Raw genomic sequence first — 72,089 nt, 5'->3', positions numbered from 1 at the left:
GGAGATAAAGTCAGTAGTGAGGCTCCCAATCTCTCCCACCTATTGTGTTGTTCTGGGGTGAATCCTTTTCATTACAAATCTACATTATTTTTAGGTTTAAGGGTCTTCCAAGCAGAGCTTTCGAAGAGACAACAAAGCAAATCAACAAGCAAGTACCCTTTAAGAATCAGAGGGAATGCAAAGAGGTCAATGATAAAAGCAATCTGATTTGATGTTCAGCAAAATGCTGAGAATGGCACTTTTTATGTTAGCAAAGAATTGGAAATTAAATAAATGCCAACTGGGAAGAATGACTAAATTTCATGAAAGTAAGGAAATATAACTTGTGCAGTAGGAAATAACCAAGAATTCAAAGAGATAGGAGAAGATAATGTGCAGGAAAAAAATAAAAACAACAAAAAATAAAAGTTGAATGCTGTGTAATTGTAAGGAATAAACTTGGTCTCAAAGACAGACCGGAAAAAACTAACTCTTTCCCTACCTTTGTCATGGAGATAGAAAACACTGAATATGCCATTAGCCTCAGGTGATGGGCTAACATTGCTGAACTGCTTTTTTTCCTCTCCTTTCCTTAAAACAAATTTGGAAATGAGGATGATATAAAAACAAAAGACATCAATGAAAAAATTAAAAAATAAAAACAAAAATTAAAGAGAAACTCAGCTTCATGGAATAAATTTTCAGGAAGCTAGTGGCATGCGTATGATATATTAAACTGGCACCAAAGGGCCCACATAGATATATATATATAATTTTACTGGTTATTTTGAATTATTCTACATATTGCTGCTATTAGTCATGAGTAAAACTGATGATTGTATTTCTAAAATACACTTCCTCAGGGGGCAGCTAGGTGGCGCAGTGGATAGAAGCACCAGCCTTGAATTCAGGAGGACCAGCGTTCAAGTCTGGTCTCAAACACTTAACACTTCCTAGTTGTATGACAATGGGCAAGTCACTTAACCCCAGCCTCAGGGGGGGGAAAAAATACACCTCCTCTGCTTCAATTATCTGGCACTATAAGTCTAGTCCATCTAACTAACCAGACTGCTATTCACCATTTAGTCAAAAGAAAAAGCCTTGGAAGTTTAAGCATTGCTAAGGAGAGCCAAGAATTGACTAAGCTGATTTTCAACATCTTGATTCCATGTGTCCCTTTTTAAATGCTTTTGCACACCGAAAAAACCTATCTGTAACACCACAGAGTACTTTGGGCCCCATTAAGGATGGGGGCAGTAACCACCTTCTGCCTTACCACATATTTAATTCCTTCCAGGAGTCTCTGGTGATAGTGGGCATGTTGCGCTTCATCCTCGGGGCTAGCTGCTGTATAGATCATGCCACAAGACTTGCATATAATGGCTCCAAAATACTTCTGACCTGCATCCTATCCAAGGAAAGAGTGAAACAGAGCAGCTTTTTACTTTTAGAGAATTCAAACCCCTCAGTCCCCCCCTCAGTGTCTGCCCAAACTGCCCTTAGCCACCACCACTTGCAATGCCAAACAAAAGCCAGGAAAAGGTCCGGATTAGGATTATGGGAAAGAACTTGCCTGAAGTTAATAAAATTAGGAATTACATAGAGAGATTTCAATTAGAACTTCAATAGCTCAAGGATATATGATTTAATCTTTGCAGTTCCTTGTTCTGCTGTAATACACTGCAACCACTCTATGTAGATGGTTCTTCACTCAACAGTGATAAAATACTTAATACATACATGAAATTATGATAGGTACTAGAGACATAAAAATCAAAATAGGAAACAGATCTTGTGCTCAAGATACTTATGTTCTATTCTAAGGCAGGGTGGAACTCAGCAAAAGGGTAGTTTGGGGTAAGAGGACCCGTGTTTGGATTCTGGTTCTACCCTTTATCAGTAGTATGACTTTGAACAAGTCATGCCCCCCCTTCTCAGTGTTTCATTTGTAAAAACAAATGGTTTGAACCAGAAGATCTCTAAAGTCCCTTCCAATCCTAAATCTATAATCCACAAATTCTATTCCTGAGCTGCCAAGATGAATGATCTTCTCCAAACTCAATTTGTAGAATTCAACTTGCAAAGGATCATTATATAGAATTTTGGGAGGTTCTGTTAGAGGTCCTATCAAATAGGAAAAACCTTAAATAATGGCTCCAGGAATGACTAATGTATATATTGCATTTATGATAATCTGATATATCCATGAATATATGTTCATATACATCAACCTTAATGTCACCTGAGGGCCAACCTGGATAAGATAATGGGAGTTACTATATTACCTCTTGCTTTACATAGAAGTCTGTTTCAAAAGGTTATAAAAGATACAAAAACTCATAGCTGATAGATTCATTGAAGAAAGTTAGAGGTGTTCAAGATAACCGATTTCAGTGTCACAATTGGACATAGCACACATTTTCCAACAAAATGGTCCTTAGGGTCACTGTCAGAGAGAGACTCCTGTGATCACAGTATGGCATTTCTCATTAAATCTGCCTGGTAAATCCAATTCTTTAGACCTACTGTCAGAATTCAGTCATCAACATTCCACTGAAACACTCATTACTATACTACGATTTCTTGTAAATTAACATAAATAGGTACATAAGACATTTGTTTTATCCACAAAGCTCACACACATAATCATTAGCTATATAACGAAACAGTGTGACATATATTATGACAAAACAGAGTGGATTACTTATTTTCTGGACTGAGAAGAACAGGCCCTATGGATTTCTGTTTGAATTTACTCACAATAACGAGCTGGTCTTTCAATCCTTTGTTTAATTCTTTGGTATTTTTGTTAGCTTTCTGTGCTGGGAACTCTTTCAAGGCATTTGAAGATTCATTAGTAGTTGTGTTGGATCCTAAAGATGATGATTCTTCCAGAAAAGCTGAAGAACTTAAAACAGAAACATATTCAGTTAACATAATGTTAACTAAAACATTGCTATTAAGTCATTTCCTTCCTAAGAAAATTAAAAATGAAGAGAAACTATTAATGTGTATACACTGGTGACTGATAGTTGAAAACAGATCACATTCTCTGGCTCTGTCAATGCAAAAAGCAGCCATTTTTCAACCCCTATAAATTCATGCTTCGAGGCACTGTGTATTAGCCCTTGGTGTGGTCAAAGAAAGTTGGTGACCTTTAATTTCTAAACTGCCAATGCATTCCTGTAAAAACAAAAATTCCATATAATGCTCACCTCTTGGACTTCTTTACTACTTAGTTCCCAATCCTCAACTTTCTTCTAAAGAGGATAGCTCTAGCTCCAATAGTTCTATCCTTTGCTTTTTAATTTTTTAATTTCTAACTTCAGGTGGTCTAGCTGTGCCAGACTTAAAACCATATTATAAAATAGCAGCCATAGCAAAACCATTTGGTACTGGCTAAGAAACAGTAGTGGATTGGTAGAATAAATAGGTTAGGTTCACAAGACATGATAGTCAATGATTACAGTAATCTAGTATCTGATAAACCCAAAGATCCTAGCTTCTAGGATAAGAACTCACTGTTGGGACAAAAATTGCTGAGAAAATTAGAAAAATAATATGGCAGAACCTAGGCATTTACCAACATCTAATACCCCATTGCAAGTTAAGGTCAAAATGGGTTTATGGTTTAGACATAAAGGGTTTTACTATAAGCAAATTAGGAGAACAAGGGATAGTCTACCTCTCAGATTTGTGGAGAAGGGAGGAATTTATGGCCAAACTAGAGATTATGATATATAAAATGGATAATTTTGGTTACAGTAAATTAAAGTTTTTGCACAAATAAAACCAGTATAGTCAAAATCAGAAGGGAAGCAGAAAGCTGGGGAAAAAAAATTTTTACAGACAATATTTTTGATAAAGGCCTTATTTCTAAAACATATAGAGAATTAACTTAAACTTATAATACAAGCCAATCCCCAACTAATAAATGGTCAAAGGATATGAAAAATTTTCAGATGAATGCCATACATGATATATATATATGTAAATTCTCTAAATCACTATTAATTAGAGAAATGTAAATTAAGAAAACTCTGAGGTTACCATTTCACACATCTCTGGTTGGCTAAAATTGACAGGAAAAAAAAAAAACAAATATTGGAGAAGATATGGGAAAATTGGGACAATAACACGGGAAAATTGGGACACTAACACATTGTTGGTGGAAGTTGTGAACCAACCATTCTGGAGAGCAATTTGGAACTATGTTCAAAGCAATACCAAACTGTGCATACCCTTTGATCCAGCTGGGTCTGTATCCCAAAGAGACCATAAAAGATGGAAAAAGATTCACATGGCAAGAAACTAGAAGTTGACTGGATGCCCATCAGTTAGGGAATGGCAGAATAAGTTATGGTATATGAATGTAATAAGAAATAATGAGCAGACATTTCAGAAAAGCCTAGAAAGACCAACATGAACTGATGCTGAAATAAGCAGAACCAGATTATTGTACACAGTAACAGCAGGATTATGTGATAATCAACTATGAGATAATTCAAGGCAGTACCATCCAATGAGAGAGAGAGAGAGAGAGAGAGAGAGAGAGAAGAGAGAGAGAGAAGAGAGAGAGAGAGGATGAGAGGGGAGAGAGAGAAAGAGAGAACGAGAGAACTATGGAGATTGAATGGGGATTCAAAGCATAGTATTTTTACCTTTTTTTTCTTCTGATGATTTTTTTTTGTGTGTGTGCAGCATGACAAATATGGAAATATGTTTAGAAGAATTGCACATGTTTAACCTATATCAGATTGCTTCCTTATCTTGGGAATGCAAGGCAGAGGAAAGGGAGAAACATTTGGAACACAAAGTTTTGCAAAGGTGAATGCTGAAAACTATCTTTGCCTGTATTTGGAAAAAATACACCTAAAAATTAAAAATAAAAAAAATTCCAATTCCTTCCCTTGATATGTACATGATTCCAAAAGCTATACTTGCTGGTTGAATCCTGAGTGGTTTCTCACTTCTATAAGACATTGTCTGTTGCCAGAACAAACCTAAAACTAAATTAATGCACTTGTGCTTTCTAGGCCAATGTAATTGGGACTTATATATGGACCTGGGACCTCACTGCCACATATGAGCAACCTGACATCAGAAAATAAAGTCCTATGGTTCAGAGAGCAAAATTTACTCTCTTTGCTTTAGGAAAACCATTCTCTTCATCTCCTCCTTCCTTCTAAATCCAAAATAGCTTTCCTTGCCAATCTAACTCTGACAAGGATGTCACTTTCAGTTTCTTAAACTAGAAAAACTAGTCAGGTTCTATTTCAAACCAACTCTTTTCCATTTCCAGTCTTCTTGCTCTAGCACAAACCTTGGCATGGCATACTTCTAATAAGCAGAATAACCAAGAACTTATCTTCCTGATCTAATCTAATCCCCAGACTAATTTTTCTTAATAATTTTTTGGGAAAAATATAATAGGAATAATAATGGCCTTCTTATTCAAGTCCAAATTCACTTCCTTGGATATCAAAGTTTTAATTACAATCTGCCTTATTTGTACAGTATTTCTTGCTCTTCTGTAAAACCCTAATCTATTCTTGCTGTAAGTTAACCTTGGGAGAGATATACACACAGAGAATTGGGTCTAATATCTTTAGACCACACTAAGCTAGCCTTTCAAGGATGTCAGATTTTCTGTACAAATGGTCTGGGGGTGTCATAGAACATCTGGACTTGAGGAATGAGCAGTCGCTAACCACAAAGCTGGGAGGGATAGGGGGGTTGTTGCTAGCCCCCATTATCAAACTTCTAAACAATCATGTTGTTCCCAGAGTCTCAGTTCGGTAACCAAATCATGTTCATCTTTGTTCTATATGCCTCAAACCTCCTGAAGGGAAAGCCGTCCACTTACCAAGGATCTTTGACATAAATATAGGTGATCCACTGACCCCTTTACAGATATCAAGCTATGTTATCTTGCATGGAGATCTGCCTCACTTTACCCTTAAATTTTACCCGATATCCCCAAGATCTCTGTAGAGCTGTGCCTTCACTATTTCCCAGGGTGGTATAATGGAAAGAATTCTGGGTTTGTAAGTCAGAAGACCTGATCCAAATCCTTCTGCCACTACTTGTGTAACTAAGCTCCTTCACCTCTCTGAACCCCGAGTTCCCCCATTTGTAAAACATCAGAGCTGAATTAGATGAGCTCTGACTTTCCTCCCTAGTCTAAGTATATGAGCATATAGATATTATTAGTCTTTCCCACTTCCACACTTTCACTAAAGCTATCTGTGTCTCATATCAGAAATGATTTTCTGCATTCATTTGCTTGAGTATCCTTTAAGACTGATCTATCTCTTCCATGAAACCTTCTGTTACCATTCTAATGGACACTTGTGCTTTTTTGAATGCTGTATACAATAATACCAATACTATATTGTCACTGTGATCTATTAATTTTGTAATACTAATTAAGCTTATTTTCCCACTGGATTTGAAGCTCCTTGAAGGAGAATGACCACTTTTGGTGAACCAGAAAGTGCAAGTGACTGGCAATCAGGAGTCTGGATTCTAGACTCTAGTCAGAGTCACTAGTTATATGCCTTGGAGCAAAAGTCATTACTTTATTTCATAAGACCTAAATATCCCAACTATAAGACAGAGTGATTGGACCAGATGATTTTTAACCTCCCCCTCCACATCCTTGCTATTGTTAATATAATTAGCATTTATTCAGGGTTTATAGCACTTTTACATATCCTCTCTCATTTTTGTCATAACAATCCTTGGAGGCAGGTGTGTTAGTATTTTCATTTTGCATAGGAAAAAATTGGTGCAGATAGAGATCCCATAGCCAGGAGGTGTGTGACCCCACACTCTACTCCTAGTGCTCTGTGGTGCCATCACTATTCTAATGGGAAGGAGAAGAGTTTCTGGAATATATTATTGGTCAGACAAAAAATAGCAGCTCTAAAATCAAAATCATCATCAGCCAATAGTCTTGTATTAGATGGTAAGAGCCAAGTGAGATAATCATAAATAGTCAAGGATAATTATCCATTATTAGCAAGTGAATAACCATTGCATACAACTTTCAACCTAAACTAGCTTTTATTACTGAGATGTCTCTTAGCCATCTTTCATTTGCCGTCAGATAGATTCATATGGAATATAAAACCGGATAAGGAACAATTACAGAAACTACAATTTGATGCAAATGTAAAGTAATGTATTCCAAAGTAAATTGGAATTAATTATATTAATGCAATATTAACCAATAGAAAGTCGCAGGGTTAGTGGATTTATTTCTAATAAAAGGACATCAAAATTAGAAATTAAGAATTTCATCTCATTTTCCCAACTGCTTCCTCTCCTTTCAAATCACTTAACTAAGAAATGATACTTCCCAAACCTTAAGACAGAGAAAAAGAAAATTCCTACATTATCCATAAATTGGCTAAACTGCCACTAAATAAACGAAGGTTGGTATATTATGGTATTTTAAAATTCTAACAAAAATTACTTAAGGATCATGACTACATAATTAAAATGATCATACCTTTTTTGATTGACTGAATTTCCATTAAAAATGGGATAGGTTACAGAAGATCCTGAAGGAGAAAAACATGAATAATTCACATTGTAAATTTAATTACTCTATAATACCAGAAATCAAATAATATTTTAAGAGGCCCACAGCTCAACTTCAACCCCTGAAAGACTAGTTGTCAAACTAGTTGTGTAGAAAATATAAACAATGAAATATAAGGACTTAGGTTAATTCCTAGAATATTTCAAGCAATATATCAAATGTAACAAAACCTGAGGAAATAGTGTGAAAAAGTGTGAAATACCAGTTGGTATATGAGAGGAAAAAAAAAATTTGGTTTTTCACATTATTTAAATCACTTAATTTTTCACGTAGTAATATTGCATGCTTCATTATAAAATTTTTTTTTAAAAAGGCAAAGTAAAAAGTTAAAAAGTTATGATTAAAGTTAAAAAGGCATGATTGTAAATTTCTTGATTATTGCTTCTTTTTATATTCCCAGAACAGTGTCTAGTATACAACAGGTGCTTCATAAATGTTTACTGATTAGTGTCTAGTGTTAACATGTTGAAAAGAAGCTATTTTAAAGCACTTTTGAATATTTTTTCTCTATTTTAAAGAAACTTTTGCCTTAAAAATGACTTTTTCAAAGTTCCTGTGAATCTGTTTCAGCTTTTTAATCTCCTCTAAAAGGACTACGCTAAAGGACACCAGCCAAATGTGACATCTAGGGACAAACATAAGCTATTGTTTTTTCTTGAATGAAATCTGTAACCATTCAAGAATTTGGTATAACCATCCAAAAAGGAAAAACTAGGTAGATGGTGAAGAGTGAATGCTGTCAGGACTGTGACGTTTATTCAGTTCATCATTATACATCCATCTGTACCTGTGCAAAACTTGGGGAAATATTAGGTTAGGGACTACTCTATAGGAGAGGAAGGATGTTTGGAAGCTAAAAGACAATTTGTTGACTTTTTAATATTTCAAAAGGTTAAAAACAACAACAACAACAAAAAACCCAACATGTTCCAGGAGTTCATGGATCAAAAAGCTCTACAGAGAAGATCAGCACAGAGGGGATTGGAATGAAACTATAAAGAGACACACAAAAATAACTATTCCAAAGAGAATGAAAAGGTGGTTATTTAGAATGAACTATGGGATGGAACAGTTGTTAAAAAGATAGATAGAAAATGGAAACAAGGACAGATGGCATGGTTTATAAGAAAATTGAGAAGGGTTACTAAAGTTTAGAAAGTACACAATGGTAAAAATAACATGGGATATTATTTACTAGAGGCAAACAAAGAAGACTATGTAAAAAGGAAAGTACATTAATTGCTCAGGGTAAATGAAAGAGGAAAAAGGGCTCAGCTTTTATTTTGCTTTTGTTTTTTCTCCAAGAAGAATGATGTTGGAATTAGAAAGGAAAGCACAAAAATGTTTAATAGGGCATATTTAATATTCAAGAAAAGAAGTTGGCCAAGACAGTTGTCTGAAAGTAGGAAGATCATCTAGCTATCACATACCTAATCCAGCAAAAAATTCAGCAAAATAATTCACATCAGATCAAATAATGATCAGGAAAATCCAATGAAAAACCATAGTAAGCGACTTCTTTCACCCCAGAACGGCACAGAAAGTCAGCCAGAAATCCAAAAGCAATACTGGGAAAGGGATTGTCAGGAAAGTGAATGCCCATCTCCAGAAAACAAGCTAGCAGCAATGTTATAGCCTGTAAAGGCACTATGTATCTAGAGCAAACAAGAATACAGGACCTTGGAGAAAGCCTTGGAACCCTGGGGAGCAGCAAAGACCAGGGCAGTATCTGGGGAGACCTGGGCACCCTGGGTTATTAGTTACCTCCTTTATTATCTTATCCCCTAGTAGGGGAAGTCTGTTCAGAAACCCAGGTGATGCAGGGAAAGGCCACAGAATGCAAAAGGGAGTTATAGCGAGTGCCTAGCACAAAGCTTCAGAGAAAAATAAATCAAAAGACATTGATCAATAATTAAATTGTTATACATCTAGAGAAATCATAAAAGAGTAATTCTTTAATAACTATAAGCAAAGGCTCAAAGGAAAGGAGTTTCCATTAAGGGTTACATGAATATCTAGATAAAATGAAGGGAAAAAAAGAAATAAAAGTTCTGGAGCAAAGCATTAGAAAATATATAATTTAGAAAACTTAACCCAATGGCAGAAACTAGGCATGGACTCACAATTACCACATACAAAGATAAGATCAAAATGGGTCCAAGATTTCGGCATAAAGAATGAAATCATAAATAAATTAAGAGGAACATAGGATAGTTTACCTCTCAGACTTGTGGAGGAGGAAGGAATTTGTGTCCAAAGGACACAAACTAGGACCAAACTAGAGACCATTATTGATCACAAAATAGAAAATTTTGATTACACCAAATTAAAAAGTTTCTGCACAAACAAAACTAATGCAAAAACAAGATTAGAAGGGAAGTAACAAATTGGGAAAACATTTTTACAGGTAAAGGTTCTGATAAAGGCCTCATCTCCAAAATATACAGAGAATCGACTTTAATTTATAAGAAATCAAACCAGCCTCCAATTGATAAATGGTCAAAGGATATGAACAATTTTCAGATGATGAAATTAAAACTATTTCCACTCATATGAAAGTGTTCCAAATCACTATTGATCAGAGAAATGCAAATTAAGACAACTCTGAGATATCATTACACACCTGTCAGATTGGCTAAGATGACAGGAACAAATAACGATGAATATTGGAAGGGCTGTGGGAAAACTGGGACACTGATGCATTGTTGGTAGAGTTGTGAAAGAATCCAACCATTCTGGAGAGCAATCTGGAATTATGCCAAAAAAGTTATCAAACTGTGCATATCCTTTGACCCAGCAGTGCTACTACTGGGCTTATATCCCAAGGAAATACTAAAGAAGGGAAAGGGACCTGTATGTGCCAAAATGTTTGTGGCAGCCCTTTTTGTAGTGGCTAGAAACTGGAAAATGAATGGATGTCCATCAATTGGAGAATGGTTGGATAAATTATGGTATATGAATGTTATGGAATATTATTGTTCTGTAAGAAATGACCAACAGGAGGAATACAGAGAGGCTTGGAGAGACTTACATCAACTGATGCTGAGTGAAACGAGCAGAACTAGGAGATCATTATACACTTCAACAATGATACTGTATGAGGATGTATTCTGATGGAAGTGGTTATCTTCAACATAGAGAAGAGATAATCCAATTCCAATTGATCAATGATGGACAGAATCAGCTACATCCAGAAAAGGAACATTTTTTGTTTGGTTGGTTTTTTTTCTTCCCAGATTATTTTTACCTTCCGAATACAATTCTTCCTTTGCAGCAACAACAAAATTCGGTTCTGCACATATATATATATATTGTACCTAGGATATACTATAAGATATTTAATATGTATGGGAATGCCTGCCATCTAGGGGAAGGGATGGAGGGAAGGAGGGGAAAAATTCGGAACAGAAGGGATAATGTAAAAAAAAAAAAAAAAAAAAAAAAAATTACCTATGCATATGTACTGTCAAAAAAAAAAAGTTATAATTATAAAAATTAATAAAAAAAGAAAAACCTAGAAAACTTTACCCAAACAACAAATTCCCTAAAAATTAGATAAAAAAGAAATCAAAGATTCCATGCAAGCAAGAAACATTAGAAAACTGAAAAATTTAAAAACACCCAACAACAAAAAATACAACAGAAACAAATCCACACGTGCAAATCTGAAATTAAACAAAAATGTACCTGACTAGACACTCCTTGAAAATCATGAAATTAAAAAAAAAAAAAAAAAAAAAGCCTAAAAATTTATTTTAAGAAATAATAAAATTAGAGATTTTAGGAAGATGAGATAAATTGGTAAATTTAAAGCTCTCCAGATTTCCCCCATATATAGAACAAATTTGCAAGCATAGACTGGTAAAAAAAATTAAGATGACTTGGGACAGAACAGGGGTCCTTCCAGATACAAGAGAGATCTGAAGACAGACTTGGAGGAGGGGTGTGTGTATGTATTAGTCTGTGTGAAGCTCCTCAGAAACACTAAGGGGGAGTGCCCTGGGGCAGCTGGGTATGGCTGCAGCCTCAGCTGGAGCCCCAGACTTTCACCTCCCAGACTGCAGGTGGAATTAGTGTATAAGTCTGGGAAGACTGAGGACACCTCTGCTGATTAGAAACTGTCAGGCCTGGCTGTGCTGCAGATGGTGAGGGCCTAAGCAGGGGGGGAGGGGGCAGGGACGTTGCTGGCTTCGAGTCCTTACAGGAGAAAGGAGTTCTAGGTTTGGGGTTCCTGGTCAGAAGGGAGAGCTCAAGTGAAGCTAGAGGCACCATTTCCCCACCCAACCATAGAAGTGATTATACTTAATACCTCATTAAAAAACAAAACAAAACAAAAAAACCCAAAACAAACAAACAAAACTGAAAGCAAAGATTAAAGAACCCCATCATAGAAACTTACTATGGGAATAACATCTTCAGAGGAGGACAATGAAGTTTAAAAAAAAAAAAGCTTCCATCTCAAAAAGTAACTGAAATAGCTCAGGGAGAATTTAAAGAAGTCAAAAAAAGATAAAAATATCAAATGAGAGATAGAGGAAAAGCTAATAAAAATAAAAACTGTCTAAGAAAAATAAAGATTTTTTTTTAAGCTAACCAACTAGAAAAGGAGATAGTCTCAAAGATGAAAATAATTTTTTGAAAATAAGAATTGGGAGGGGGGCAGTTAGATGGTGCAGCGGATAGAGCACCAACCCTAAAGTCAGGAGGATATAAGTTAAAATCGGGTCTCAGTCCTGTCCTACCTGTGTGACTTTGGGCAAGTCACTTAACTCATTCCCCCCCACCCCCCAAAAAAAAGAATTGGGGAAGGGGAAGTCAGTGACGCTATGAGACCAAGAATTAAAAGATTCTAAAGAATGGGAAAAAAGAATATGAAACATAAGAAAAATGACAGATCTGGAGAATAAAGAGAAAAAAAAAAAAGAATGATTGAAAGCTGTGATTAAAAAAAGAACCATGACACAGTAATGCAAGAAATAATCTAAGAAAATTGTCCTGAAAATTAGAAAGGAAAATTGAACATGAAGGAAAATAGAAATAACAAAAATTCACTGATCATCACAACAGGATTCTTTTTGGAAAACACATAGGAATATTATTGCTAAATTTTTAAACCCCCAGATCAAAAAGAAATAAGAAAAAACAATTTTAAAATGTTGGAGCTACAATTAGAATTATATAGCAGCCACAAGAAAAGACCAAAGGTCTTGGAATCATAATTTCTGACAATCAAAAGAACTAGGCCTGCAGCCAAAAATATCACATCCAGCAAAATTTAATAATATTGAATGAGAAATAAAGCTGTCTAAAACTATTAGAATCAGAAGATACACACAGACAGAATCCTCCAATTACCTCTTGGGGAAGAAAGGGAAAAAGTTCCAAGAATGTCATACAAAATCCAAATCTTCTAAGTCAAAAGAAAAAAAAAAAAATCAAATATTCAGAAAAAAAAAAAAAAGCATTAAGTTTAAGTACTGAGAAACTAGAGTCAGGACCACACAAAAATGGTAGCTTTCATAAAAATCCTAAGAGATCTTAGAATACAGTGTTCTAAAAGGCAAAAATAAAAAGGCTCTTTTGCAAAGAAAAGAAAAAAAGACCTTTAATGGAGCAGAAGACTTTCAATCATTTCCGATTAAAAAAAAAAAAATCAGATTGAGTAGAAACTCAAATTGCATGGAAATGCATTGGTGCAGCTGGAAGGTATTATGTGATGATGTGGTGTTAACATTCTAATAAGGGAAGAAGAAACAAGCCTACCATCTAAATTTTCATGTTTTTAAGTACTTGGGTAAGGATTGGTAAGGGGAAGAGAGGTTGGTTTGAAGAGGGAAAGAGAAAGGAGAAGGGAGGAAAAAGAGGGTGAAGGGCAGGATAGTATGCCTCAATTAGAGGAACGTTGAACACCAAGAGTCTAGTGTAGAAATACCATTAGTCTCATCAGAGAAACAAATAGTGGGAGGGTCCATAAGGGAGGTGGGAAGGGATTATCAAAAGGGAGGGAACAGCCCCAGAAGTAGGAAATCAAGGAATTAAAAAAAAAAAAAACAAAAGGAAATCAAAGAACTAGATTTTAAGGTAGTGCTTGTTAATTAGGAAGTGTGTGAAAAAAACTGTAGCATATGAACTTCATAAGAAATGATAAAAAGAGATGATTTGAGAGAAATTTGGATAGTATGAACTGACAGCCAAATGAGCAAAACCAGAAAAACAATTTATACAACATTATAAAGAAAAAAAAGCTTCTGGTCAGCAAAATGATCAACCAAAGGATCTACAATGAAGTAATGTTACCCACCTCTCCATGCCTTTAAACCACGGCCACTGTGACAATTCATGTTGCTTAACTATAGTTACTTGTCATGAAATTTTTTCTTTCAGTTTTAGGCAGTACAGGCAGAGTAACAAAGAATGATGCCAAAAAGAAAGCCATTGACCATATAAAAACATACAATGTAGACTAAATTTTTTTGGTGAGGCAGCTGCCCAAGATCACATAGCTAGCAAGTGCTAAATGTCAAACTCAATTTGAACTTAAGGTCTTCTTGCCTCCAGGGGTGGTGCTCTCAAATTATATTATATCCAAACAAGTTGGCACTGATTAAGAAACAAAGTTTATAGCTTTTGATTGCATAAAAATATTTTGCACTAATTAACGAAGCTCAAACTAGAAGAGTAAAAATCTTTGTTGAACATGACTTCTATGGAAATGTGAATAATTTTACATGTGCCTTCTCAATTTAGGTGTGGGGAACAAAACAAAAATGAAACAAAAAACTGTTTTACATGTAACTGAAAAATAAATTTATATATAAACAACCAAAAAAAAAAAAAAAAAAAAAAAAACAAATGTGAAATGGGTTCTCTCTTTAAGTGGGTTGTTTTTCCTTACTAGTCAAAGATTAGATTACTTTGTTGGATGTTCTTTTTTTGGCTAAGGCTATCAGATGGTCATTGAGATCCCCTAATTGTTATATATATATATATATGTATATGTGAAGTTGATTCTCTTGGGTGTAAAGTACATATCACTATTAAATTTATAAATTAAAAAAAAAAAAATCTTTCCTGAACATGTTTTTCTGAATAAAGATCATCTCTAAGATAAAAAAATTATTCAAATTTATTTAAAAAAACAAAAAACAAACAAAAAACTATTTCCCAATTGACATTGGTGAAGAGGTATGAAGAGAATGCTTTCTGAAGAAATCCAAGCTATATTGGATTAAATATTAAAAAATATTATTAAAAAGTTTTAAATCACTAATAATTAAAGATATGAAAATTTAAACAACTCAAGTTCTGCATACCCCATTATCAATGATGATCAAAAAAAGGAAAATTGACAGATGCTAGAGGAGCTGTCAAAATAGATATAAAATAAACTAGCTATTCTGGAAAGCAATTAGGAACTTTGTCCTGTAAGTAATAGTAAAAACAATGAATGTTTTTGACCCAGTGACCACCACTAGGTCTGTACTCCAAAGATGTCAAAGACAGGAAAAGGACTTGTATATACAAAATTTATAGCATTTTTCATGGTAGCAAAGAATTAGAAACTGGGATGGGGATGAGGGGATGGAACAAATGATTGTGGAAGAATAATAATATGTAAGAAATGGTGAAGAAGGGGCAGCTAGGTGGGGCAGTGGATAGAGCACCAGAGTTCGAATCTATTCTCACACATTTAACATTCTCTAGCTGTGTGACCCTGGGGGTGAGTCATTTTGCCCTGTTTGCCTCAGTTTCCTCATCTATAAAATGAACTGGAGCAGAAGATGGCAAATCACTCCAGTGCCTTTGTCAAGAAAACCCTAAATGGGATCACGAAGAGTTGGATTTAATTAAAGTGTTATTTACTAATAGCATATAGAATACTTTTACATTAATAAATACACCTATACTTTCTCTGCTTTACCTTGTTTTAGCTATCAGGCCCATATTTGTTTTTGTGGAAACGAGAATGTTTTTCCCCATTTTTGAAAAGTTTTATGCAGATAGATCATTTATTCTTTAAATTTCCGATAAAATTCACTACCTGGTCTTGTCCTGGTGATCTTTCCTCCTGGAGAAGACTCAGGAGACATAAAATAAGCCAATTTTTCTAGCATTTGAAGGAATATCATGTGGAAAAGGAATTAAGATTTATTTATTCCAAACTAGAACCAAAAGTCAAAAGAGGAACATTTAAGCCTGGTATCAGGAGAAACTTCCTAATAGGCAGAGCTTTCCAAAAGTGGAATAAAAAGGGTTATCTTGTAAGGTGTTAGAGGTTTCTCCTCCTGGAAGAACTTCAGGAAGAGGATGGGGAATCTTGTTGGTTGTGGAAAACTGGGGAATCTTGGTGGTTGTGGTAGACTAAGGAATCTTTTCTAGTTGGGTTGAAAGAGCAGCAGAAAAATGTGTGATTTGCTAAAAAATTTAAATCACAGTGGCAGTAAAAATTACCACATAGAAACATTATGTTTCCCTTTATCAATTGCTATTTACATCGTTATGGTGTATAATGGAAATTTAATGTCTTTCTGTGCTGATTTAGTACTTTTTATTTTAGGAAAAGACTCTCTGTAGCAGTCTAGAGAATATTAATGAAGAATCATCTTCCCATTCTCAACTATAGTTGTTTCCATTTCATTATTTTCTTTTTTTTCATAGATGGATTAAACTGAGTCCTAAATACTAATATTTACAAGTATTTACCCCTGTCAGAGAGTAAATAACCAATGAGAGCCTAGTACAGAGGAAAAAATTACATCTGGAATTCCCCCCCCCCCCCAATTCAGGTCAATATAGGGAGACATATCTATGAGCACAGTATATAAAATCTAGTCAGGAAGCTGTCAGGCAGAGCTTTGTATACTGAGGGGCTCAACTAAAGCTTTTCAATTATAAATAGGGGTTAAAAAAAAAAGTGGTCAAGGATTGGGGCTGGGACAAGTCTGATTATGCAGCGAGTAGGAATAGTAGGCCAAATGGAAGTTTGAGAGAAGGAACAGAACTGTGACTTTGGGAAGGGATCTGTCATTCAGGGGTGGCCCTTCCTGTGCCTGCTGAGCTTGGTCTGAGGTTGTGTACCAAGTAAAGAACAGGAACTGAGAGTAGCAGCAACTGTGAACCTGTTATGAGGGGGGAAGGGAGACAAGGAACTCAGCCAAGGAGGACCCTGAAATTCGGTTGCTATGAAACTTGCAGAGCTCCCAACTAACATGGAATGAAACCTTTAGTTGTGTATCAGGGCTCTAACCAGAAGCAAGCTTATATTTTGGGAGACCCAGGGCACCAGACCAGCACTAGGAGATTGCAAAAGCTAAGGCCAAAAGGTCAGTGAGCTATGCCTCTATCAGATTGCTTTCAAAGGTTGAAGGTCCTGGAGCCAATCTTGAGATCCTTGAAGAATAACACAGCTCTTAATACCTAGAGAAAGCAGCAGTAAATCTTCAGAAAATATAAATCTGAACCAAATGAAACTTCAACATTTGTGCAAAGGAACCTAGCCCTAACCCAAAATTCAAATTTGGAAAATGATTGAAAAGAATGAGTTAAGGGGGCAGCTAGTGGCACAGTGGATAGAGCACCAGCCCTGAATTCAGGAGGACCTGAATTCAAAAATGATCTCAGACACTTAACACTTCCTAGCTGTGTGACCCTGGGCAAGTCACTTAACCCCCAGCCTCAGGGGGGTGGGGGGGGAATGAGTTTAAAAAGAAAGAAAGAAAAATGAATCTATTATGATTGACAATGCCATCCAAGACAAAAACCTTCAAAACCCTGAATTTTCTCCAATTCTACGAGCAAAACTTCAAAAAGCAAAACAAAAAAAATGCAACAAAACTCAAAGCTTGAATTCAAGTTAAATTAAAATACCTAGAAAAAGGTTTTGGGTTTAAAAAAAAAAAAAAACACAAGTAGTAAGTAAAAAATGTGCCCAAGCAATAAATTCTTTGAAATTAGAATGTACCAATGTAGTAACAAAAGTTAATAAATTCATGATAAATAATGAGAACTTCCCAGAACATCATAAAATTCAGATCTTTCAGATCAAAGAAAAAAAAAAATACTACAAGCATCCAGAAAGAGTTCAGTAGCCACAGTTCAGATTACACATCATTTAGCAATTACATTTAGAAAAAGAACTCGGAACACAATATTACCAAAGACAAGAGAGAGAAGGTTTATAAGCAAGAATAACTAACCCAACAAAACTGAATATAATATACAAGAGGGAAAAATGAAGCTTTAATGAATTAAGAATATGTTCAGGTATTACTGATAAAATGGCCAAAACCCAAAACAGAGTCAAGAGAAATACAAAAGGTAAATATAATTGAGCAATCGGAAAGGACAAAATTAAGGGTCAAGAATTTACATTCCAATAGGTGAGTTATTAGGAATTCAGTTGTATCCAACTCTATATGACCCTTTAAACCTTTGTCCAGATTAATTAGTGCTTTGCCATTTCCTTGTCCAGTGTCCTCATTTTACAGATGAGGAACTGAGGCAAATAGGGTTGTGACTTGCCCAGGGTTCACTGTATTTCTAAGTTTCTGAGGTCTCATTTAAATTCAGTTATTCCTGACTTATAGGCCTGCTGCTCTATCCATTCCATCTGCACCATCTATCAGCTTCTGCAAGAGGGAGATTATACAAATATTCCTCAGAAGCCTAATGCCATCAGAGATAAAAGAGGAGCATAGGAGTGGTTATATTATGTTTCAATGATCTTTAAAGAAAGGAAGAAAAGAGAAAAGAATACAGTAGGCAGAGAGGATGGAGAAATGACAAAGGCCATTTGAATCTTATAATTTGGACTGGACAAAGGAGGGTAGAAATATACTCTCCCAAAGAGAACTAGGTGTAGAAAAAATATACTCCTAATACAGTTGCCACTATTCAATTTCTAAGTCAGCATGCTTTCCTACAATATTACAATTAACAAATCTTGTTTTTAATTTACCTTTTTTACTGTTCTGACTGTGAGGCCCCTTTAAAGAAAGGGACTTATCCTCAACAAGCTTCTCTTCTTTAGAAGTTACTCTACCATTTGGACCCTAAACAGCAAGAGAATAAAAAAAAAAAAAAAATTACCAATGATGTTTAGTTTCTAATTAATAAGATCACACTGTACTGTATGTTTCACAGATTCTATATTAAAAGGCATGTTTTAAAATTAAAAAAAAAAAAAAAGTCCTCCCCATCTGCTTCTTTTTCATATTTCATAATTTCTCCTAGATGCATTTAAGAATTAAAAATAAAAAAACAAAAATATTAAAGGAATATTAATTTGCTATTTGCTATCTAGTCAGAAGCAAATTATTATTCCATTAACTTTCAAAATTTAGTCAACTCTATGGGGCACATGTTTCAACCTTCAGAATTATCCCAGAAATTTAACATCTGGTATTTCTTTTGCTAACCACTTAGCAGTTGATGATACCTGCTTGTCATCAATTCTTGTGTGCTGAGGAAATGTAAACTATTTTAAATTTAAACCAAGAGGTCAATTTATATAATTTCAAAACAACACATTCCTCATGTAACATCATATTCTGTTACTGCCATAGGACTGATTTGGAATGACTATGACAGAGCAGATTAGAGATTCCCCCCCCCACTATATACAGGGTATATATATATATATATACACCCTCAAATAGAAATCAGGAAACTGCTCCTCAACCCTTTATTATTATTTTTTCCTTGTTTCAATTCTTAAGCTAAATTTGCCACTGTACATCTTTTTTTCTAGTGACTTTTTTCTGGAACTTCTGACTCACCTCAAAAGTCTCTTTTTCATTAGTGCTGGGATTCTTAATCACTGCTGGTTTAAGTTTATTGGCCCTGAGCTCACACATTGCTTGAGCATCCAAAATCATTTTTTTGAACAAAGAGTGAGATTTTTTCCCAGCCACAAAAAATGCTGCCCCGCTCTGGAGAGTCACTTGGGGTTTAACTTTTAGACTCAGCACTCGAGGAGTGGGGGTCAAACTCTTGTCAGGTTCATGACTATTATCCTCCTGTCCCATGGCAGATTTTAAAATAATTCTCTTTTCCTGGGGTTTTGCAGCATTTCTTAACACAGTTTTAATGCCTTTATAATTTCCATATTTAGAAGTTGAATTCTTTTTTACTTTAGGTTTTGTCTTCTTCAACACCTTTTGATGTTTTTTTTCTGTTAAGTTAGGAACTGGCTTGTTATATCCACAATCATTTTTCTGACCATGAGATCTGCTCTCTTTGACAAGCTTCCTCTCCAGTGGATTCAGGTACCATTTATCTTTGTTATAAAAGGATCTAGTTGACATGGCAGATTTGAAGGGAGAACCTTGCTGTGGAGACTTCATTGGGGTCACTTCTCCTCCTTTTTGAATAGCATAGGCCATTTCTAGTGGATACTTATTGAACTGACTTGAAACTTGGTGTCCTTGGAAGAGATAACATACATTTTCTTTATCCAAATCTTTAATTTGTGCTATTTCTTTTTTAGGGGTTCCACTTGGGGATGGAGGTATGCTTTCAGTAAAGTCCAATATTGTCTTCTTCATTGGATTTTCAAATAGACTATAAAAACAAAACATCCATTATTACATATTACTACTTTCAGATCTCCTAACATCACATAATACTGAAACAATTATTATTAGATCCTACTAAAAATGGGATTCCATACTTTTGTGCTAATTACTTGTGGCTCTAAGTTTTTTCCCTCCCTGAAAAGCCTGTTGTAACATGATGCCGTTACAAAGAAGAATCTTATAAGCGAGCTATTTTTAAGTTCCTTAGAAGAGACCATTATATAGCATAGTGACACTACTTTATTGACCTGATTAAATGGAATTCATAACAATTACTCATTTTATTACGTAAATATAGTCAGGCTGCTTTAACTTTACTTTTCTCCATCTGCAATGCTAGTCCTGTGGTTTAAAACTCAAATCTCCATATTGCTTTAGAAAACCACAAAACAAAATATCTATTTTTATTTACTGTTCATTACCCAATTATTTTTATCTGGTTTCTGGCATGCTGGAAATTCAAGCTGGATACCTCTGCTCTAGCCAACACTCTTCTACTCAAGTTGCCAGGAAAAACCCACTCAAAAATAACAAAGAATTTAGAATATTCTTTTCAATTGCTAATTTATGGTGGAATCTAGGAATCAGTCCTGTTTTTTACTCAAGAGGCAGCACCAGATTTTTTGCATAGAAAAGTATAAAATAAAGTTATTGCTGAGTTGTATAGTATCTATCAATTTGTGAAGAGCAAGGAAAAGGATTTTTATTTGGTTTTCAGCTCCGAATTTTTCCCCTCCTCCCCTTGACTCCCTTGGAGAAGAAAAGAGAAATTCAATAGAAATATGCAAGACAAATTCCCTTTATAATCAGTATGTCCTAAAAAAAAAGTTTTTAAAAAAGGCAGCAGGAAGGTTTTCACATTTAGACATCCTTTTGTGAGAAAAGCTTCCCAGCGAGAGCCGTGCAGAAAAGGTAACAGGTAGTCGGTTCCCTGTGGCACCAGAAGTCAGGCGCGCTGCAGAGGAGCTTCTCCTTCAGACGGATTAGGTTGGCCTCCAAGACTTCTTCCAGGGGGTCCTAGGAACTCACCTGCCATATTTAGAACTCTGATTCCTCTTCCTTGGAGTAGTAACATTTGCCATTTTACAAGAATCCCTAGAACATACAAGATTTTCAAGGATAACCAAATGCGTACACTAGCCACCAGAACCCTCACGTAAATGCCATCCTAACCACACTTAGTCCGCATTAGAAAGCCGCAGCAGCGACTCACAAAGGCGCTCTAGCCTGGAAGTAAAGAGAACGATAGTAATTCCTCCCCTGCAGTTAAAGGTCACAAAGTGCCTTCCTCACCGAACCCTGTCTGAGGAGCAGCACAAGAAGCTAGGGCTCGTCACATAGCCGAGAGACTCCGGCTCACGACCCCCACCCGTGACTGACTCCACATGTGGGGCTGCCCCGTGCAGCCGCCTGCATTTCACACCACTTCATTTGGAAACTTCCGCGCAGAAGCGCACTTGGCCGTCAGAGCAGCTTTCAGATTTGAGGCTTTTTTCCCCCTTCAATGCTTAATATATAGTAGGTACCAAGTGAGTTTGCTGAATGGATAATATTCCTTGTTTTTGCAGAAGCATAACTAAAAGAAGGCGGGGGCTCCGGAGAAGCAGCGGGCAGAGGGCCACCGGAGCAAAAGCAGAATTCGGAGGGGGGACTGGAAGGACGCACTAGTCCCACCGCAACCGTATCAGGGACACCCCCCCCATCCCCTGCCTCAGAGTAATACAGTTTTTTAAAAAAACCCAAGTCACCTTCTGGTCAGGACCTGTGTTATTTTCCCCTACAAGAAAACTTCTCAGCCAGAGCCGCTGGGGGCTGCCCGGGTCCAAGGTAACAGAGCCGGCAGGCAGGTGCCAGACCTTCCCCGCCTTCGGGCGGCTCCCCATTCACCGTCCCCTGCTCTTCTAACAGCGAGTGTTCGGTATTTACCGACAACTTTAAGATCGCCAAAACGCTTTACAGACCGGAGAGAGGCATCGCAAATATTGTTCACCCCAATTTACAGATGGGAAAACTGAAGGCTAAGTGACACGACTCGCCAGGGTCGCGAGCCCAAGTATGCGAGGCGGGAATTCCAACCCGGTCTTCCGACGCTCCACGACACATTCCCCTTCGCCCCACGCCGCGGAGGCACTAAGAGCAGCCTCCCGGAGGAGCGCGGAGAGGACTGCCCGGGTCATCTCGGGCAAGCGCTCAGCTGTCCCCCTCTCCAGCTATGCCTCTTTCCCCTTAGCCCTCTGCCCCCGAGCTCCCCCTGTGCCCCCCCCCTCACGCTGCACCCGAAGGGTCACTGGCGGGCTCCTTACCTCTCCGCGGCGAGCACGGACAGCACTAGCTGTATTCTAACAGCACAGGAGCCGCCCGACCGTTTCAAACGTGTATTCAAATTAGCGCGCCGAGACGCGGCCACGCCTCCTCCGCTCCCATTCGCTCGTTCTGACTGCGGTGAGCGACAAGCTCTCCAATAAAGTCTCTCTCTCTCCGGGCCCGGGCCACGAGCTCTCTCAACTGGGAAAACCTACTAGCCTGGCGTCTGTCAAGTCCATAGAGGACCACAGGTCCCAGGGTGCTCGGTTGTTGCGGACGCTCACCACCACGTGACTGCAGGCCTGCGCGGGCTAGGCATTGTGGGCCGAACAGCCCGCCCTCCCCCAGAGCCCCGGGCTTTATGCCCGCCGGCGTCGTGGGAGCCGCGATTCTTCTGTGATCTCACAAGCTTGGGCTTGATGTCACTTCCCGGTTCAAAAATCCAGGGGGTCTTTTATTTCTCTTAGGGTCAAATACAAGCTCTTCCATTTCTCGTCCTTCCCAGCTGGCTGTTTCAATTTCCGGGCCCCGTTGCTCCCGTTCCCGTGACTTTTCATCGCCCATCTCTGTGCCTGTACGGGAAGCTGTCCCACTGCCCGCGAGGCCTTTAGCTTCTCCGCATCTGAATTACACACTCCTCTCGGAGCTGAACTCCGGGGCAGCAGAAGCCTCTCCAGCTCTCCCCCGCTGCTCAGTGCTTCCGTGCCCTCCAATGGAGTATTTAAGATGTACGTGTAAGAGCTAAGGGTTTGGCATTATTCAAGTGCCATGACTATCTCTCATCTCCCTGGAGAAACGATCTCGGAGCCTCCGTTCTCTCACTTACTTTGGAGGGTGTTGCCCTTTAAATCCCTTCTGATTCCAAACCTATGTTCTATGATATATTGTTCCCCCAACAAAAAATAAGTTCCTTGGAAGTTGGAGTTTTTTTTGTTTGTTCTTCAGGTAATCGAGTTTGTGACTTGCCTAGGGTAACATAGTAAGTGTCCTGGGCCAATTTTGAACTCAAGACCTCTAGAATCTATCCATGTCCTACAGAGTTGCTATTGCTGCTTTTAAGTTTTGAAGTCTGCTTCTTGAGATTGCAATGTCTTGGGTTCAAGTCCTACAAGGGAATCAAGTTGGCTGTGTGATCCTGGGCAAGTAACATTTATCTCTGTGCTGCAGGACTCCTTAAACAGCAGATTATGTGCTCAACTGCATTAATTAACACACTTGGGAAATCCCAGGTTCTGCCCTTTACCCCTTCTCCCAAGACAAAAAAATCTACCCCAAACTTGGCAAAGTCGGCATTGAAATGCTTGTTTGCTTCGAAGAGGCCTTTGAGGTCCTATAGTGCAAGTGTTTCATTTTACCAAAGATACCAATGCTGAGTTTTCCTACCTCTGACACCCACCTTGGCCTTCTACCCTTCTATCTAGTTTGTTCTCCAACGCACTCCCGTCTCTTAACTCCAATCCTCTTTTGTGGCTTTTTCTCATTTCCACTAACCGATTTCCCCCAAATTCCACCTTTTACAATTGGCTTTCCCAATTACCCTCAGTTCTCGTCATTTCTGTCGATTTTTCAATAATAAAGCCCTATCTATGGCTTATTTGTACATACTTGTTTGCATGCTGTTTCTACTTTTAGATTGTGAACTTCAATATTTTTGTCATGGAGCTTACAGCAGGCACTTAATTCATTGAATGACTTTCAGTGATCTCATTAGGGAGGTAGTAGTACAAGTAAGGGAAGGAGTTGAGTGTGGGCCTGGAGAGTTCTATCCAAGGACCTCTTATCTGTTGCCTGAGGCAGAGAGATGTGAGGAGTGTACACTGCTTGTGAAAGTCTATGGCCTCATTTTGTTTTTGTGGTTGGGAGTTTGGGAGGAGGCTTTGCTAGAGATATTTTGAACATCCTGCCCATTTCTTTCCAAAGGACATCTATTCTTGCTGAGAAGAGAGAATGATCAAAGACTGGCCCCTCTGGTCTCCTCACAAGGATATTGTACCATAATTATTTTTATATCCACTACTCTACTCCTTCCCCACCAACAGCCTAAACATTGCTAGTTTAGAGAAATGAACACTTTTGTGGTCATTAGTCTTAAAAAAGAAAGGAGTATCTTAAGCTCACATCTGAAATCTTGATCCTTTCCATCAAATGCTTATTTTTATAATTTATAACTATGTAACTATAATTATATATAATAAATATATTCAGTTATAAAAAAAGACCATCACAAGTAGTGAATAGTTAAGTAAATCCATTTATTCACAGATCCCAGAAATAAAAAAAATTACATATATTAGAATGAGTGAATGAGCTCTTTAGATGAAAGTGAGATATTTCAGCTGAATCAAGAGAGGGAATCTTTAATCTAAGCCAAAGGGAAATTCCCCAAGGTATCTAAGGGAAAAAATTGGAAATTAGGGACATATTGTGGACCTGGCTTTTTCCTAGCATATCTGACTTCTGTTTGTGTGTCTCTCCTTAAGTAGAGTCAGGAAATGTGTAATATTAAAGTAAGGTAAATAATTATTTTTCAGGCAACCTTGATTTCAATAAAAGAAAGCAATATTATAGTATTATTACTATCTAATTGAATTAATTGTTAGCTAAGTATTGAAATGGATAAAGGACTGGGTTTGGAATCAGGAAGACCTGAGTTCAAATAGGACCTCAGACATTACTAGTTAAGTAATCCTGAGCAAATCACTTAACCCTGCTTGCCTCACTTTCAGCTGAGAAGGAAATGGCAAACAACTCCGGAATCTTTGCCAAAAAAATGGAGTTATATAGTAAAAACAGCATATTTAAAGTTTAAAAAAAAAAATCTACTTTCAAATCCTGATTTGACCACTCGACTTTCCTTTTTTATAAATATTCTTATTATTTATAAAAGGTCAGATTAGATAATTTCTCTATCCAAACCTAAAAGTTCACTATTTGGAAGGGAGTTTCCTTGTTTTTCTCTTTTGGTGGGGAGGCAATGACAGTTCTCATCCAAAAAAAAAAAAAAGATTTAGAGAATATGGTCACCATACTTACAGTGAGCCAATTGCCAAGCTATCTGACACAATATTCAAGGACTTCACAGAGAAAATATTGTTATCCTCGAAGAGGATAATTGTTTTTGTGTCTGGTGAAACTTTTCTAAGAATAATATTTTAAAATACATTACAAAGGGTGAAACAAAAGAGATTGAAATACAAAAGTGCTGCTATTCACTACAGCCACGTAGGACTTTCAAATGCATTGGATTTAAGCGAGAAGTATATAAGTAGATATGTGTTTACTAACTAATGTAATAGAATGTTTGTGCTATAAGAACAAATATGTTGAATACAGAAAAGCATGGAAAGATTTACATTACCTTTAGTTAAGTAAAGAGAGCCAAGAAAACAATTTTCACAAAGATAACAAAAATGTAAATAAGTACAAAACAACCAAAAGTGAATGTTGCAAAATTACAAAGAAGAAATTCAAGGTCCCAAAAGGTGAAAAGACACCCACCCACTCCTTTGCAGAGGTGGGAGGTACATAGCTATAGAGCATTACATAGACTTTCAGTCTTTTATAATGTATTGGGATGGCTCTTTGGGAGGAGGACCTATATTGTGAGAAATTCTGGGGATATTTTAAAAAATACAAATAAAATTAATTTTTAAAAAATGATGCAATTTCGAAAGTCACTGAATTGCAGTTTAAGCACAGTATGCATTACTTGATTTCACAAGACTCATCTTTACCTGCCTCTATACGCCAAAGTAGACTACTTCGTATTTCTCACTTCCCAACTCTGCAACCTTCATCCAAGCCTGATGAATGATTTCCTCTGCTGCATTAAAATTTTAAGGCTTACCTCCTACAAAGCAGCAACCTACAAAAGATTTCCCCCATATCCTTTTAAGGTGTCAATCCTCCAGAAATTACTTTGTATTTTACTTTGTGTACTAGTTCCTTCCCTGACTCATAGTCATTTAATCAATGACATGTTATTATGCTCCCACCAAGCTTGATATGGTAAGGTGTGGGATCTAGAGCCAGCCTCATGGTATCTGGGAGATTGGGTCCTACTCAAGACACATAGCGGCTGTGATCACGTTAAGGACCATTTGAGTTAAGGGTTCCAAATAGGCAGCTTCTGGACATTGACTATTAAGTAGCAGATACTGTGGCATCGTCTTTAGTAAAAGCTGTTTCTGGAAGTTCCCTGCACTGGTGCAATTACAGGTCTAGTTCCCAATCTGCTGCGAACAAACCATTAGAACTACAAAAACAAAAAGGAAAACGCGCTCGCGTTCCAGTCCAACAATGCTATGCTTGTTCAATTTCAGTGAAACTGAGCTGCATTGTTTCTGCTTTAACGAAGTAGAAGCAACTTGAAGGAGAAATTGGGTTTTAGGGGTCCTGACGCAATTCAAACTTCCTCAACACAGTTCGTATATTTCACAGTCTTGTCTACCCAAGCCAATACTAAATAGTGGAAAACCATACAGGAGCGCCGCTAACGCGCCAGTTACTAAGATGGCGAAGTCGACGTTATGACGTTACAAGGTGACGTAAAACAGGAAGTGACTATAGGAGGGGCGGGGCCTGGAGAAAGTTCCGGCGGAGAGGCAATTTGACTGACAGACGGTCTCGGTTCTGCTTCCCGGCCGCGGCTCTGAGCCCTTATCTCGGAGCCCAGCGCGGCCTGAGGAGGAGCCGCCGGCGGCACCAGCATCATGGTGTTCTACTTCACCAGCCACGGTGAGTGAGGGCGGGAAGGGAGAGTGTGCGGCACCCTGGGGCTAGGAGGTTCTCTCCCCCCTTCCTCTCCTCCAGTGCTGCTGGTCTCGCGGCGAGAGTGCTGTCTTCCCGGGCCACTCAGTGCAGGCCTCGCTCTCTGTGGGCGCTGTCCATCAGGTAGACGAGCATGTCCGAGCAGAGGCCGAGACCCGGAGCACGTTCTAGTTTCAGCCCTGAGACAAGTCAGCGATTCCCGCTCTCTGGGCCTCAGTTTCCCCATTTGGTAAAACGAACCCATTGGTTGGCCCTTTGTTTCAGGTGCTGTCACTGCCTCCCCCTGCCAAGGCTGTGCACCCGCGGGTCTCCTCCGCCCCCCGCTTTCCCCGGAGTTGGCTCACCTCCGGGTGAGACCTGGGTCTTCGTTCTGGGAACCTGCTGAGATGCAGTGCCACCTTGTGACAGCTATGGGTTAGCGAAGGTGTACCTTACGGAGCTGGGACGGGCTCCTGAGTCTGTCAGTAGGATTAACAAACATTTATTAAACGCTTACAGGGACTTAAGTGAAACCGCTAGAAAGCGGGACTTGAACTCGATGCATTATACAACGCAGGACATGCCACGTGGATGCTGAAACAGTGGTACCCAGGAATGTTCTGGATAAATCTGAAGGAAAAACACAAATGAAGACTTAGAGCCTTGGTGTCAAAGCTAAATAGAGAAGGGGGACCTGACCGTTAAACCCTACAAAAGCATCCTAGCATACATTTATTTCTTTGCATCATGGTTCATATGGAAATGTTTTGCATGACTTCATATGTATAAATGATATCTCTTGCCTTTTCAGTAGTCAGAGAAGCTGGAAGGAGGAAAAGAATTTGGAACTCAAAATAAAAAAAAATGAATTTGGAAAAACAATGTAATTGGAAATGCTTAATAAAATAAATGAAACTTTTTTTAAAGGATCCCTAAAGGTTGCATATTGACTTAGAAAATCACATATTCCATTATCTATGTTCTGTTGCATTTTTATTTGTTTTGTTAGATATCTCCCAGTAATTAACATGATTTGGCCCCAATCCAGGTGGAGAGTGAAGTTTTGGGCGCCCTCATGTGTGACACCTGTAATTTAGAGAGCTCTGTAGGACAGTTAAAAGTTTTGTCATTTAACCTTTATTACTTTTACTGTCTTGATCAAATCAAATAGCCTTTTGTGGTCTCATTTTTCAGCAGAGTGAGTTGAACTTAGATTACATAGGAGTTTTTCCTCCATTTCTAAATATAGGATTAGAAAGCCTTCTAAAGGCACTTCAGGTCCACATTTGTGATTAGATGTGCTTCTAAGGGCCTTGTTCAGTCTAAATCTATGGACCAAAGATCTTGTGAAGCAGAAATTCAGTCACAGTCAGGTCAGATTTATAGTTCTTAGAAACTGTCTTTTCTGTGTATATTAAAAAAAAAAAAAAAAAAAAAAAACCTGAGGCATTTTGCCTCATTGATCAAGAGAGAAAAGAATGCTATTCCTTAATCCTTTATAAAGCTTTCTCTATCTCTGATTCTTTATTAGAAGTGAGCCTTTTATTAAAGATTATTAAATTTCATCTTGTGCCAGCTAAGTGTGATAGGATTGATTTACGTTACTTATTCAATTGGTATGTTCTTCTGTAAAGGGCTTTTACATAGAGTAGTGGCTTTTGAGCCTTGAGGTTGCCTTGTTTTATCTACCTTCATGATGACTTTTATTCCTGAGTTTGCATTGGAATGGGACCTGATATTAATGGAACAGGGATAAATTTTAGAACTGGGAGGGATTTTTGATATCTGGTCTGATCCATTTATTTTATACATGAGACTGAGTCCCAGAGAAAGTACTTCTTTTTTCTTTTTTTGCCAAGGACACATCAGTTTCATAGTGATAATAGATCATACTTTATAAGTTGAAGAGCTTTAAGGATTTTTTAAGGGTGATCTAGTCCAATTCCCCACCTTTTAGAGATAAGGAAATTGAGACTCGGAGAAGTAAAAAAATATTTTCCAAGTCCCCATGACAAGTTTAGCCTCTATTTTCTTGACCACCTAGTGTAGTTTGTCTTTTATGTAATACTGATTTACATAATTTAATATTTTGGATGAATTGATGATTATAATGAGCATCAGTTATTTAAAAAACTACCAGTCATCTTGCTGCATCAATATGTCTCTCTGTCCTAGAAATTCTTAATTCCCTTTAAAGCTAGTGCCATTTCTTTATGATTATTTCCACATTATCCTGTATATAGTTTTTGTACAAAGTTATTTGTAAATAGACTACCCCATTAGATTTTGAGCTTCTTGACAGTAGAGGCTTTTTTTTTTTTTCTTTGTAATCTGATACCTGGCAAATTGCCTAGCATATTGTAGGTGCTTAATATATGCTTATTAGTTTGACTTCCAATTTGAGGTTTATTTGCAATGGATCTAGACAGGGACACTTGTTAGAATTGAATATAAAATACAAAATTAGGGTTTGTGTACTTGTTTTTAATTCTGAAATTCATGAGTTTTAGTGTATCTGGAAGTTTTTACTGGGGGAGAAAAGCAATAAAGCTCTCACCTTGAAACACTGGTTCTCATAGACTTGAGATTTAAACTTGTTGATTTCTAATCTTTAGTCCACTACCTGGGGAAGAAATATTTTGTATACTTTTTTCCCCCTCTCTCCTCCCTCCCTTTCCTTCCTCCCTCTTTCCTTCTTTTCCTTTCCTCCCTCCTTCCTTTCCTCTCTCCCCTTTTTCCCTCCCTTCTTTTCTTCCTTCTTTTTTCTTCCCTCCCTCCCTTCCTTCCAAAAACTTATTCTTGATTATACTCAACTGAATTCAGAATTTCAGACTATAGTGAGGAGAGAACATTTTCTTAAATGCAAAAGAAGAAAACAAGAGTAGGAAAGACAAAGATTCTTTTTTTTTTTTTCCCCTGAGGCTGGGGCTAAGTGACTTGCCCAGGGTCACACAGCTAGGAAATGTTAAGTGTCTGAGATCAGATTTGAACTGCAGTCCTCCTGAATTCAGGGCTGGTGCTCTATCCACTGCGTCACCTAGCTGCCCCCGACAAAGATTTTTTCAAGAAACTCTTGAGATACCAAGGAAAAGTGTCATGCAAAAATGGCCATGATAAAAGACAATAATATATTAGGGATTTAATAGAAACAGAAGAGATTAAGAAGAAATGGCAAGAATACACAGAAGAAATATATAAAAATGAACTTAGTATCACCAATAACCATGATAATATAATTTAGAACCAGACATCCTGGGCCTTAGGAAGTGTTGCTAACAATAAGGCCAATGGAGGTTATAAAATTCCAGCTGAGTTATTTAAAATCCCAGAATATGATGCTGTTAAAGTGCTGCACTCAACATGCCAGCAAATATGAAAAACCCAACAGTGACCGATGAATGGAAAAGAATTAGTTTATGTCCCAATCCAAAAGAAAGACAATGCCAAGGAATGTCCAAATTACCAAACAATTGGACTAATTTCATAATAGCAAGGCTATGCTTAAGATTCTACAAGCTTGGCTTTGGTAACATGTAAACTGAATTACCAAAAGAGCAAGGAGTAGATCATCCTGTTCTTGAGGAGCAGCAGTAGTTAGAACTGAACATGGAACAACTGTTTGGTTAAAGATTGGACAGGAATATGATAAGGCTGTCATTTATTTAACTTGTATGCATATCAGCATACATGTACATCAAGCGAAATACTAGGCTGGATGAATCAAAAGCCAGAATTAAGGTTGCCAAGAAAAATATCAAGAGTCTCATATGTAGATGATAACCACTCTGATGGCAGAAAGTGAAGAGAAATTAGGATCAAAAGATGAGGGTGAAAGAAGAGTGTAAAAAGTGACTTGAAGTTTAATATTAAAAAAGATCTTTTATCTTGGCACTTGATCCCATCACTTTTTGGCAAATAGAAGAAAAAATGAAAGCAGCATGGTCTTTTCTGTTCTTGGGCTCAAAGATCCCTGCCAACAGCTACTGTAGCCATGAAATTAAAAGATGCTTGCTCCTTGAAAAAGAAGTTATAGCAAATGTGGACAGCATACTAAAAAGTAGCATTACCTTACTGGCAAAAGTCCAGATAATCAAAAATGGGAGGAAACTATCAGGGCACATTTAATTTAATTTTTTTGAATTCTTTTCTCATAAACAAAGTAGAAATGTTTGCTAAAGTAGAAGTGATAATATTGTTTAGCTGGTTTTCAGTCATGTCTGATTATGACCCTTTTTTTGGGAGGATTTTCTTGGCAAGGATACTGAAGTGGTTTGCCATTTTCTTTTCAAGTTCATTTTTATAGATGAGGAAAGTGAGGCAATCAGTGTGTAAGTTACTGCCCAGGTTCACACAGCTATTAACTATCTGAGTCTGGATTTGAACTCAAGTTTTCCTAAGACAGAGCCCAAGCTTCCAAACTCCAAGCTCTATCTACTGTGCTACCTGATTGCCCTAGAAGTGATGGATACCTGATGGGAAAAATAACCATTTCATCTAGAAATTGGTGTTAGAAGAGAAGAAAAGCTAAATTTGGGGGAGTGCAGATTTCAGAGTTGGTGTGACTTTGTTATTCGTACTTTGACATCCAGTTCTTGCTAAATCTTGTTTCTATCTTTACAACATCTTTATTTTGCTCTCTGCTCACATGGTGGCTCTTACTGCCTCTTGCCTAGATTATTGTAGTAACCTTCTAACTAGTTTTTCTGTTTTGTTTCTCTTCTTCAATTCTTTTATTCAACTGCCAAAGTGACTGTTAATTTATAGGTTGGAACATGTCAATTCCCTTAACCCCCCCAAGAGAATTCTTGTGCCTTCCTGTTAACTTCAGGATCAAATAGAAATCCTCTTTTTGGCATTTAAAGCCCTTAATGACCTGGCCTCTTTCTATAGTTTCTTGTCTTATTCATTGCTGTTCTCTGGCACTCCATGATTCAGCTGTAATGGCCTACTTGTTATTCCTTTCACACTGTATTCTGTCTCTTGCCTCCCATGCATTTGTAGTACTCTTATTAGAATGTGAGCTCCTTGAGAGCAAGGATTGTTTTTGACTTTCCTTGTATCGGCAACACCTTAGTAAATTTGATAAGTGCTTGTTGCTGAATTTTAATGAGGATAAATATAAAATCTTAGTTAGATTCAAAAAATTACCTGAACAAATATAAGAAATGACTAGACCATAAATGGGATAACTTTAAAAAAAAAAAAAAGTCTGGGGATTTTAATAGAATTTGAGATCTCTTGTGAATCAGCAATATAAGGTGGGTAGGATAACTCATGTGATCTTTGTGTTAAGAGAGGCATACCAACCAGGTAGGTTGGTAAGAGGAGGACGTAATCTTGCTGTATTCTGCTGTATAGTCTGAAGAAGTGTGTGAGTTTTGGATGTCACATTTTGGAACATTGATAAAACTGGGGAATGTTAAGAGGAGGACAACTAGGGTGGTGAAGGACCTTGAGTTCTTGTTATATGAGAATGAGTTTAACTAACGGGATGTTTAGCTTGGAAAGGAGATTTTGAAAGCTTTAGGTATCGTGATAGCTATTTCCAAATATTTGAAGGACTTTCATGTCATGTTGATGAGGGAAGGGAATAAGCATTTATATACAGCCTGGTATGTGCCAGGCACTGTCCTAAGAACTTATACTTATTATCTCACTTAATCTTCATAACAGTCCTGGGAGGTAGGTGCTATTATGAGTCCCATTTTACAGTTGAAGGAACAGTTGAGTTGCTTAAAGTGACTGAGTTAGTAAATGTCCTAGGCTGTACTTGTGTTGCCTTTCTGTCTCTAGGTCCAATGCTATGTTACTTCAGTCATCTAGCTGCCTTTTGGAAGAGATATTAGGTTTGTTCCTCGTTTCCCCAGAGGGCAGAATTAGAGACAATTGATAGAAATTCCTGAGTGGTGTAGACTTTGGCTTTGATGTTAGGAAAAACCTAACAATTAGAGTAGTGAAAGGGGAATGGCTGCCTTGGGAGAAAGTGAATTTTTTTCTCACTGAACATTTAGTTAAGACTATGAATTGGTGTGTTGACAAGTATGTTGAAGAGAGGAATTCTTTGTTTCATTGTCCACAGATATGAAAATCCCTTCCAGCTTTGAAATTCTTTCCTGAAATTCAGTTGTTCAATGTTTAGTCTTAAAAACTCCTCTTCTGCACACTTTTGCCTAAATAAACATTAGAATTAGAAAAATATTTTCATAGTTGAAACTTGATTTCATAGGTGTAAATGATTATGATAATGGTATTTCCCTGACTAATTTGAACTCAGTTTTATAGAGGTGAGAGGCATTTATATAGAGGCATATATGGGTCATAAGTTGATATTTTTATGCTTGTCCTTTTGTGCTAATATCACGTGGGATCTTTCGAACTTTAACCTCTGAGGAAGGTGAAATGGCCTGATACAGTGGACTGAGTCTAGAGAAGAACTAGGCTTAGGTCTTGCTATGTTCTATATAACTTTAATCAGGTTTCAACTTTTAGGTCTCAGTTTCTTCATGTGAGGAAATGGGGATTCAGTGACTCTTCCAGAGGACCTAAGTTCAATAATCCTGTGGGTTACCATGTGATTTCTTCTGTATGTTTTCTGGCCTAGCCACTTTTCCCAATTTCATCTTCTTAAGTGACTTTCTAAGCTTTTATTTGGCATGTTGAATAATGAGAGTAAAGTTCTTTTGTTGCAGTTCCACTTTTATGTGTGATGGGAATCAATGACTATTGAAATACTTATTCTATTTCATTTCTCTTTATTTTTCTTATAATTTTCATACATAAATTCTCTCTGGTTAATTTAGTATAGTTAGGTCTAATGACTAGCATTCTTTCTTTTTTTTTATGAGCATAATTGCTCCATTATGAAATAGTGGTGTTTTTGTTTTTGTTTTGTTTTTTAAGGATTTTGTTTTTTAAATCATTATTTTGTTTTTTAAATCATTATTTGTTTTGTTTTTTAAAATTAAATCATTATTTATTATTTATTTTATGTTATGTATTTATTATTTTATTATATTTTGTTATATTAATATACATCATTAATTAGTATTATATATTACAACATAATATATAATACTAATTAATATTATATTAATATATTCATTATATTATTATGTTTATTTATATTATTATATATTTTTATATTATTTTGTTTTTTAAAATTAAATCATTATTTATTATTTATTTTATATTATGTATTTATTATTTTATTATTATATTTTATGTTATATTAATATGCATTATTAATTAGTATTATATATTACAACATAATATATAATACTAATTAATATATTTATTATATTATTATGTTTATTTATATTATCATATATTTTTATATTATTTTGTTTTTTAAAATTAAATCATTATTTGTTTTGTTTTTAATTAATTTTGTTTTTTAAATCATTATTTGACTTAAAAGTTATGCTGAATAGTATTCCTAGAAAAATTATTTGAATGGAGTTCGTTAATGTTTGTGCATTCTAAAAGACCACTTGCTCTTCAAGAGGCAAAAAATTACTAAGATCTTAAAACTAATATAATATTTATTCAGAGGAAGTAGAAAAGTGATGATGTATTTCCTCATGCCATAGATTTGTAATGTACAATGTTATCTGATTTCTTTTCCTTTTTTGCATTTTCTTCTTAGCTGATTCATCTGTTTACACCATTTATATGGGAAAGGATAAATATGAAAGTAAGTTTTACAAAGCATTTGATTTTGAAATTTCCAACAGGTAAGTGATACTATTTTTCTTTCTCTTCGATTTTGCTTTGGGAATGAGTTTTTGAGCTTTTGTGAATCTGCCCTTCAGATCAAAATCCCATTATTAAGAATTTCAAATAAGTGTCAAAATGTTTTGTTTTGAATTTTGTTTGTGCTTAATAGTTTGAAATTATTAGGCTATTTGGTGCTTGGGAAATGTTATAAAGAATTCCATTTCAATGCTATTTGTTAATGAAATTTGAAACCTCTATCAACCAATTTTCATTGAGATCAGATAAAAATCCTGTGTGTCAGGTTTTGAAGACATTGCTCTCACATTGTTTCCCTTCTCTCTCCCCTTCTTCTTTTCCCCCCAAACACACAGCTACCTTAGTTTAGAAAAGCAATACTTCTCACCTGGACCATTGTAATAGCCTCTTGACTGACCAATCTGCTTCAAGTCCAATCCATTCCCCACAATACTGCCAAACAGGTTTTTCTAAAATACTTGATCATTTCTCACTTTTACTTAGTAAACTTATGTTGTTCCCTGCTACTTCAAGGATCAAATATAAATTTTTCTCTCAGACTTTTTGAGTCCTTTTCAAATTGACCATTGCTCCCTTTGATGCATTCAGAACTCCAACTAAACTGTCCTTATAGTTTCTCATAAACAACACTTCATTTTTTTCCTGGAATGCACTACCTAGTTCCACCTCTTATAATCCATCAATTACTCATTCAGTAAATATTTAGGCAGCTAATATGTGCCAGACACTATTCAAGGTATAGGGCATTAAAAATAAAGGCTAAAGATCATTTCTGCTGTCAAGAAGCTCCCAGTTTGAATTTGGGAGGGACAATATGCAAACAACTGGGTCTTAAATTACAGAGAGGATAAATTTGGATTGATAATCAACAGTAGAAAGGTCTGAGAATTAGGGAATCAGGAAAGCCTTTCTATTTTAGGGGGATTATATCCCAAGAGAGAGAGATGAGGAGGAGTTATTCTAGGTGTGTGGGGTAGCCAGGGAAAATATATAGAGGCAGGAAATGGTGTCTCTTGTTGGAGAAAGAACAAAGAGGCTGGGGTCAATGGTAGAATATGTCTACTATTGGATGGGGGAGAGGGGAAGATGGGAATAGGACAGGACAGGAATTAAGTTAGATGCAGGAAAACCAGAAAGGTTTGAGGGGGATGCTAAGTCAGGGAAGACTTTGGTTTTTTATTTTGTATTTGATTCTGGAGGCAGCAGAGAGCCAGGAAGGGAGTAGAGGGAGTGACACAGATAGACCTGTGCTTTTAAGAAGATGACTTTGGCAGGAGTAGAGGAATGGGGGAGTAGGGTGGGGAAAGATTTGTGGCAGGAGACAAACCACCGGGCTGTTGGAATAGTGTAGCTGTGAGATAATGAGGGTCTGTGCCTGGAAGCTGGCAGGGTTGGAGGAGAAAGGGGAGATCTTATGGGCCTTTACAGATTGGATGTAGGAAGTAGGGTGAGAGCAAGGAATTGAGAATGACACTTAGGTTAGCTGGCTGAATGGGGGGATGGAAAATTAGAAAGGGGTAAAAAGTTTGAGGAGAAAGAAGGTGAGTTCAGTTTGGGAGATACTGAATTTAAGATGTCTAAGGGATATCTAATTCAGTGTCCAGTAGGTAGTTGGAATCTGAGATTGGAGGATAGTAAAAAGATTAGGTCCTCGAAGTAGATTTGAGAATCATCATAAAGATAATTTCAACCTTTGGGAGTTGATGAGATTAGAGGTGAAATAGGGAGAAAAGAGAAGAGGCTCCAGGACAGAACTCTGGGGCACCTATGGCTATTGGAGATGCCCTGAAGAGGGCGGTCCTGAAAATAGAAACTACCTCAGAGAGATCAAGAAAGATAAAGCCATTAGATTTGATACTTAAAAGAGCATTAATAAATTTGAAAATTTTAGTTGAAAGATGAAGTTGGAAGTCAGACTGTAGAGAATTAAGAGTAGAGAAGAAAGGGATCCTTAATTCTTTTCAGGGCTCAGCTCAAAACATTGCCTTCTACATTAAATCTTTCATGAGTACTGTGTTCTCCTTCTATCCCTCCCGCCCTTTCTTCCCAAGTCCTAGTGCCTTTCCTCTCAACTTAATTTGTATATACCTATATAAGTACCTATTGTCTCCTCAAGCTGGATACCATGAGGCCAGGATGTTTTAATGTTTTTGTATCCTCAGCACCTAATACAATGCCTGGCTCATATTAACTTATTTTCTTAAAATTTATTTTTTCACTTATTAGCTTCTTAATAAATGCTTGTTGGTTGATTTGATATCTGTTAATGTGTCTGAGATTGAATAAGAAGCATTTTTCGTGCTTTATAACTTGTGTCACTTTGGGCACTTTTTTGTAGTCCAAATTACTGCTTGGATTTTATAATTTAGGGTATATTTTTTGCATTACAAAAATTGAGGTGAGAGGCTAGACTACAAGTTGACTCCCATGGGCTTAAGGTAATAGTTTGTAGTCTTGTCGCTTGGATTCCTGGGGACCTTGGGAGAGAGAGAGAGTGGGGAAGTGATTAGATCCAGAAAGGAAGAGCAGCAGTGATGTCCAGAGGAAAATTAGTCACAATGCTTCCATTCCATAGCCATGAAGCAGAGGTTTTCATCCAGTACTCCCTTTAGTCACTGTCTCTTTCCCCCAACTGGAAGGGTGGTTCACAGGGCAAAATAACTCTACCCTGGGAATATAGAGCTGAATCACTATATGATCCCTCTAGTTCTCTAGTTTTTGTTTTCTTTTCCTTAGTTTCCCACTTTCTTCTTGAAATGTGGATGAAAATCGAGGTCTCTTAAAACATAGTGTAAAATGGATTGCTGAACTTGAAAAGGCAGATAAAGTATTGGGGTGTTGCAGTTTTAAATGTTCAATATCAAACAGTTAACAAAAGTAGGGCCCAAAAGGCAAAATGGGTCAATAACCTGCAAAAGGTTATTGCATTAAACAGGTAAATGGCCCAAAAGATCTGAGAGCTCTGATCCACATCATAACCAGCCACAACTACAGATAATGAAACATGTTTCCACATCTCCCATGCTTCTTCCACATGGGAACATACTGAATTCTGATATTTCATATAAGGACTGAATATATTTTTTTCCATCTCACATGTTTTATTCCTCTTTTTCAAAGTTCCTTATTCATAAATTATAGCTTGCTCATACCCACAATATGCTCTCTATTGCCATCTGTGTGATACTCATTTTTAATTCTCAGGAGACTATTGTATTCTATGTCTCTTTCATATACAGCAAAGATGGAAAGTTGGTATTAAATAGATGATGAGCCTTTTTTCTTTTTTAAAAAAATTTATTAAAGCTTTTTATTTACAAAGCATATGCTTGGTAATTTTTCAACATTGACCCTTGCAAAACCTTCTGTTCCAAATTTTTCCCTCTTTCTCCCCACCCCTTCCCCCAGATGGCAGGTAGTCCATTATATGTTAAATATGTTAAAATATATGTTAAATCCAATATATGTATACATATTTATACAGTTATCTTGCTGAACAAAAAAAATTGGATCAAGAAGGAAAAAAAATTGAAAAAGAAAACAAAATGCAAGCAAACAACAACAGAGAAAATGAGAATGCTATGTTGTGGTCTACACTCAGTTCCCACAGTCTTCTCTTTGGGTATAGATGGCTTTCTTCATCACTAAACAATTGGAACTGATCTGAATCATCTCATTGTTGAAGAGAGTCACGTCCATCAGAAATGATCATCGTATAGTCTTGTTGTTGCCGTATATAATGAACTCCTGGTTCTGCTCATTCACTTAGCATCAGTTCTTGTAAGTCTCTCTAGGCCTCTTTGAAATTGTCCTGTTGGTCATTTCTTACAGAACAGTAATATTCCGGACCATTCATATGCCATAACTTATTCAGCCACTCTCCAACTGATGGGCATCCATTCAATTTCCACTTCTTTGCCACTACAAAGAGGGCTGCCACAACATTTTTGCACATGTTGGTCCCTTTCCCTCCTTTAAGATCTCTTTGTGACTCAATAGAAACACTGCTGGGTTAAAGGGTATGCACAGTTTGATAACTTTTTGAGCATAATTCCAAATTTGAGCCTTTGTTTATATGGAAAACTTGGGTAAAGAAGAGTTGCATTTTCCCATAATCAATGCAGCTCACTATCCTTTTGTTTTTCTTCAGATTCAACTTCTTGATAGACAAGGTCTATATACTTTCCATTCAGTTGTCATAATCTGGACAATAAATATACTTCATCTAGACTAAACTCTTTTGGTTGATTATGGATTATAACCCTTTTCTACTAAGTTTCCCTGTTTTAGGACCAAGGAATAACTATCTATTAACAGGAATATCTTGAGGACCAGCTTCACTATCTATGTACAACTTACTATATTAAGTATTTCACTGTCATGTGGATATGGAGCTACTAGCCTGAACACTAATTTGAGATGTGCTCATGGGGGAGTTAAAATGGGCCTACAAGAAACAGAAATGGAAAAAGCACCCAGATTGGATTAAATGTATGTAAGATATATTTGTAAGAGAGCTGAGGGCTCAATCTGCAAAATAACTAAAGGAGAGGGGGAAATGCCAAAGACTTGGAGGAAAATCTTTAATACCAAAAAAAAAAAAAAAAAAAAAAAAAAAGGGCAAGTAAAAAAACCCCAAAACAAAACCTTGTCTACTTTTGTACTTAAGGTTTTTTCCCATACAAAGTTTTTATCTGAGTCATGTTTATGCAAATTGAAGTCATCTTCAATGAAGATATTAGGGAATAAGCAGATTTTTTTTTTCAGGTATCATAATGGGTTATATCTTTACTATTTCACAATTGATTGAAAGCTATATAAAAATGTAACATTCACTGAAGAACTATATGAACTCAATTACAAACCACTTCTCACACAAAGTCATAGCTAAAAAATTGCAAAAATCTCAGTTGTTCATGGCTAGGCTTAGCTAATATAATGAAAACGACAGTTTTGCCTAAATTGGTCTACTTGTTCAGTGCCATACCAATCAAACACCTAAAACATTATCATATAGAACTAGAAAAAGAAAATAACAATTTATCTGGAAGAAAAGGTCAAGAATATCAAGGGAATTAATGAAAAAAAATTAAAAAGGATGGTGGGATACATGATTTGGGCATAAAGGATGATATAAACAAATTAAGAGAACAAAAATAATTTACTATCAGATTTTTAAAGAAGGGAGAAACTTATGACCAAAGAACAACTAGAGACCATGGAAGGTAAAATGGACAAGTTTGATTACATTAAATTAAAGTTTTCACTCAAACAAAACCAACAGAAACAAGGGAAGTACAAAGCTGGGGGGAAAAAATCTTTACAGCAAGTATTTCTGATAAAGGTCTCATTTCTAAAATATATAAAGAACTGTGTCAAATTTATGAGACTACAAGTCTTGACTGATAAAATGGTCAAAGAACATGAACAGACAACTTTCTGGTGATGAAATTAAAGCCATGTGTAGTTACATGAAAAAATGCTCTAAATCACTAATGATTGGAGAAATGGAAATTAAAATAATTCTGAGATACTACCTAACACCTCAGACTGGCTGAGATGACAGAAAAAGATGATAAATATTGGAAGGGATGTGGGAAAACTGGGACACTAATGTATTATTGGTGGAGTTGTGAAATGATTTAATTCTTCTGGAGAGCAATCTGGAACTATGCTCAAATGGGCTATCAAACTGTGTTTACCCTTTGACTCAACAGTGCCATTATGAGGTTTATATCCCAAGGAAATCATAAAGGATGGAAAAGGACCCACATGTATAAAAATGTAGCACTTTTTGTGATAGCAAAGAATTGGAAAATGAGTAGATGCCATTAATTGGGGAATGGCTGAACAAGTTGTGGTACATGAAAAGTAATGGAATATTATTCTATAAAAAATGATGAACAAACTGATTTTAGAAAGGCCTGAAAAGATTTACCTGAACTGATGAGCAAAACAAATCAACACATGCTATGTTATGTTCACTTCTTTTTTTTTTTCTGTTTTTTTTTCCCCTCGTGGTTTTTTCCCTTTTGATTTGATTTTTCTCTCCCAACATGGTTCATAAAGCAATGTGTTTTAAAAGCAAATTTAAAAAATAAATAAAATTCCCCTAAAAAAAAAAAAATGAAAAGGTAGGTCAGAAAAATATCACCTTAAAGATTTTTTTCAACAAATTCTCTCCCACTTGCAGTAATTATTCAAGATTACTTGATATACAATAACACAAATATCCCTGTTCTTTGATACTCTGATCATAAATATCAAATAAGCATAAAACAGGGAAATTGTATGCTCACCAAAGATGTTCAACAGTGTTAGTGATTTCAATTGTCTTGTAGTTGAAGCCCTTTTCCCCTTTCTATTTGTCTCCCCAAAATAATGGCAGTAGAAGGAGTTATAGAAGATCAGTGGACATATGGAGGCTGGTGGACTATGTTGAAACCCATTTTATTAAATTTTGGCTTTTCCTTTATTTTTATAACCATAAATAGTAGTAAGAAATTATTGATTTTCTAATCTTGCTTTCTTAACTGAAGCCTTTAAATTAAACCTTTCACTGCTCTTAAATTATGGAAATTTTTTTTCTCATCTTTTTACAACCCTTTTATCTTCTGGTATAACAGAAAAATTACTTTATATACAGCAAAGAAAATTTTGGCATAAGCAAGATCTTCTGAAGTAGTAGCCTTTGTTATGCTCAGTTCTTTGATCTTTTGGATAGACAGCTAAAAATCATAGCTTTGGCAATTTCTTATTTTCTCTTACTGAGGTTAGCTTATTTCTCTCATTGGCCAGGAGGTGGAAGCAGAGAATCAATTATGATGTGATTGAAAATGAGAAAAGAGGTAAATCATAGACTCTCAAAAGTTGTAAGGAACCTTTCAGCTTAGATATAGTCTCATTTGTTTTTTTCTTTTTATAATTTATTTTTATTCTAAACTTAATCCCAAACAAAATGGGCATTTCCATATACATAGTAGAATAGAAAAAGATTATACATAAAACTCTAGATCTTTGTTATGTATAGCTTGGGTGTTTTTTGTTGTTGTTGTTGTTTTTTGTTTTTGTTTTTTTCCCAATATTTAAGTTCAACTTAAAACTTTCAAACTGTCCCATTTGGTTATGTTTCTTCCTGATCTTTTTTTCTCTGTATTTAAGAAAAAAAGGGAAGATGCCTTGGTGATTTTCTTTTCTTTTCTGCTTTTTCTCTTCCTCTCTTTTTTCTTTCCTCCTTCACATGAGGCTATATTAAGTTTCAAGTAAAACAATTATCCATATTCGTCTGTATCTGAACATTATGTCTTCTGCATCTTGAGTTTATCACTTCTCTATTAAGAGATGGTATACTTCATCTTAGGTTCTCTGGAAACCATTGAAATTCCTGAATATATTTTTATCTTTTCTGCCCACCCTACATTGGAGAGCAAAAGGGCAAAAAAGAAAGGACACATACCAAAAGAAAGGGCAAATATCAAAAAGAAAGGACAAAAAGAAACTCAAATGACCAAATACTATGTTTTAAAGTGACTAAAAAACAATGATTATTCTTTAAACTATCAGAATTTCTATATTCAACATTACCTTTAGAGTAGTGTTAGTTTTCTCATCTGTAAAAAAAAGAGATAAACTTATCCCAAAAGGCTATTGTAAAGGGAATACATTAAATGAGGTAATACATCTAAAAATGCTTTATAAACTATTAAGTGCTATTAAATGTAAGATTTATAAGGAAGGAAACAGGTTAATTCTGGTTCATCCAACTAGTTAGTCACAGAGCCAGAATTTTAATTCTTAGTCTTCTGGCTCCCATTTTTCTGAGTTATATCATGCTAAATATGTTTTCCTTTATTTGTGTATTTCTTGTTTTGTTATTGTTTTTTAACCTCCATTGAAGACCAATTCTGTTATCCTATTGTGGTATGACTATAACTCAGGGTCTTGAGAGCTATGCCAGCAGGTAGTAATTTCTGGCAACTAATGTTAGACCAAAAAAAAAAAGAGCTTTGAAATATAGTCCTCATACCTATTATGTGAAGGCAGAGCTAATTATCTGAGCTCATCATCAGAAGGTTGGTGCTGAAGTGTTATGACTGTGAAAATTATAGACTTTTTGATAAGCATAGTGGAATTGTGGTTTGTTTAAATTAATGGAAGAATCCACACCAAATAAAATATAGATACTTGATAACTAAGCATTTTTAAAAGAAAATAAATAGATTATTTCTATCGATTCAGTGTAACAATTTTAAAATATCTCTATATAAGAAAAATAAAGAATTTATCTTAAATTCTCAGGGAGTTTCTCAATTTGCAATGAATTGAGGAAAAAAATCAGTTTTGTTGTTGTTTGTATCTTAGTCTTCCTGATCCTGTGGACATATCACATTAATATTGGTCATGGGCTTTTCTTGGCAAGAATATAGAGTGGTTTGCCATTTTTTTTCCTCCAGAGATAAAAATTAAGTGAGTTGTGAGGGGTCATGCAGCTACAAAGTATCTGAGGTCAAATTTGAACTCCAGTCTGCTTATTCCAAGCCATGCGCTCTTATCACACTAAGCCATCTAACTGCCTGAGAAATCAATACTCATTCTAAACCTATAGAGAATGCTATTGCTGTTAAAACTGGATTAGCACTTTATTAGTCTTTGAATCTAGGCATTCAAATTATATAACTTTCCTTAGTTTACTGATGTGATTTTGTTTAAAATTCAGCAGCAAGCATATATGTATGTATGTATTCTAGAGATCATGCTCATGATTCCTTAAAAAAATTATAAATTTGACATTTATTTCCTCTTTCCATTTCATCCCTCATTGAAAGACAAAACTCTTGTCACATATGCATAGTTATACAAAACATATTCTCACATTGTCCATGTCCATAAATGTCTACAAATATATGTTTCGTTTGAGAAACCTCAGGATAGTAAGTTCTGGAAAGTAATGTTAGAAAAAAGCCTTTGAATATAGGCCTGTGTTGGACTGTTGCTTATAATCTGAGGACAAGGCTAATTAAATTGAGAGCCTCATGATTAGGAGATTGATGCTGAAATACTTTGGTGGTAAAATTGAATTAATTTACATGTGATTTGGATAATGTTTGCTTTTTGTATAGCTAATGATAGCTTGAATTTCTTCCTCTGAAAACTGACTGCTTATATCCATTGACCATTTATCAATTGAAGAATGATACTTATTCCTAAAAATATGAATAATTTCTTTGTATGTCTTAGAAATGAAATCTTTATCAGGAAGTTTTCTGAAAATATTTTTTCCAGTTAACTAATTTGTTTCTTCTAATCTCAGCTGCATTGGATTTTGTTTTTGCAAAACTTTTTTAAATTTTAAGTAAACAAAATAAGCTATTATCTTCTGTGATCGTGAACTCTTTCCTTAGTCATAGATTTGAAAGGTAGTTTTTTTGCCCCTCTAATTTGTTTAAGATATGACCTATTAAATTTAAGTCATTGTGAAATTGGTCTAAACCTAATTTCTGCAAGGCCCATTTCCAGTTTGTGCTGAATAGTGACTTTTTACCCTTATAGCTGGGGCTTTTAGGTTTATTGAACACTATGTAACTAAGTTCCTTTGCTTTTGTATGTGATGTACCCACCTAGTCTTTTTCATTGACCAGTGTTTTTATTTTTAAAACAATCCCAAATTGTTTTGTTGATTATTGCATAGTAGTACATTTTGAGATCTGGGTACTAGTAGGCCCCTCAAAATTCTTAACCTTTTGTTTCTGCAGATTTTTTTTTTTTTTTTTTTTTAGTTCTACAAAATAAACTTTTGGTATTTGATAGGTATGGTGCTAAGAATTGGTTTCATTCTTATTATATTAGTTCAGTCTTTCTGTGAGCAATTATTATTTTTCCAATGATTAAAGATTTATTTCTGTTAAGTCTTTTGTAGTTAAAGCCATGCACTTCATATTCATATATATATATATATATATATATATATATATATATATATATATATATATATATATATATATATATATATAGCTATATATCTTGGTGATTGAATCCTAAGTATTTTATATATTCTGTCATTTTATTTTAAGAGGCAGTTAGGTGGCTCAGTAGAAAAGAGTGCTACTCTGGAAGTCAAGACAACCTTAGCTGTGTGACCCATGACAAAATACTTAACCTCTGTTTTTTATTCACTGGAGAAAGAAATGGCAAATATGCCAGTACCTTTGCCAAAAAAAACCTTATGGATAGAATTGATGTGCTGTGATGCCATAGGGTCATGAAGAGTTGGACACAACTGAATGATAATAATAAGTTGTTTTCATAGAATTTGTCTTTCTTTCTCTTCCTATTGAATTTTGTTGATAATGTACAGAAGTATTAATTATTTTTAAGGATTTATTTTATATTCTGATATTTTGCCAAAACTGTGAATTTCAAGTTAATTTTTTAGCTATTTCTTTAGGGGTTCTCTAAGCAAACCATTGTTTTATCTGCAAAAAGCAAAGTAATTCTTTTCATATGTAATTTTTTTTTACATACACACTTATCTGTATGCACATTTCTTATGCTTTATTGTTGTATGATTTATTGTAGTTAGTATTCAAGAACATGAACTGTTAATGGCCCATATTAGGATAATACTAAACTTTTTATCTGCAATTAGCAAATAGCTATGGTAATTACATATTAAGAATATTGGAAGAAACATGAACTGGAAAATAATAGAACATTTGATATTTAAAATGTTTCTAAAAAGGCTAAGTTATAAGTCCTTTTACATGGTGAAATCTTTAAAGTTAAAATATAATAATGATTGAATGATTATAAAGCATTTATTAAGCACTTTTACATGCAAAGCGCTATGGTAAGAGCTGGGAGTATGAATAGAATAGTAAAACAGTCTAGGTTCTCAAGGAGCTCACATTTCTAATGGAGAAGAAAACATAAATTAAAGTTTTAGTTGCAAGTCTGATGGAGAAGTCCCATGGTCCATAGAGTGAAGAAAAACCACATGAAATATCTTCTATTTAATGTTATTTCCATTGATAAAATATTAGTTTCTAATGTTGGACTGTTTGACAGTGCCAAAAGCTTTAGTGGCAAGAACTTTCTTTTCTTGATAATTCAGTAATTGTGGCAAAAACTCCTCTAGAAACAGTTATCAGCCTGCATTTCCATAGGGATTGCTTCCCAAGATGATAGTAGGCATCATTAGGCCAGAAGCACTGCTATTCCCAAGACTCTTGGGCTGTTGCCAACAAGGTCCAAGAGGAGATGGATATTAAGATTATGATGGTGGGTTTTTTATAATTCTTTCAAAAAAAAAAGCATCTTAACCATTTTTCTAATCTTTTTAAAAAATAATTTAACTCAACTAAAAAAATTAACTTACCTGGTTTTAAAGCAGTAAAATCACTGGAACATATTCATTACTTCTTTTTTCTATTTGGAAATTTTGACCAGAAATTTTTGTGCATTCAGATATTCAACATACATTTATGGATAACCTACTATATTCAAGGCACCATTATAGATACTGAGAGCTATACAAAGAATTTTCGATCAAACACATCTCATATGTTGGGCTAACCTGCTGACCTCTTTGTTGAATAGTTTACAACAATCTAATGAGAAATATTGGTTTAAATAGTTTACTACTACTGCTGCCACTCCTAAAAATGCTTGAAATGTGATGAAAACAAAACAACTGGTGGTTTTTGTTTGTTGGTTTGTTTTTTTTTTATTTTATAAACCCTGACCAAACTTAAGTGATATCTGGTAACAAGAATATGTTTCTTACCCTTCTCTTGTGTTTCCTTCAGATGAAGATCTAATTAAATATGGCTGGCCAGAAGATATTTGGTAAGTAACTCTTTGTTCTTTATGGAATATTATTCCCTTAACCATGAAGAAGAGTGTATCTTAAGTCTTCATGATCAAAGATAAAGCTTCAAAAATTGAGGACACATCTAGTGTCCTTGTGTTCTCATTTAAGTAGATTAACTTATATATTATACTTATATATAGCTGGATGCTAGCTCCCAGCTTTTGCTACCATTGCTGAAGACAGGAACTTTTTCCAGATGCTACAGTCTTGGCAATCATCAGAATATCAATACATACTTTTCTTTTGTTTTTTCTTGTGGGACTTTTTCTTGACCGATATATTTTTTCCTCATATTCTTCTTAAATAATATAATCATTATTTTACTATGAAGAGTGAAGATAATTGAATGTAAAAATATTTAAAGGCATGACATTTATGTTTCTGTTATGTGTAGATTCGGAGGTGGTGTTTACTTGTTTCCTCTAGTTTGGATACTTTTTTCCAGCCCCATTGATTTTCTTTTAGTCCAAGATCCTTTTATCTAGCTATATGAAAAGTCTATTTTTTTAAAGTTTCTGTTTGCTTTATCTAGAGCCATCTCTTTTGGGAGACAAAAGACACTTCCTTACTTGAAAAGTCAAGGTCTTATGAGATATGAGGGTTGATAGGTACACCAAGAAGGGTGAGTTGCCATAGCCCATTGACTCAGAAAAAGGACTTTATTATAAACTAAATGCGTGTTAAAGACTGAATAAAAAAAATAAGTTCTAGTAATATGAGTCCTGGTGCAGAGAAGCTTGGTTCAGTTTCTGTCTCTGACATAACCTTTGTGACCTTGGGCAAAAGTCTTGAGCCTCAGTCTCCTTATTTATTTATCTATCTATCTATTCATTCATTCATTCATTCATTCATTCATTTATTTATTTGTTTGTTTGTTTGTTTGTTTGTTTATTTATTTATTTATTTATTTATTTATTTTTGCTGAGGCTATTGGGGTTAAATGACTTGCCCTAGTCACACAGCTAAGAAGTGTTGTGTCTAAGGTCAAATTTGAACTCAGGTCCTCCTGACTTCAGGGCTGGTGCTCTGTCCATTGCTCCACCTAGCTGCTCCCTCAGGTCCCTTTTATGTAGATTCACCAAAAAAAACAAAACAAAGCAAAACCTTTGAGGAAGGTATCTCCATTTAAGTGAATGGAAAAAAAAAAAAAAGGAGCTAATTAACTTGATTAGAGAAACATCTTTTGAGGTGCAATTCAAACCCAGGTCTCCTCACTCCAATTGTAGCAGTTCACCATGGATATGATAGTGGTTAGGAGTATGTTACTAAGAGCTGAAGTTAAAGAAAGGTAATCACGATAGAGGAAAAATTTGGAAAAGAAATAATGAGTGGTGCAGGAAGATTATGAAAAGAGAATTAATAGCTTAAAGAGGCACAGAGAAAAAATACTGAAGAAAATATCTTTAAAAAATTTGACCAAAGTTCCAATGATCTTGTGATGAAGATAATCATCTACACCCAGAGAGAGAACTATGAGAACTGAGTGGATCACAACATATCATTTTCACTTTTGTTGTTGTTGTTTGCTTGTATTTTATTTTATTTTATTTTTATTTTTTTCCTTTTTGATCTGATTTTTCTTGTGCAGCAAGATAATTGTATAAATATTAATGCATATATTGGATTTAACATATGTTTTACCACTTTTCACATATATTGGATTACTTGCCATATAGGGAAGGAGGTGAGAGGAAGGAGGAGGAATTGGAACACAAGGTTTTGCAAGGGTCAGTGTTTGAAAAATTATCCATGCATATGTTTTGAAAATGAAAAGGTTTAATTTTAAAAAAAATTGACTAGATGGCAAAAGAGCCACAAAAATTCCCTGAGTAAAAGAACTCCTTAAAAAATAGAATTGGTGAAAGGGGAAAAGAAATACAAAAGCTCACTGAAGAAAATAATTCCTTAGAAATCAGAATTGGACAAGTAGAAATTAATGGCTCTTTGAGACGTCAAGAAAAAATAAAGTAAAAAGAATGAAAAAAATAGAAGAAAATGTGAAATATCTCATTGGAAAAACAGCTGTTTTGGGAAATAGATACAGGAGAGATAACTTAAGAATTATTGAACTAGCTAAAAGCCATGATCAAAGAAAGAGTTTAGACATCATATTTTGAGAAAATATTAAGGAAATTATTAAGTATCTTAGAGACCCAGGGTAAAACAGAAATTGAAAGAATCTACCAATTGTCTCCTGAAATGAGATCCTAAAAGAAAAACTTCCAGAAATATTAAAGTCAAACTCTAAAGCTCCCAGATCAAGGAGAAAATATTGCAGACAGCTGTAAAGAAACCAATGAGGTATCAAAGATTCCAGGCAGAATCACACAAAATTTAGCAACTTCCACAATAAAGGAGTAGAGGGCTTGGAATATGGTGCTCTGGAAGGCAGAGAAGCCAGGATTACAACCAAAAATCACCTATGCAGCAAAATTGAGTATAAATATTTATAGGGGGAAAATGGATATTTAATGAAATAGAGAACTTTAAGAATTCTTGATGAAAAGGCCAAAGATAAATAGAATTTTGACATTTAAAAACAAAAGAGAAGAATAACAAGATAATCATGAAAGAGAAATTATAAGGGACTTAATAAAATTGAACTGTGTATATTCCTATATGGGAAAATGATACATATAACTCCTAAGAACTTTATCATAATTAGGGAAGCTAAAAAATGCCTACAAAGCAGACAGTTGATTATGTTGGGATGTTCCTTAGGTAAAAAGCCCCAAAACAATGAAGGCATGAGAAAGAAGAATATAAAGCTATATAAAAGTACCATAGATAATGAAATAATAATTTTTTTTTTTACTGTGAATTTCTCTAATAAAGGCCTCATTAAGGACCTAAGTCAAATTTGTAAAAATAAGAGCCATTCCTCAGTTGATAAATGGTCAAAGGATAGGAAAATTTTAGAAAAAGAAATCAAAGCTGTTTGTACTCATATTAAAAAAAAATTATACATCACTATTTTTGTGTGTGTGAGGCATTTGGGATTAAGTAATTTGTCTCAGATTGTTAAGTGTCCCAAGCTGGATTTGAACTCAGATCCTTTTGATTTCAAGACCAGTGCTCTATCCACTGTAGTATCTAGCAGCCCGACCTGTCTACATTCCTATTGAAGAGAGAAAGGCAAACTAAAATAGCTTTGAGAGTACCACCTTATAGCTATCAGATTCACTAATGTGACAGAAAAAGAAAATGACAAATGCTGAAGGGGGAAAATATAGTATATTAATGCACTATTTGTGAAATTATGAACTGATCTAACCTGGAGAAAAATTTGGAACTATACCCAAAGTACTGTAAAGCTATGCATACCTTTTGGCCCAGCAATATCACTTCTAGGTCTGTGTCCCAGGTTAGATCAAAGGAAGAAGAAAAAGGACCTATTTGTTGTTTTCTTTTCCCCTGATTTTATTATTATTATTATTATTATAGTTTTTTATTGACAAAACATATGCATGGGTAATTTTTTCAACATTGACTCTTGCAAACACTTTTGTTCCAACTTTTCCCTTCCTTCCCTCCACCCCTCCCCTAGATGACAGGTAGTCCCATACATATTAAACATGTTAAAGTATATGTTAAATATAATATATGCATATAATATACGTATACATATTTATATAGTTGTTTTGTTGCACAAAAGAAATCGGATTTAGAAAGAAGGTAAAAATAACCTAGGAAGGAAAAACAAAAATGCAAGTAAACAACAACAGAAAGAATGCAAATGCTATGTTGTTATACTCATTTCCCAGTATTCTTACTCTGGGAATAGCTGGTTCTGTTCATCACTGATCAATTGTAACTGATTTGGATCCTCTCATTGCTGAATGTAGCCACTTCCATCAGAACTGATCCTCACATAGTATTGTTGAAATGTATAATGATCTGCTGGTTCTGCTCATTTCACTCAGCATCAGTTCCTGTAGGTCTCTCCAAACCTCTCTGTATTCATCCTGCTGGTCATTTGTTACAAAACAATAATATTCCATAACATTCATATACCATAATTTACTCAGCCATTCTCCAATTGATGGGCATCCATTCAATTTAAAAGGATCTATTTGTATAAAAATATTTAAGCAGTTCTTTTTTATGGTGGCAAAGAACTGGAAATTGTCAAAATGTCCATCATTTGGGAAATGGCTGAACAAGTTGTGGAATATTTCTGATGAAATATTATTGTGCTTTAAGAAATGATGAGGGGGAATGATTTCAATATGAACTAATGGAAAATGAAATCAGGAGATCATTGTATACAATATCAGCAATTGTAGATAGCAACAGCCAGCTACTGATTCAAGACAGTTCACAGGATTCCTGATGAAAAAATGCTATCTACCTCCAGAGCTAGAACTCATGAGCTCTTGATTGTAAATTGAGGTATAATTTTTTTCACTTTATTTTTCTTGCTTTGGGGGAAGGACAACATGGCTAACAATTTTTTGCTTAATTTTACATGTATAATTGATATCATTACTTGCCTTTTCAGTAGAGTGGAGAGTCAGAAGGGGAAGGGAAGAATTTGGAACTCAGAATTTAAAAAAAAGAATGCTAATAATAATATATGATTGAAAAAGTAAAAACTACAAAAACAAGGGGTTGGGTTGTAACAAGAAAGAAAAAGTCCCTTTTTTTGGGTGATGAAGAATGATTTATAATGGTAATCCTTAGGGATCAGTGCTAGTACACTGAAATTTCCAGCTTTATGTAGATGATATTTAGTTCTCTTGGGCTGTAAAATGTCATGAAATGTCATGAAGAATTAAGAGCTCATGTTGGCTCTGTGAATGGGTTAAAAAGCAGATGATAAAGTGTTCTTGTGCTGTTCTCACTTGTCATTATCAGCAAGAATGGTACTAGAATCACAACAGCATAATTTCATCTTTGTACAGAATTATGGTTCTTTTGCCACTAAATTACTGTTTCTCAGAAAAGACAGGATACTTTTCAGTTTGAAAAGAAAAAGTGAGAAAGGGATATGATTGGAATGATCAAATTCATGAAGCATATGGTAGCTGTAGATACAGATATGTAAACAGAATCTGGCCTTAGCAGAACTGGGAGCACTTAACTGAAGCTTGAAATAAAAAGCAGTAATTCTTTACTGCATAAAAAGTTAAGATGTAAAACTCATTACCCCCAAGAGATCACATGTAGCCTGGAGATGTAAACAGGTTGGTGAAACTTTAAATAAATGGATGACTGCTATAATGAATGGATTATTTAAAAGATAGGAAGGGGAACTATATATACTTGGGATATGTGGATAATGTTTTGAGACCTATCTTGAAGAACTTGGATTGCTTCCTGAGACTTTCTATTATGATCATGCCCTGTCTATTTAGTTTTCTTTCATTATACTAACCAATCTTCTTTCTTTCCTCATATTCTACTGATGGTAGTCCTAAGCCTCCTTAAAAATTATTTTCCTCTTTTATAGGTTTCACGTGGACAAACTTTCTTCAGCTCATGTGTATCTTCGGTTACACAAGGTAGTTAGAGCCAACTCCTTTTAAAACATATATTTTTGGTGCAATGGAAAGAGGCCTGGATTTGGAATCAAGAGTTTTGAATCCTGTCTCTCACTTTTCAGGACCTATTTCATCTATGAAATGAGGGAATTGGTATAGGTAATCTAAAGTTCTTTCTGCTTCCAAATCTATGATCCTATGTCTCATTTATGTATGTATGTATTTATTTATGCCAATGAGAAGCATCACATTATTTATATTTCTACAGTTAATTTATTTAAAATAATATATTAATTACTCAAATTGGAGAGAATAAAAAACTTAGCTCTCATCAACTTACTTTTTTTTTTGGTTCTCTAATTAGGATCCTCTCATTGAATAAACTAAAACCAGTGGAACCTTGAACTGTGCTCATGCTTAGATTTTGTTCAGCATTAAAATCACATGATCCATTTAAATTATATTTGGGTTTCAGGGGGAAAGGATAGAAGACATTCCAAAGGAAGTGCTAATGGATTGTGCACACCTTGTGAAGGCCAATAGTATTCAAGGTAATGTTTGCTTAAGACATTTTCAGAATTTGTAGTGTGATTATATATTCAAGAATGTTTCTATTTCTCTTAAAAATGCACTATTTTTAATTTTTAGGGAGCATGCCTTCTTTTTTACTTCTTTACTTTTTTAGTTTACTCTCTATAGACAGTGACTTTGCTACATTAAAAACATTTATAGTTTTCTTACAAAACTATATGTTTTTAATTTCCCTGCATCTTATTTATTGCCATCTCTTTATTTTTCTTGCCTGAAATGAAATGAAAGATGCCTTATATACTTTAAAGTCTGCCACTTAGGTGAGTTATAAAAGATTTTTGTACACTAAGTTAATACTGGCAGCTCACCATAAAAAGCAGCATTTATTTTTAGGTTTATCATTGGTCACCAGATTCTATTGTTGAAGATCACTTGTTTTCCTTTGTTCTTTTTATGTGTACATACTTTTTGTCTTTTTTTTTTTTTTTTCCTTTTGAGTTGGGAGGAAGTAGAAATTTTTGTCGTCCATTGTTTTGTTAGGGCATATGTTCTAGCTATAACCTCTTGACAGTTAGGGAGATAATGAAGACGGTTCCAGGTTGATGTATTCTGGAGGTAGATGAATGCCAAAATGTAAATTAGAACTTGAGTTTGTTGAGAGAGACAGATCGAAATATAGGACCAAAGTGGAGTTATGAGAGTTTGGATGTGGAACAGATATCATTGGAATTTGATAAGGAATTGATGAGAAGAAGGTAAAAGTGGGAAAGAAATGTAATAATTTGTGATACAGATAGGGATTGGAGGTGGGAGAATATGTTGCCAGTGTCAGAAGATAATATGTGGTATTGCAGGTTGATATATTTTTCACTCTCCCTTTTGTTCTGTTTATTATTATTATCTCATCAGGAAATATTCTTTACTTGATTGGGAGGAAATGAGGTATTAAGATGATAGACCTTGTGCTGAAAGAGACCTTTAAGTTAATTGAAATAAATAGCCTACATTTTCTTTGTTGTTGTTGTTCAGTTATGTCTTACTTTTTGTGATCCTATTTGGAGTTTTCTTGGCAAAGATACTGGAGTGGTTTGCCATTTCATTCCCCAACTCATTTTATAGATGAGGAACTGAAGCAAACAGAGTAAGTGACCTACTTATGGTCAGACAGCTAGTAAGTATTTGAGACTGGATTTGAATTCAGAAAATTGAGTCTTCCTGACTCCAGGCCTGGCACTTAGTTGCCCTTCCTACATTTTCTAGGACAATCTATATTTCAAGGAAATAAAGTATACTTTTAAATAAGATGTTTAAATAATATGAGGAACTTCTGCTAAAAATCATGTAGTCTTAGCTTGTTTATAGATGAGCAAATCATGACCCAGGGAATTTAAATGAATTTCCAAATTATAAGTCTAGCATCTAGAGACCAGATCTGCTACCTAGGATTCTTTTCTTTATACTATACTGCCTTACTGATAATAGTTATGTAAAGTCCCTTCTTTTCGGTTTTGCAAATTGGTAAATTCCCTTTGTTGTTTTAGCACATTTAGCTTTTTGTAGGTAAAAAGCAGGATTTTTAAAATTCTTAACGAGTAGTTAAAAAATAATGTTTCTCACTCTTCTAGCTCTTTCATTCTCATTTTTTTCTCTTCCTCTTTTTTAATATTCACTGGTTGACTGGTGAAAATTATGGAAGCTCTAAGTATTTTCTAGTTCTTTATACCCTTCTTTTGGTTCTAGGATGTAGAGAAAAAAGAAGGAAGACTGTCCCCTGCAACCCCTCTTCCTCCTTCCCAATTTCATTGTATGGAAGTCTTACTCAAATCTTTCCAACACACTGAACTTCTTTTTCATTCCCTTTTTTCTCTCTGTCCTCTATTCTCTTATCCTAGTGAAATCAGTTAGCAAATTCAAAGTAGCTCCTACAAGTTAGCATAGGAAATAAATCATAACTAGAATCATATTTAATCCAAGCCTCTTACAGAGGACCAAACTGAGGTCCAGAGAAGGTAAGTGATATGTTCATATTTACTTAGATAGTTAATGAACCCAAGTCTCACCTCACAGCAGTCCTTCTACTGAAGAGGTCCAGATATCACCTGGCTTATACCCAAGACTCTCCCACTTCTCAAACCACCCCAGAGATCTCAAAACTACCATGTTTTACTATCCCACAAGCCCAGAACCTGTACTGCCATCCTGTTCTCCCTGATGCCCCTGAGACTTCCCCAGTGGAAGAATGGGGGTATTTGTTCTTTAGTTTCTTTTCTTTGTGGCTATAATTTGGTGTTTTTGGTGTCTTTGTGGTGTGGTTAAAAAAAAATTAGACTATCTCTTCTTGAGGACTGTAATTCATGGAACTTTCATTATTCAGATATGGCTAGTTGAGGGATTGCAAATGTATATCATAATGTTAGAATAGCCAAGGACCTCAGAGAATTTTTTTGTTTGACGTCATCATTTTACATTTGAGGTAACGAAGGCCAGAGAGGTTAATTTACTTAAGGTTGCACAGAGCAGAGTCTGATTTTCTTATTTCTTGCCCCTAAGGCTCTTTCTACTATAGTACAATAGTTTAGTGGTGATTTTATTTAAAGAATCAGCTGTCATTTTGTGATTAATAGAAAAAATACCTGAATGATTAAACATTTTATCATCTTGATATTTTTAGTTTAATTATCTTTGTTGGCTTATGATTGTTAATGGGAAGTTTGAGGGGAGAACATTGTCTAGAATTCTGTTGCCCTAAATGCTGAAAAAAAGTTTCTCTTGTCAGGCTGCAAGATGAACAATGTTAATGTGGTGTATACACCGTGGTCTAATCTGAAGAAAACAGCAGACATGGATGTGGGACAGATAGGATTTCACAGGCAAAAGGATGTAAGTGTTTCCTATCTTTTGAAGGAAATATGCTCCTGTATGAATATAGTACCCAGTTTTTTCAACTAGTACTATGTTTTTGAGGGATTGATATGTTTTAAGTTAAAAAAAAATAAAGGAAATAAACTGGGAGTGATATAAACACAATAACTGATGGCTTCTTAGATAGGTTCCTCAATATTTCCTCCTTCTTCTCCCAGTCATCTCTAAAGAGGAAAATCATATTCCAAAGAACAGGAAAAAAAGTTTTCTTTTCCTTTCTACCCTTACCCTAATTTCCCTTTTTTCTGTCAAGGTGAAAATTGTAACAGTGGAGAAGAAAGTAAATGAGATTCTGAACCGATTAGAAAAGACCAAAATGGAGCGATTCCCAGACCTAGCAGCAGAAAAGGAATGCAGAGACCGAGAAGAGAGGAATGAGAAGAAAGCCCAGATCCAAGAAATGAAGAGGAAAGAAAAAGAGGAAATGAAGAAGAAGAAGGAAATGGATGAACTTAGGTGAGTTTGAACTTGTAGGGCTGACTTCAGAGACTGATTTCCAGTTTTCTTAGTAAAAAAGTTTGGAATAGATCTACAATGTCAGAAATCAAATAGAAATAGTTAATACCTCAAATTAACATTATCTGTGTTGTGTTATATTTTTATGAATTTTGTTAAATGTTTGCCAATGACATTTTAATCTGATTTTGAACTGTGGGCTACAAATTTAACCTTTCTGGTCTTACCTGATCCTTACCCTTTAGTCCTTTTCTAACTTTCTCCCTAATGAGAAATTTTTTTTTTTTATTCATTTTAAACTTAAATTCAAAATGAGAAAAGAAAAAAAAAAAGCACTTTTCCATATACACAGTAAAATGTAAGAGAGGATTCAATATAAGATAATAAATGTCCATTTCAAGAAAGCCTATGCATTATTTCCAAAGATACCTAGTTTTTCTGTGCTTTCTTCTAGACTTTTTTTTTTTTGTTCTCTGTACTTTTTAATTAAATTTTTTTCTTTCTCTTCTTCCTCCCACTATAGAGAAGGCTATAATAAAACACACACACACACACACACACACACACACACACACACACACAGCTTGTAACTGTTCCCCAATTGGTGAGCATCTGACATTTTTAGCTAACTGATATGTGTGAGATAATATATCATATTTATTTTAATTTGCATTTCTCTAATCAGTAATGATTTAGAGCATTTTTTACGTGGTTATATGTAGTTTTGATTTTTTCATTGAAAAAATTGGCTTTCCTTATCTCTTGACCATTTATTACTTGTGTATGACTCAGATACTAATTAATTTGACAAAGTTCTTTATATATTTGAGAAATAAGACCTAACCAATAAAATATTGGTGACACATAGTATAGTTTCTCTATTTTTCTCTTTTAATTATATTTCTTTGAGCTTTAACTTTGTCTGAGATCATGATTACTTCTTTTTTTACCTGCTTTTTTTACATAATAATAATAAGTTCTATTCCAGCTCTTTATTTGTTTTTTTTTTTTTTTTTTGTGTATCTCTCCTTTTTATTGTGTTTCCTGAAAATGTGATATATTTAATTTAGATTTTTTTATCCATTCCATTGTTTCCATTTTATGGTTAATTCATTCCATTTACATTCAAAATTATAATTATTGTGTATTTCTCTCTATCCTATTTTTCCTTACTATCCTTTTTATTCTACCCTCCTACTCATTTAATTTACTTCTATCTGCTATCTTGCCCTCCTGTTCTTTAATCTTACTTCTTTTTCCTTCCCTTTCCCTCCCCACTTCCCAACTCAAATTTTGGTGAAATCTGTGTACTCCTTTTCACAATAATGTTTTTAAAGTCATAAAATTAAAAAAAATACATAGGATTGCAGTGAAAACTAGTTTATTGAAGCACAATTATAAAATATGATACAAAATAGACTAAGAACTCTTGTCCTAAAGTAAATAGAAATTTCGAAAATCAGGTGAATTTATAAGAGAGTGGCTCCTTTATCTCAGAAAATGGAAGAAAAGATTAGGTTAGATGTAAAGATTCAGTTAATAAGAACAAATGGGTGTTCATATTGGAAGGATTCTATCATTTTAGTAGGTGAAGTTATCTTTAAGGAAGATGGAAGATTTTTTTTTTTTTAATGAAGATCTGAAATAAGGACTGGGAAATGAGTTAGAAAAGTCACAAAAAATAAATAAGAAGTGCTAATCAAAAGACCAAATCTGGATCTAGAAAGCATGGTTCTACAAGCTTCTCCCTAGCAAGTGGCCCCCCAAAAAGAGGAAAAACAAAATATTAACTACAACAATTGGATGGTAGGAATGATCAAAGAGCTTAAGGTTAGCCATGGGGCATTAGAAGTTCCTCAGAGGAGTAGGTCAGAAGATTGAGGATGCAACAACCATAAGTCCTTGGGGGCAGCTGTGTTGGGAGGCAGCCTTTGAATCTGGAACTTGGACTTTCTGGACAGTGTGGGGGTCCAACAGCTGAGCTGAAGAAGATCAAATGATCCTCCACTGTTGGAAGACACTGAGCACATGGCTACAGGGAGAAGGAGCCTAGCACACCCCTGCTAAGTGTAGAAGGGTCGGACCTGCTGGCTGTGGACACTTGGAGGAGAGCAAAGTTCTATACAGTTGCTATTAGCTGTGTTAGATGTTTTTTCATTTATTAAAATTTTCTCTTTTGACTTTGATTACATTGTATTATCTTGTTCTCACTATGTGCTTCTTTTCTTCTTTGCTGGCTCCTCTTCCATATCCTTTTAAAAAATTATTTCTAAGTATTTGTTTTAAGATTTTTGTTCTTTCCTAATCCCTGGGGGAAAATAATCTCTAATAGTTTTAACTTTCATTCTCTATTCTGTTAAACTCTAAAATCTATATCTCCAGCTTTAACTTCTCACCTGTAATCTTTCCAATTGTCTCTAGAACATCTCTTTACTTTCCCCTCAGACTTGTCTTTACTATATTTATCATCCACAATTAAGCTCCACTTTTCAATTTTTTCATTTCAATATTAGCATTCTTCAATATCTTTCGTAACTTTAACATCAACTTCTAATTCTCACTTTATCTTCTAAATCCGATGTGTGATTGGAATTAATTTTTTTTAAAAATATATTTTTTAGACAAATCTCTTATCATTTTCACTTTCATTACTTTAGTTCAGGTCCTGTATGTGAACCATATATAGTAGTCTCCTGGTTAATTTCACTGCCTCTTCATTCCTTCTTATACACCACTGTTAAACTGATATTTCTGAAGAAGCATTCATGTGTTATCCTTTCCAGGATTTTGGGTTTTCTACTACTTAGCAAATTATTCAAGTGTTTCTTAGCTTTCTTTTAAAGAATTTTAAATTGATTTTTAAAAAAATCCCTCCTCTCACCCAGGGAAGCCATCTTATAATAAAGAATATAATAAACAAAAAGAAGAGAAAAAGCAGTCAGCAAAACTGATCAGTACATTGAAAAAATTTGAAAATATGTGTAATATTCTGTGTACCTCTCACAACTGCATAGGAGTGAAAGTGCCTTCTCAGATCTCTTAATTTTGGGCTATGCTTGTTTTTTGTAATTTTAAATTCAGTTTTGATGTTTGTGGTTATTGTTCTATTTACATTTTTGTAATTATTTTGTATGGTGTTTTACTCAACATCATTTTATGTCTTTTTGCATGCTTCTTTCTATTTGTCATATTTGTTGTTTCTTAATAGCATAGTAAATAATCCGTTACATTGATGTGTTACAATTTGTTTAGCCCATCTCCAATTACTAGGCATCTATTTTCAGTTTCCAGTTCTTTGTTACCACAGAAAGTCTTGCTATTAATATTTTAGTGAATATGGACACTTCTTATAAATGACTTTGTTAGCATGTATGCCTAGTAGTAGAATTTCTAGATTAAAAGACATTTTAGTTTTTATTTGCATAATCCCAAATTGCTCATCATAGTTGTGTATTGATTTATAGTTTCATCAACAATCTACACTAATGAATTGACTATTCCCATATTTATTGAGTGTGAGGTGAAACCTCAGATTTGTTTTAATTAGCATTTATCTTATGAATAGTTTTGAACACTGCAAATTAATAGTTTGCAGTTTCTTTTGAGAAATATTTATTTTTATCCTTTGGCCACTCATCTATAGGGAATGGTTTCTGTCCTTAGTGGTTTATATGTCTTAGCTACAAAACCCTTATCTGAAGATTTTGATACAAAGATTTATTTTTTCCTATTTGACTTCTTTTTATCATGGATTCATTAATTTTGTTTGTTCTTTGATTCCATAGAATAAAAAGAATTACTTTCCTTTAAAAAACAAAAACAAAAACAAAAACCAAACACCTTTTTATCATGACTACACAAATATCAATGAACACAAACATTTCAATTTACAGAGATGAATAGAAAATAAGATTATGTGTGATAATTTGTTATTGATTTCTTTCTTTATTCTTTTGGATAACATTCATTTAGTACTTACTAACTTCTAGTCTAATTACTTGTAATCCCCTAGAAGCTCTTCCTTATTGCATATATAATCAAGCAAAACAAATTCACACATTAGTTATGTTTGAAAATGTATATCTCATTCTGCATTTTTAATCTATCACACCTCTGCCAAAGAGGGGGGAAGTATGTTTCATTATTCTAAAATTGTGAGTAGTCGATCACAATCAGAATTCTTAAGTCTTTCAGAGTTGTTTTCCTTTACATTGTTTTAGTTGAATAAATCAGTTCTGGTTCTTTTCATTCTATATCAGTTTGTAGAGATCTTCCTAGGTTTCTCTGATTCCATACTTTTTGACATTTTTTACGGTGCAATAATCTAACTTTTCACATTCCAGAATTGGTTCAGCCATTCCCAAACTGTTACATGTACTTCTCTGTAGTGATTTAGAGCATTTTGTTGGAATAGTTTGCATTTCTTATTTTGAAAATTGCTCTTTTGGCACGTTGGTATGCTGTTCGGTGGATCTGTGAATTCATTTAGTCATTCAATACACTAGGTAGGACAATACCACTAATGTCACTGAACTGTGTATAGACCCTTTGATTCAATGAAAACACTACTAGGTTTTTACCTAAAGAGTTTTTAAAAAAACCAGACAGACAAGGAAAAGGATCCAGAAGTACAAAAACATTTATCATAGCTCTTTGTGTAGTATTAAAGGACTGGAAAGTAAAGGTGAGGAGTATTTAACATTTGGAGATTGGCTGAACAAATTATGACATATGAGCATAATGGAATGATATTGTGTCCTAAAAAATCAAGAAAGAGAAACCTGGAAAGACATGTATCAAGTGATGCAAAATTAAATAAGCAGAACCAATAGAATAATTTATACAAAAACAACATTGAAAAACTTAATAACCCCTGTCAGTGCAGTGACCACCTATTATTTTAGAGGACTGATAGTAAAACATGCTATTATCCACTTCCTGATTCAGTCATGATGGGATTTAGGATGCAGAATGAGACGTTTGGATATGGTCAATGTTGAAAATATAATTTTAATTGAGTATACTTTTCTGATATATGGGTTTCATGTCTTTCAGGAGGTGGGGAGAAAGTTGTAAGTTGGGCAGAAGAAAGGTACCAGTGGAGTTAGCTAAATTTAAAAAAATTAAATTAAATTATTAATTTATTAATTAAAAATAAAATTAATTTAAACAATTTATTAATTAAATTAAACAGAATTAATTGATTGAATTTAAAATTAAATAAAAATTAAAAAAGAAAAAGAGAGGACACAGTGTACTTTAAAAATGCACAGAACAAAGATCGTTATATAAAATTATATAGCCAAAGTTTATATACTCAAAATGAAAGGCTAGTTGCTCATAATAGAAATTTGCAGCTTCACATATAATCCTCCTTTTCTATTTTACTATATTTGTATATAAATGATTATCTTATTTAGTGTTAAGTTCAGAATAAAAAAGATTAGAAAACTTCACATCCATTGGAAAGTTTTTTTGATTTTCAAAGCCAATTCTCTTTTGCTTTCATCTAGGTTTAGTGGAAAGAACATTTGATTTGTTGCCAGTAATAAGTAACAATTCTGTTACCTGATACTGTTGTGTTTTGTGTCACTTAACTAGGAGTTACTTAACTTTTATGTACCTCATTTTGTAAAGATTATCTTAGAGCCTTTTCTAATTCTTAAATTTATGATCCAGATTTATTTTCCATTCTTCTCTCCCTTGAGCTTTGATCTTCATAATATTCTTCCTATGTTATCCTAATTTCCTGTAGGTCTGCTTATTTGTTCCCTGCATCTAAAAATGTCACAGGATTTATATCTAGAATTGAAAGGGACTTTAGAACACAGATGCAATACCTCTTATTCCTTGCCCTTTCTCCTCCCTCTCTCACTCTCTCTCCCCCCCCCCCCCTTTTTATACTTGGGGAAACTGAAGCCCACAGAGGGTAAATGATTTGCAACAAGGGTTATATCATTAAAGTAATTGTTCTGGAGTGAGTCTTCTTATTCTTAGTCCAGTGGATCGACTATACTCCTTATATATCTCCTCACAGTTCTGGCTGGCCAAAATTCTCTCTATACTTTTAAAATTTGACCCAAGTCCCATTTCTTTCCTGACCATTTCATGCCTCTATATCCTTTCTTTGGATTTCTGTAATACTTCTTTTTTTTTTTTTTTTTTTTTTTTTTTTTTGTAGCACAGATTAGCTCTTAATTATTTATTGTCTTTGTTTTTTCATGTATAAAAGTCCTGTCACCTCAACTGTAGGCAGGGAACATGTCTCAAACTTCTTTTTATACTTACCACTTATGATCTCAAGCAATTTTTCAGATGACTAGTTATCTTCCCAATTGCTTTAGAGCAGGGGGTTCTCAAACTATAGCCCGCAGGCCAGATGCTGAGGACGTTTATGCGGCCCGCCGGGTTATGGCAAATGGGCTGAGAGGCAGACAGAGTGAGAGGTTTTGTTTTTACTATAGTCCAGCCCTCCAACATTCTGAGGGACAGTGAGCTGGCCCCCTATTTAAAAAGTTTGAGGACCACTTCTTTAGAGTATCCTTATTCTTTTCTTTCTCTTTCTACTTGTCATGGAAATACAAACATGTTTCCTGTATCATTTTGGTGTTTTCCAATGCTTTAGAAATGCTTTGATTGTACAATAGTGTCATGGGACAATAGCATACAATATAATAGTATATGTGAGAGCAGAATTACTTTAAAACTGATTTTTACTTAGACTTATCTAGGCCAGTGCTACAATTACAGTGCTGTGTGTATAGAAGGAATCTAGCAGTTTAAAAAATAAACATCTTCCAGAAAAACCCTAACACTACTTGAATATCTTTTCTCTTCTAGAGTTATTCTTCATTAATGAAGTCTGAAAATATGTCTTCAAATCAGGTATATTCCAGGTTATTTGCTTTAATATCATACCTTTAAGTGAGCTTGGTTTAAAATGATTCATTTTTTAATTCTCATTGATGATATCCCTGAGTTATATTCTTTTTATAGACTAGTTGGCATCTGTTTTGCACAAGGGCTGGATTCCATTATCTTTAAGTCTCATTTTTAATCTTTGCTCCTCCTTGTGGGACTTTTAAAAGTGAAATTATATAATAAGTGTCAAGAAATCTATGTACTTTTTCCATTGTAAGTGATCTTATAGATCATTTTCTCTATTTTCTCACTGTGTTTCCCTGCCTTGGTCACACAAGACTGTTTATTATTTGTTTTTTTTTATTTTTTTCTGTATCTGTGTATATAGCAGCATATTCTTTCTTAAAATAGAGCCAGAAACAAAATTTTAATCTAATTAAAAGAAAAAACAAAAACAACAATAATAGTGAGAGTATTCACATTCATTTGTTACTAGGAAGTTTTTTCTTTTTTTAAGTTTTTGATTCATAACTTCTACCCAGAATAAAGAAGAAAGCATGCTCTATATTCCAAATGTGCCAGCCATGCCTTTTGGAGAAGGAGCACAATTACTAGGTAGAAGAGGCACTGAACTTCAAGTCAGTAGAATTAGTTTTGAATCCCAATTTTGTGACTAGCACTATATTTTGAGGCAGGTTACTGTCTTTTCTGAACTTTAGTTTCTTTGTGAGATGAGGATCATATTTATACTATCACATACTACGAAGCAACTATTTTATAAAATGCAAAGCTTGTAACTTCTTTAAACACTTGAAGAATCCCATAAAAATTGCTTTTCTCAGTATTTCTCTTGAAACTTTTAGAGATAAGGCTAAGGCTGCTTCATTTAATGTCCTTTGCAAAACATTGAAATTAATGCTCATAGAAATTGCATTTATAATATTGCAGATGTTTTAGTGATTTTATTTGAATACGTTTTTGATCTTTGGATAAAATATTAGAACCATTTATGAAAAGTATTTAATGCACAGTTAATAATTTAATTCTGAAATATTAATAATAAGACTGCTAGACTCATTTCTGCTGTTATGAAGCATTAACACCCATTTGGATTAGAGAAGTTACCATTAGAACTCCTAATTAAGTGTCTGTGTATGCCCCTGGTGCTGCTTTTACAAACAGTATCCATGTCAACAAGTAATACATATTTATCACTTTGCGGACTTTATGCTTGAAGTTCTCAAAACTTTCCTGCTGAAAATTTTGATATCTCCCAAGTCCAAAGTCAACATTATTTATAAAAGCTCTCTGTTATTTGTTGTATAAAGAATATTTCCGGCTGAATTTCATCATAATCTGGCTCCCAGCTTGTGTTGTGACCTTAAACATTTTCATGCCAGGCATTAGTGAATAAAAATTTTTGGACATGGTGCCAGAGTTAATCTGGAACTTTTAATATGTGTGCACAAATACCATCTGATTAGTGACAGATGTTTAAAACCACCATGCTCAGAAATGTAATTTATAGAGCAAGGGGTTTATTCTTCATGATCCTCTTTTCTCTCTTTGTCCTCCTTATTCCCCATCCTCGTGCTTCTCTTGTGCTTCCTCCTTTGCAGGGGTTGCCAGGCTTGGTTCTTTGTACTAGGTTTGAATCTGGTTCAGGTCTCCAAGGAAGAACTAAGCCAAATTAATTACTGTCTGAAGTTGTATAGGCACAAGGAATTATTGTACCCTTCCCATCCCCAACTCCTCTTTGCCTCATCTCATAAATAGATGGCAAAAACAACAGCAACAAATCTGATTGCTATATTGAAATGATTACTGAGCTAAATAGAAGCATTTGGCCATGGACCAATGGTAATTGGTCCACTGAGCTCCAGTTGTAGGATCTAGCCTCTAAGAAATTTTTACTAGTATCAGTTAAATCTCTTAAATTAAGTATTTTAATCCATCAGTTTGTTTGAAGTTGGTCAATAAAAGGTTCTACAGACCTGTATTTAAGGTTGTCTTCAACCTTGGTTTATTTCACTTTGGCACTTTGAATGAATAATAAGAAGTTGATTTCCTTCTCATAATTTCTCTGGAAAAAAGCTATAATCTCCTTTTGTGTCTAGATGCCAAACACTTGTATTATTCTGTGCTTTATATTTATATGTCCAGAATTGTCACATGCCTTTTTTCCTATATTTTCATTAATTGTGCTGATTGTAGGGAATCTTAAACTAAAATACACAGGTTATCACCATATTTCTCAGTATTCTTGACCCTTGTTCTTCTCTGTCCAATGTTTATACAGACTACTAAGAAGCCCCCAAATGACTGCATTAAATTTTTAGCACAAGACCTCTTTCTTTCTTTTATATAGTCCTGTAGTGAAAACTTTGAAGAGTAAGGCCTTAAGATGGGAAAGGAGGCAAGAACCATGTACATAAAGTCAATTGGACTGAGTTTCTGATAGACTAGAAATTTACCTAACCAAAGTGTGAATTATCACCTCCAAAACTGTCAGTTTGGACGAGTCAGGTATTATCTCAATGGTATTTTCATTTGTTAAGACTGTTTTTGGAACTCTGCTTTGGGAATTTCCTTTGGAGCTCATTCATGAGCCATACACAAGAAATTCAGCCTCACTGTTCTATAGAGACAATTCATTTTTTAACCAAAACCTGTTATTCCCCAAATTGAATCATTTTCCAGATTCATCAGACTTGGTTATTAATGATTTGAGTATTTCAGAGAAATCAAAGCCCCCAATACAAAACAAAAATGTGTAACCAGGGTAATATTCAAAAGCATATAATATGAGCATTAAAAAAATTTCAAAGAGGAATTCTAGAAATATTTTAAAATAATATAACAAAGTAGTAGATTTGAACTTGGAAAGGTGAAATTTCCTAACTCTAGGCAGAGAGCACTACTCACTGTGCCACTTAATTACTGCCCCTTATAACAATAATAGTAACTAGCATTTATATGGTAGTTTAAGGTTAATTAAATACTTTACATGTTATCTCCTTTGAGCCTTAAAACAATTCTGTGAGCTAGATGCTATTGTTAGCTCCATTTTACACATGCAGAAACTAGTGTTGAGATGAGGTTTTATGTGCCTAGGGTTCCGCAGCTAGTATCTGAGGGCAGGATTTGAATTAAGGTCTTTCTCACTCTAAATCCCATATTCTTCTTAATTGCTGTCATAATACTTGGAATAAGGATATATGATTTCACAAAGTAATTACTTTGAAAAGCCATAACACTCATTTGGAATAAATTCTGGTGTGTTGGATTAAAAAAATCACAGCACACTTTTGTTTAGTTGCTCAACTGGGTAATAGCTTTTATAATTTGGAGCACACACGTTCACTTACAGTAATCTGATCTCTTGACACTTTAAAAACTGATTACTAGCCCAGTTGCAATAATTTGGAATTGATAAAAAGATGGTTATTTAATTTCCTATATACAACCAGGGAAGGAGGGAGGGGTTTGTGAATAATGGTAAAACGTTAAAAACAAGAACAAAACAAATAAATTTTGAATTAGAAAATTTAGAAGTCTTCATTTGCAAGACTATTTTAATGGTTTTACTATTCTTTTCACAGGATGGCAATGATTCAGATGAATTCATGTGAATGAAGAAAACGGACTGTGTGAATTTTTGGACAGATAGACATTTTGATTTTCAGATGTGTTCTGCATACCAAAAAACCCACCTAAAACCTACATGAATATCATTCACTTTGGAGATTTGGGAATTTGGTTCAATTTTTGTTTATGGAAAATGATCCCGTGTAATACATTGGAGCTTGGAGACAGCGAGTGTGTAGCTTTAAGAATGAGGAAATGTTTGTATCAGAAGAACATGTCTTGGCTCCTTAAGAGAGTTGGTTCTCCTTGCTCTTGGAATAGGTTTCCAAAATAACTAACTTGGGGAAATATTTGTGTTGCTATATTATTTCCCTGAAAAAAAAAAAAAAAAAAAAAAAAGATGTCATAGAAGATCCGCTTATTTTGCAAATTTCACCCCCCCCCCCCCCCCCCCCCCCCCCCCCCCCCCCGGTATGTTTTGTATAGTAGAGTGGGGCATTTGGGGATAATGTTTTCTCACAATCTCACCAATAAGAATTGGATATGTATGTGATTTGAAATGACAGGAACTTGGACCTGTACTTTTTTGAATGAAGACAATTAAGAAGATCTTAATTACTTTTCGTATTGCTCACCTTATTCAAGGAAAGATTTAATATGCACATTCTGTTGTCATTTCTTATCTTATCAGTATAGTGATCCTATGATCTTTTAGTCAAACCCTAGGTTCTAGCTTTTTAAAGACAAGACATCCATTGACCATCATAATACTATTATATTAAAAGGAACAGTCCATGATCGTTGAGATTGGGATTCATGCCAGTTTGCAGATATTCAACTCTGGCTTCACATACAATTCTTGGCTTTTATTGTTTCTTAACATTTTGTTACCTAAGATCTCAGTCTTATTTGTCCCAATTTGTTTTGATGAGGCATGCCATCCACCCAAAAAACCTTTCTTGCTTTTGAGTTTTTAAGTACAATGATCCCTGACCTCTCTGAATGTGCTTCAGGCTCTTTTATTTTAAAAGCCCTATAGCAACCAAAGCATGATTTATAGTTGTAGGGATTCACTAAGAGCAGCTAGATAACATGGTTGCAGTGGGAGAATGGTATTTTCCAAATCTTTTTCTAGGTTTGTAATCTTCATTTCAAAGGTGAGCTTTGTTTTTAGGGTTCTTACCTCATGAATGTAGCAAGAGGCTAATGTCCACAATGCAAGTATGATACCAGAAAAAAATAGAAAATTTAAAGAGTTTTATAATCAATGGCCAGCTTTGTTGTCTTGAAATAGTAGGATTGTTCTTTATAGTTGTAACTCCAGACTCTAGATTTCTTCCTTTGATCTGGAATAAAAGCATAAGTGGTTTTTATGTAGGTTCTTATAATTGGATCATCTTATGTCTAATGACTTCAGTGATTTTAGTCCTGTAAAAAAGGATAAAGAAACAATGAAAGAAAAAACAAAAACTATAGTTAGTGGTAATCTAAGTAAGTTTACCTTTTAACCTATCCCTGCCCAGACTTTCACTCTTTCACTTGCTAACTCTGTGCTCTAAGGCCAGGAAAAAGCCTTAACCTAAAAGTACTACAACTTAAAGTATTTTCGGAGGCCATTTGGCCATATTGATTTGGAAGGCCTATTTATGTGTATTTCCAAGGTGATGTGCAGAGTTGGACTGGAAAAGTTAATATCATTCCAGACTACTGGAATCAGAACTTTGGAACCAGGGACTGCTAGAAAGTAGTGATTTCCCATATAATCTTCTCTCTCTTCTAAACATAGGGTTTTTACCATTAGAAAAGAATTAAATATCATCACTGAATATGGAAAATCAATGATAATTCCAAATACTTATGATATTATTTAAAAAATGGGGATCCCCACTCTCATCTGTCACATTTTTTTCAAGGTAACATACTATGATCCAAACAATTCTGTTTTCAACACTATTTATCTTTGATTGTTTTCCAGTGTTATTTCCCACATCTTTCACCCAAGGAATTTTCTCTTTTTAATCTGACCTTCCAGGATTCAGAATATCTCCTACTTCCATGATCTTTTTCCTACTTTGTCTAGTTCTGTACTGAAAGGGCAGTCAATCAGTTTAAAATGCGTATTCATTTTTTACTAGTTTGAGGAGGATCTTGGAAGTTATACCCTTTAAAACTTTAAAAGATTAGTAATTTCATTGGTGTAGACATTTCCAACATAAATTTATCCAGCCAAAACCTTATCTACTGACTTTCTGGTGATGAGCCTCTCCAAACTTAGCAGATTTCTTTCTTAAATGAGAGAGATCCTAGGTCCATATTTAAAGCCTTTTCATCTTGAGTAGGATCTCCAGAGCTTGTCTGCTGACATAGCCTTTGAGAAATCAACATGATTTTCACAGCAGAATTAAAATTAAATTAGGACTTTCTGTAGAGGAAACTATATAGATGAGGTAAGTTGTAGTTATATTGATTCATGTTGTTCATTTTGCCTGTTTCAAACACTAGTCCACCTCAAAATCCCTTTTTCATTGCCTTACTGATCTCACTTCTAGCTTTCATCCTTAGGGTTATTTTAGTTTTTAGAGTGGGAGAATGGTCCAACTTCTAGTTTCTAGTCCAAGACTTGGAATATTTCAACTCCTTTTGTTCTCAGGCCCATTCCACAAATTCAATTCTCCTTGGAACAATATATCATACTTTGTAAGATGTCCTTTGGATTCTAATTACAGAAATTCATTATATTCTACTCTTTCTCATGTACTTAGCACCTTGCTTGGTTTCCCTGAGCCTCCAAACTCAATCAGCACTTTTTGCCTTCTCCATGAACCTTACATAACTGCCACCAGATTCACGAATATAATTGGTTGCAAGATACACTAGATACATTAGTATTTCACATTCCCTCTCCCCTCTCCCCAACTATTTCATACTTCTGTCTCCAATATTCTTCAGATTCTGCATTTACATTGAATTACATCCCCCTAGCTGGTCTAGGGTCAATTATCATGCTATAGGGATTTGTGTGTATATGATAGGGGTGGGAGGGAAGAAAGGGGTAATTACAGTGCCTTAGCAGAAGATTCATCACCCTCCAGGAACTGGCATTCTGTCCAGTGGAACCCGATGAACAGTCTGAGAATTTTCTTTGATTTCATTGGTAGGAAAATCCCCTCAATCTAGATGATAAAGGCCTTTGTTGAAATGATTCACTTTCTATTATGTTCTTTTACTGCTGCAATCTTTAGTTCAGCAGGTCAGTTAAGCCCAAACACTTATTTTCCTCATTCAAGAAAGGTGTGAACCGTATTTAAAACAAGTTAAGGCTGAGAGGATGACAGTTTCAGCCTTGATAACTCACCCTACTTATACCCTCTAGTTCAAGCTAAAACTATTTCTCAGTTTCAGAAAGATAAAACTTGGTTCCCACAGCATAATGATTAAATAAGGAAAGTTTCTGAGTAAGATTGCAAGATAAGAATGTTGAATAGTTTCTCAATTCCTCCTAATCATAGTGTCTCTGCTATTTTATTGGAAGCCTAGTTTTATAGCCCAGTTTTATGAATATAATTATACTTAATTTCAACTGTGTCCCACATAGAAGTGATTAGCTTATCTCTGAAGTCTGAAGATGCTTTCATGAAAGAGTTTAGGCTAAGCTTTATTCCAAATGTAAAATGGAAAATCCTATACAATAGCAACCTCCAGCCAATTTGATCATTCAACTGAGAGCCAATTTGTTCTAATTCTTAAGTGACTGGTATGTAAAACTCAAATAAAATCTTTGGTTTCTTTAGAACCTTGTTAGCATGTTTATGGGACTCCTTGCACCTCATTTTCCACTCTCCAATAAAGTGAATACTCTTTGGAAGCAGAGTAGATCAAAACCATTTCATAGAATTACAGACTTAGAAAGTTGACAATGACCTCAGATATTCTATCTGATTAAGTAAGATATCTTCCAGTAATCCTGACAAGTTGTCTTCCTTGTTGTCTTCCTTCATTTCAAAACCTTCAATGAAAGAACTCACTACTTTAAGTGATCTGTTCTACTTTCAGAAAGCCTTTATTTATATTCATTTGAAATCTGCTTTTTCCATTTCATTGCACCTATTAATACCCTTTAATAATTATGATTATTCTTCTACATGAAAGTTTCAGTTACTTGAAGACAACTATATAATCTTCCTTGACTTTCCTCTCTAACTGTTAAATCTCCAAGCTAAACATTCACTCTCCCCCCACTTAAAAATTATTTTCCTTGATATGTTTTTTGTCACTTTAACATCTAAATATGTCATTTCCTGACCCCCCCCCCCCCCCAGCATTCCTTATAATAACAGATTAAACAAAGAACAAGTGTTAAAACTATTTAAATGTTGTGAGTAGTAAGTGGAATCTCTGGGTCATAAGTAATGAACACAAAGCATGTTTTGGAAGGGATTTTTACTCAAATACGGATTGAATGGGCTTGTCGAAGGCCTCTTTAAACTGAGATTCTAAAAGGTTTTTTTAAACAAGGTGACAAGAATAATGAATGAGGGTAATGCAATGGACCTAATGCATTTGGATTTCAGCTAAACAACTGACAAAGGCTTTCATGAAATACATACTTGTAACTAAGATGATGGTAGCTGAATTCAGAATTGGTTGAATAAATTCATTTAAACAGTCCTCCAGCTATTTCTTGAAGACCTATGCTGAGAAAATCTATTACTTCCCAAGACTATACATTTCACTTGAGCTCTGAGGAGCTACTTTTCCTTAAATTTAACACCCTTAACTCCTAGTTCTGCTGTCGTGGCCCACACAAGAGATTAGATAAATCTCTTGGGCACATGTCAGTCATTATCAGATCTTTAATTTTTTTCTTCCACAGATTAAATTCCTCAATAATTTTAAATGATCTTTCTGTAACATTCACCATTCTGATCCCCTAAAAGTCTGCTTCCATGAATTGAACACGATACATGGGTATGGTTTGAGTATGTCAAGTACATTGAACCTCACAAGTCCTGGATAGTTCTTCCTCATGGCTGCTGGTGATTGTGTTAGCTTTTAAACTATGGGTTCATTTCTATGATGCTTTGAGGTTTTGTATGCAGCAAATGACCTTGCACATGGGTAATCCAAATAGCATTAAGCCCATTTTGCAGATATGGAAAGAGTTCTGAGAAGGTAAGTGATCTGCCCATCATTTCAAAGTTAATAAGAAGGTTTGAATCCATATTTCTTGACTTTTAAGTCCTGGTTTTACTTTCCATTTTTGGATTTCATGTTACATACTTGACATTGAATTTCTAAGAGGAGTTGATTGTGTTATGTGGGTTAAATATTCTTTAAGTTTTGTTTAAATTATGGAGCGAAGTTTTTTTCCATAGATAATACAAAGGGGAACTTACTCAACAAGATAATCA

At 34.9% G+C, this 72,089-nt stretch overlaps 2 protein-coding genes across 4 annotated transcripts in view; one reads left to right on the top strand and one right to left on the bottom strand.

Moving 5' to 3' along the window:
• Nucleotides 1-22,997, bottom strand: part of ESCO2 (establishment of sister chromatid cohesion N-acetyltransferase 2) — a 27,506-nt gene extending 4,509 nt beyond the window's left edge. Inside the window, exons 1-7 of one of the 2 annotated variants that reach the window (XM_074288398.1) lie at nt 22,467-22,808; nt 21,193-21,258; nt 19,366-20,149; nt 18,546-18,639; nt 7,496-7,547; nt 2,740-2,887; nt 1,256-1,387 (exon numbers count right to left, since the gene is read on the bottom strand). In XM_074288398.1, the coding sequence (XP_074144499.1) occupies nt 1,256-1,387; nt 2,740-2,887; nt 7,496-7,547; nt 18,546-18,639; nt 19,366-20,149; nt 21,193-21,245 (1,263 nt within the window). In that variant the 5' untranslated portion in view covers nt 21,246-21,258; nt 22,467-22,808. Of the gene's footprint in view, nt 1-1,255; nt 1,388-2,739; nt 2,888-7,495; nt 7,548-18,545; nt 18,640-19,365; nt 20,150-21,192; nt 21,259-22,466 lie in introns of both variants that reach the window. The other variant, XM_074288400.1, reaches the window with a different exon arrangement.
• A 4,049-nt stretch (nt 22,998-27,046) lies between these two features.
• Nucleotides 27,047-68,051, top strand: CCDC25 (coiled-coil domain containing 25). Of its 2 annotated transcripts, none has more exons than XM_074288396.1 (9): nt 27,047-27,204; nt 34,862-34,909; nt 46,773-46,812; nt 52,290-52,341; nt 52,796-52,871; nt 55,628-55,731; nt 56,027-56,230; nt 63,070-63,114; nt 66,693-68,051. In XM_074288396.1, exons 1-9 carry the CDS (start codon nt 27,180-27,182, stop codon nt 66,720-66,722), a joined length of 624 nt encoding a protein of 207 aa, XP_074144497.1. In that variant the 5' UTR covers nt 27,047-27,179; the 3' UTR covers nt 66,723-68,051. The 2 variants fall into 2 exon arrangements, with proteins under 2 accessions (XP_074144497.1, XP_074144498.1); XM_074288397.1 differs by having other exon boundaries at nt 27,197-27,204; nt 34,862-34,949.
• Nucleotides 68,052-72,089: the final 4,038 nt, after the last annotated feature.

The sequence above is a fragment of the Sminthopsis crassicaudata genome, chromosome 2, assembly GCF_048593235.1.
Source record: "Sminthopsis crassicaudata isolate SCR6 chromosome 2, ASM4859323v1, whole genome shotgun sequence".
In the NCBI taxonomy this organism is placed as follows: Eukaryota; Metazoa; Chordata; class Mammalia; order Dasyuromorphia; family Dasyuridae; genus Sminthopsis; species Sminthopsis crassicaudata.
This window is presented reverse-complemented; position numbering and strand designations above follow the sequence as displayed.

Coding starts and splice junctions, on each gene's coding strand:
- CCDC25 (XM_074288396.1), top strand. CDS start 27,180: ATGGTGTTCTACTTCACCAGCCACG. Junction 52,342..52,795: donor TGTATCTTCGGTTACACAAG/GTAGTTAGAGCC, acceptor TTTGGGTTTCAG/GGGGAAAGGATAGAAGACAT. Junction 56,231..63,069: donor AGGAAATGGATGAACTTAGG/TGAGTTTGAACT, acceptor TTTCTCTTCTAG/AGTTATTCTTCATTAATGAA.